Source organism: Aethalodelphis obliquidens, unplaced genomic scaffold (genome assembly GCF_003676395.1).
Source record: "Aethalodelphis obliquidens isolate GAN/ISIS:26980383/991018 unplaced genomic scaffold, ASM367639v1 scaffold85, whole genome shotgun sequence".
NCBI lineage: Eukaryota > Metazoa > Chordata > Mammalia > Artiodactyla > Delphinidae > Aethalodelphis > Aethalodelphis obliquidens.
In genome coordinates this window covers 4,654,143-4,725,152 of record NW_020838029.1, presented here as the reverse complement: position 1 = coordinate 4,725,152, position 71,010 = coordinate 4,654,143, and the positions used below count along the sequence as shown (strand labels likewise).

At 50.0% G+C, this 71,010-nt stretch overlaps 1 protein-coding gene and 1 pseudogene across 3 annotated transcripts; both read right to left on the bottom strand.

The window, feature by feature from the left end:
- Positions 1 to 25,307: 25,307 nt before the first annotated feature.
- EFNB1 (ephrin B1) lies at positions 25,308 to 46,696 on the bottom strand. Of its 3 annotated transcripts, XM_027093563.1 has the most exons (7): positions 45,780 to 46,681; positions 36,987 to 37,264; positions 36,128 to 36,220; positions 35,782 to 35,910; positions 35,291 to 35,619; positions 25,951 to 26,024; positions 25,308 to 25,362 (listed from the first exon to the last, which is right to left on the bottom strand). In XM_027093563.1, the coding sequence occupies exons 1-7, from the start codon at positions 45,905 to 45,907 to the stop codon at positions 25,323 to 25,325; spliced, it is 1,071 nt and encodes a 356-aa protein (XP_026949364.1). In that variant the 5' UTR covers positions 45,908 to 46,681; the 3' UTR covers positions 25,308 to 25,322. The 3 variants fall into 3 exon arrangements, with proteins under 3 accessions (XP_026949364.1, XP_026949366.1, XP_026949365.1); XM_027093565.1 differs by lacking the exons at positions 25,308 to 25,362; positions 25,951 to 26,024 and adding an exon at positions 33,767 to 34,774 and having other exon boundaries at positions 45,780 to 46,679; XM_027093564.1 differs by lacking the exons at positions 25,308 to 25,362; positions 25,951 to 26,024 and having other exon boundaries at positions 33,767 to 35,619; positions 45,780 to 46,696.
- Positions 46,697 to 64,642: 17,946 nt separating this feature from the next.
- On the bottom strand, positions 64,643 to 65,253 carry LOC113613149 (SAYSvFN domain-containing protein 1 pseudogene; annotated as a pseudogene).
- Positions 65,254 to 71,010: the final 5,757 nt, after the last annotated feature.

Genomic DNA, 71,010 nt, shown 5'->3' with positions numbered 1-71,010 from the left:
GGATACCTCTCTCTTTTCCCTGAGACTGGAGCAAACTGGAAGGGGCAGGGGTGTGAGGGCAGGGGACAACTTAGGCCGTCTCTCTTCCCTTCAGATGTGCCACCCTATGGAGGTAAGGCTTCAAGGTGGAGAGAGGCCTGGGCATCTCCTGTTTCTCAGATGACCTCCACCTGTCTAGCTTGTCCCTCAACTCCTGACACTTTTGGACACCCCCCCCCCAAAAAAAAAGCAAGCAGGAGGCAGAGGCATTGAAGTGGCTGCTGACAAGTTGGAACAGCTTAACAAATTACTCCTAATAAACTACTGGGGGAAAGAGGAGGGGAGGCCGGAAGCCAGCCTGCTCCCAAACGGCACCTCCATCTGTGCCCTAGTGGGCCTCGCGACTCCCAGGACAACCAGAGGCTTTCTTGCAGGGAGGCCTACACAGGCAACCTCTCCAGCCACTCCCACCCTGACCAGCCCCAACCCTGGGATCTGTGGTTCCCCAGGCCTGAGAACCATGGGGCTCCCCCAAGTCAGAGAGGCTTCTCACCTTAACTGAAGCCCCGGGCCTCAGGCCCACTCTGCTGGGCACAGAAGGAGAGGTAGCAAGGCCAAGGGCTCCCACCCCCAGACTGTCAGGTCCAGGGCCTCAGGTTGGAGGCCCCCAGCTTATCGGTACCTGACCGTTCTACCAGCATGTGTGTGGACAGGATTCCCTTTGTGGATCCAGCTCTGGCCACTGGCTGAGGCAAATCATCTCTTCTCTTGGACTTGCTGTCTTTCTTGTCTTTCACATGAAGGCTGTAAATCCCCCAAGGCCCCAGATAGCCCTCCGAGGGCTATCCTAGGCATTAAATAAGATCATGGACAAGAAAGCACTGCCTCAGTTTTAAAGTGCCACACACGGGTTGGTTGTTGGAATGGCTGTTGATTATGACTGTTATTAGTTCTTGCCCCTTCTGTATTCTTCACTTCTTCCCTTAGTTGGACTGGACCACTGGGAGGAAACGGATGATGGACCCTCCCATCAATAAGGAACACTTGCAAAGCGCTTTCACTTACATTTTGTCTAATCCTCACATCAGTGCCTCAAGGGAGGAGTTACTATCCCCTTTCACGAAACCATCAGGTGGGCAGTTGGCCTCTGACCAGTATTGGCTACTGCCCCAGACACTTTAGGTCCTCTCCCAGGATTCTTTTCAGCATCACGGCAATACTTCTAAGCTCAATAGGCAGGCTGGGGAAGAGACTTGGGCTAGGATGGAGGGGAAAAGGCAGGGCATAGAGAGGAGCCTGAACACTCGGGCTCAGAGAGGTTATAGATAACTTACCTGAGGTTACACAGCTAAGAAGTGCTGTCTCAACTGCAAATCCATGCCCTTCCAATCAGCTCACTTTGTGGGCCTGGACCTGACTAAGCTGGACAGGCAGGGGGTCTCCACAGTGGAGGCTCAAGATGCCAGGTTTCAGAGTGGGTCCTGACCAGAGGGTGTGGGCTCCATCCTGGAGAGCCCTGGAATGGGGATGTTCTCGAGGGGGAGCTGGGCACTGCTGGGACTGACCATGTGCCAAGGCCTGTAATCTGATTAAGCCATTAGAGTCTCTGCCCCAAGCACGTGCTGCCAGGCCGCCAAGTCCTTCAATTAATCCCCAGATTAATCTGCTCCTTGACCCTGTGCCCGCATCTCCACCACACCCCTGCACCCCCAGCCCCAAGAAGTTCATGACAGCCTGGAGGGGGAGGGAGGCCAGCCCCTGGGGCTCGTGGAGCTGCATCAGGGGCACTAGACACCTCCCTCGGTTGCCATCGCTGCTGCCCCTCAGAGAAGGGGGCCCGAACTTCTCTGGCCACCTTACCTTTGGTCCGTCTTCCCCTGCAACCCACCTCAGACCCTCTACTCCTTAAAGCTCTGCATTCATTCAACAATTGGTTGAGCACTTAGTATGTGCTAGGCACTGATCTTGGGGTCTAGTGGTAAAGAAGACAGACAAGGCCCCAGGGGCCCCCAGTGCAGGAAAGGAGAGAGAGAAATGCACGGGTGCTGACAGTCTCATGTGCTCCATGCTGCAGCAGGGGGCCCAGCAACTGTTGTTGAAGGAAGTCAGAGGAAAGAAGAGGGTCACTCTAGGCAGGGGAAATGTGTGCAAAAGCACAATGACTGGTGTGCAACACACAGCCTTTTTGAGGAAGGTGGCTCAGTTGGGATGGGGATGGAGAGGCAAAGGCTGGTGGAAGATGAGTCTGGGAGTGGGCTGTGGCCCATGGTGAAGGCTCTGCATGTGTAGGTATAAGATGGTGTGAGCCATGCATCGGTGTCCATGTGTGCACATTGCTGTAGACATGAGTGTGCATCTCAGCTTGTGGGCGTGTACAATGATGACCACTTTGGCGATGGACTTTCGTATCTGAATGTGTATCTGAAGGCTCTTCCTTTGCTGATGTGTGAGTGTGTGTGTTTGGTTTCCTCAACCACACTCCCAGCACCCCGGGGACAGGACTGCGGATGCCACTTCTATAAATTACTTGCCCACCAAACGCCAAGGACTCGTAACTTCCAACAGAGCATCACTAGATCTAAATCTTCATCAAATATGCCAGATTCCTGATGGGTAGGAACTTCCAGACCTGGATTCATACTCCCTTCTTAGACAGGGCCCTTCACTCTGCCCTGAATAACAATAGCCGGGGCCAGGCAAGCCTGGGAGGCTGGCAGTGATGGGGTCTTAAACCCTCCTCTCCGCTGCCACCCTGGCTAAGCTCCCTTCATGTCTCACCAAGATTGCTAGAGTCTCCTCACTGCTCTCCAGCTTGACCCTGCCAAAGCCTAGTATCCGTATAACAGTTTGGGGTGGGGGGAGGGTCCATTAAAACTAAGATCCTGTCATTCCTCTGTTGCAAGCCCTGCAGTGGCTCCCACCTCACTCAGAATAGAAGCCACCATTCCTTCCAAGGCCCTTACCACAACACTACAAGATGTGCCCTCCCCGCCCGCCATCACTTCTCTGACCTCTTCTCCTAACCCTCTTGCTCACTGCCCTCCAGCCACACAGGCCTCCCTGCTTGTCCTCCAGCAACCAGGCCTTCTCCTGCCTCAGGGCCTTTGCACCTGCTGCTCCTTCTGCCCGGAGGACTCTTCCCTCAGATATAAACAAGGCTCACTGCCTCTCCTTCGTTTTTTGCTCATATGCCTCCTGTCACCCTCTCAATGAGGCCCGCCAGGACCACTCTATCTAAAATTGCAGATCACCACCTACCCCATCCTGGCGCTCCCTATTCTCTGTAATCTGGTCCTTTTCCTCTCCACAGCACTTATCACATTCAAACACCCTGCATGATTTACTCATTTATTATGTTTAGTATTTGTCTGTCTCCCCTCACTAGAATGTAAGCTCCATGAGATCTTTGTCAGAGCTAATCACTGATGTCTCCCAGCTCCTAAAACATTTTCTGGCATCTAGTAAGCACACAATGAACACTTCTTGAAAGAATGCCTCCTGTGGGAGAAGCCCCAAGGGTCAAGTTCTTCCCAAAGCTTGCTCTGAGCTCCAGGAGTTCCAGTCTTCATTCCCAATACTACCCAACCCCTTCTCCTCCCACCGAGATGCCATTAGATTCCTTGAAGCCCCAAATGGGATTAGAGTGATGATACACACAAATGCACGTATGTGTGGGCGCGAGCACACACACATTGCCCAGGTATGGCCACTGAAGTCAGGTTCTTTGCTTCCATTGCTGGCTGACAGAACTCCAGAGAGCCCCCAGGTCCTGCCCTTCCCCTCCCAAGTTTCTCTCAGCTGCTGCTCTTTTTTCCCCAACGACTCCCTTTTCCTCTCCAGGCCCCCTAGCCTCTGTCTGTCTGCCCTCTATGTCTTCCTTGTTCCTCCTCTGACCCTCCCTCTGTGTCCCCAGGCCTTACCCCCTCCCCTTACTTGTCCCCATAGCCCCAGTGCCTCACCCCTCGGTGTGCCTAGATCTTGGTCCTTCCCCTCATCCCCCGCCCCAGCCTCTGTGCCTCTGCTCTCAGGGTTGTCCTTTCAGCGACCCCCGTTATCCCTGCCCTTCTCTGCTTGGTGCCCCCAAATCCAGCCCTCTCCCTGCAATGCTCTCCCTCCCCGCTTACTGGCAAACACCCAGGCTTTGGCTCTCATAGCCTCTATGTGTTTCTGCCTGGCCTTTGTGCCACCTGCAGGCCCAGCGTCCCCAAGGGCTCTCCACACAGCCACTCACTAATTAGGTCAATTATGAGGTCAATTATCTAATCCTCTCCAATCCAGCTCTGCATTGCTCCACACACTCACATCCTCAGGCATTTTCAGAGGCCCCAGGCAACAGATGCTCCAGCCCTTGCTACCTCTCATGTAGATGCCCTCCTCCTGGCCTCCTGGCTGAGCAGGTTCTGCTCATCACAGAAAATTTTGGAAGGGGCACTGAATGGTGGCTAGAAAGACAGTGATTCCCAAGAGCAATGTGTAGGCAGCACCTCCCTAGGCAACACTGAGTTCACCGTCCCAGGGATGTGACTTCATTTGGAGTCAATCCACAGTGCCTGGATTTGTGTGTGTGTATGTGTGGTTGGGGACTGGAGAATGGATCCTGCCTGGAGACAAGGGGAGGGACAAAAAGACCTCTAGGACAAGGCTCCTTAATCTTTTCCTGAAGTCACATGACTATTGAGCATCTTGATAGAAGAACTGGACTGGAGAAAGACACATCCACACCCGTTTGCAATTCATTTCAAAGAATTGGTCCCCAGACCCCTGGAAACTGTCCAGAGATCCTGGCCGTAAACTTGGATCCAGAAACTCTGATCCAGTGGCTCTTCCCAGAATAGTGCCACTCTCTCTCAGGAAAGATCACCCCTTCAGGATGAGGTCAAGAAATCCTCAACCTTCCCGGCCTCTTCCCAGAGCCTCAGTTTTTACTTCAGGAGTGCCTTGCCTGCCCACCCAGTTACCTGACAGCCAGTGCCACGAAAGCCCAGTATCACTGTAGCCTCTGGGGCAGCAAGAACTGCCCCAAGCCCTGGTGTCCATGGCAGATCTCTGCTGGAGCACTCCACCTTGCAGTCAAGGCCACAGCTCACTGGCAGTCTGACTGACCCAGTAAGAGAACCAAGGAGAAGCAGACCAGAGGAGGGGCAGGCAGAAGTGAGGAAATGAAAAAGGGAAATAGGGAGTCTAGGGAGGGAAGGAGATGGAGGCCAGAGAAAGACACTAAAGAGAATGAAAGCAAAGAAAACACTCAGAGAGAACAGTGTTTACATTGCCAGGGAAAACCCAAGAACTTCACCAAGTCTGATTTCCTCCACTGTACAGATGGGTAGATTCAGGCCCCAGAGAGAGAAAGGGACTTGCCCAAGACCCCACAGCCTGTCCCTGGCAGGGTTCCAAACACCCAAGGGGTGGACAGGCATAGGGCTGACAGCCTCCAAATCTCTGTCTCACTGGCCACATAGATATTCATTACAATAATCAGTATAATAGGGATATTTTTAAAATAACTTGAATATCCAACAATAGGGGATTGAGTATACAAATTCTAGTTTACCTATAGTGTTGAATGCTTTGTAACAAAAAGCACTTATAGATTAAATTTAGTATCAGAAAATGTTTACAGGACACTTTAAAGACCAGTTTATAAAACCAAACCATTAAATACATGCAGGGGGAAAAAAAAGGACCAGAAACAGGAAATACACCAAAATGTTAACACTTGTTATCTCTGACAAGGATATTGGAAATTATTGCTGTCTTCTTTTGGCTTGTCTACATTTGCCATATTTTCTTTAATAAGCATGTATTACTTTTGCAATGAGAAAAAGCAGTAAAATGTTACATGTAAAGTACTTTTTAGAACCTTCATCTCCAGCTCAGACTTCTCTCCTGACCTCCAGGCTCCAAAACCCACTGTTGGTTGTCCCACCAGCTAGAGTCAGAACATGGGGCCGCAGGCTCCTCTCCCTCCTATGGCTTATCAACATTAGCTGTCCCTTTAGCTGTCCCCACCCTAAGCCCTTCCCAGCTTCCCCACAGCCACACCCAGGCGGGGCTACTGCAGCCTCTGCAATCACGTCTCTCCCACCTGCCAAGTGCCCATAGGAAAGGACCTATGGGCCTGCAGCTTCTTTGCAAACCTCATTTCCAAGGTTCCTGTCCCCAAAAGAGGAGGAACACACACACACACACACACACACACACACACACACACACACACACTTCCCACCTTTGCTCCTACTTGGCAAAAGCCCTACCAAGACTCTCCCTGTGCCACCCTCCCTACACACATGCCCTTTATTCAACTCCCAATCCATTTCTTCTGTCTGCCCTCACTTGGGCACTGGGTTCATCTTCCCTGGCCAGCCAGAGGCTGATTCTTGTGGTTCAGCAGTAGACTCTAATAGAGCCCAGCCTCCTGGTGGAGGCAATTCCAAAGGGCAGCAAGGTGAGTCACAAAGTAGGGGCTGGGTGTGGGGCAAAGAGGACCGTGGGACTGTCTCATGGGAATGTAGAGCTCAGAATACATATGCACACGCAGCCCTGCACAGTCTGCACTCTCCCTCGTAGTAGCCGGCCCGTGCCTCCCCCAGTGCAGGGAGCTCTCATACTCGGCAGTAAGTCCACCAACGTGCACCTCCCACAGCCTCTACCCACACGCACACCCCCAACACAGAATGTGCACATTTTCTCCATTCAAAGAAGCCTCTCCCCAGCCCTATCTTTCAGGGGTTAAAGACTTGGGGTGCACACCTGTAAACAAGCACACAACCTCACACCCTAGGATCTGCCCACCCTACAGTGGATGGACCCCGCTGCATACCAGGTGAGAACCGTTCAGTGTGGTAGTAAGAGCTGGGATGCCGGGCCACACCAGCTACCTGTACTCTCACTAGTGTGTGGCCTGGCGGCAGGTTACATCACCTCGCTGAGCCTACTCAACTGTAGAATCGGAATAATAGTAATGCCTACCTCAGAAAGCTGTTGTGCAGAGGAAATAAGTATGTATAAATACGTAAAGTGCTCAGAACAGTACCTGTCATGGAGCGTTATATAAGTGTTTGTTGTTATTATTATTACCTGTCATAAAAATATATACCTATATCCACACAATTCAGAACCTTTTTGTGAGAATGAGAGAGATGTGTGCATGTGTGCATGTGTGTGTGTGTGTGTGTGTGTGTGTGTGTGTGTGTGCTCTCACACATGTGCACATGTGACCTTATGAATAAGTGATTACCGAAGTGGTATGATTTAGAAGGGACTACCCACACCTCCACCCTTAATCAACACCATTGCCCGAAATTCCACCAATATAGTATATATCGTCTGAGTCTTGAAGGCCAGTTCTTTTCAACAATCTCCTATTAAAATGCACATACCCCTTGGGGGGTGTTAAGCCTTATCAACTAACACCTTAGTTGTCATCTAACACCTTAGTTATCAGCTAACACCTTAGATATCAGTTAACACCTTAGTTGGCAGCTAACACCTTAGTTGACAGCTAACACCTTAGTTGACAGCCAGCTGAGAGCAAGACCCTGCAGGACTGGATTTTGGAAGAAGGAGGACAGGGATAGTAGAAATAGAGGGGCTTGGAGAGGGTGGAGAGGAGGGCACCAGGGCCAAACCCCACCAAACTACCAATCTTGTCCTGCCCTGCAGCGTATGGAAGGGATGGAGTCCTTCCTTCCAGCCGATGTCACCAGGTGTGTGTGGGGGGGTGTGAGGCAGAAGGATAGGGAGATCATATGCCAGACATTCCCCACAGCAGCTGGTGAGTGTTGGCACAGCCAGCCCGAGACTTCCTGGGAAGGTGGGTGGAGGTGGGGAGCTGGAAACTTTGCATCCTACTGCCTCTCCTGCAATTCCCGCCCCTTCTCTACACACCAATCTCCCTCCAGGGGCTAATTGAAGGGAGTTGAAAGGAGGGAATACAGGTAGATGGTCTCGGTGACCTCCCCACCCCGAATTCCCACCACCCAGGACTGCCACTCTGGAAGCCTAGGGCTGGTCGCTGATTGGGCCCTAAGGGGCCACTTCCCTCCCATTGACCTTAGAGGTCAGCACTGCCAGCTTCTGCTCAGAGCCTCTGGCATTTATCATTCCATCCAAAGCCATTCCTGTTTCCTGCCTGGACCACTCCCGTGTGTAATGAAAGCCATAAGCTCATTAAGTTGGGGTGAGGAAGGACTTCCTTTGATTTGTCCTCAATTTACCTCCCTCAGACTTCAAAGAGGCCTCCCACGTGCACAGGGCTGAAGCTTCAATGGGCCAAGTAGAGGACCCTGTGTTCGCAGTGCTCACAGTTGGAATGTTTAAACTCCATTCATTTCTACAAACTTTGGAGACTCAGGATTCTTGGAATGTCAATGCTAGAAAGATGATCAGAGATCATCTAATCCCCTCTCCCCTCCCCCCAGCTCCCACACATTATTCAGATAAGGAGACTGAAGCCCAAAGAGGTTATTAGTCCCTTATTTAGGTCCACACTGATAGGGTGGACAAAGCTCTTTCACGTGCATTCCCACATGGCATCCTTGGAACAATCCTGTAAGTAAGGGATGATTCACATGCCCAACTCAGAGAAGAGGAGATTGAGAGTCAGAACTGCCTAAGAACTTACCCAGGATCTCAGAGCAAAGATGTGGCAGATGTGGCCTCCAGCCCAAGCCTTGTCTCAAAGGCACTTTCTCACACAAGGGAGGGTTAACAGCATGGGCTTTGGAGCCATACAAATGTGGGATTGAGTTCCAGTTACACCACCTCCAAGGGTGAGGACTTGGACTTTCCCAAAGCCTCAGTTTCCTCCTCTGAAAACCGGGGGTTACAGCTACCACTCTCATGGGGTTGTCGTCAGGATGAAGGGAGCTGATACATTGTAAAGTGCTTATTTATTCAGTCCACAAAGATTTAGTGAGCATCTACTATATGCCAGGCACTGCTCTAGGCCCCAGAGATATAGCAGTAAACAAAAAACAGACAAGCCCTGCTTTCATGGAACTTACTTACAGTCTCGCGCAGTAGAGAAGCGTGTGAAGAAGCAAGTGAACAAGATAACTTCTGGTAGTGATGAGTGTTGGAAAGGAAATAAAACAGGGCTATGGGATAGAGCACACCTGGAACGGAAGCAGGAGGTGACTTTAGACTGAGGCGATGTTTGAGCTGAATGAGGACTGAGTGCTGGGCAGTGTCGGAAGAGCAGGTTCAAAGGCCCAAGGTAAAACCTCAGATCTCCTCCACATTTATATCTCGTGCCCTGACGGTTGTACTGAGCTCCAGACAAGTGCCTACCAGTCACCTCTGCTTAGATGTCTAATAGGATCTTAAAGTTGACACGGCCAGAACAGAGATCCTGAGTTCCCCCAAACCTTCCTTCCCACAGTGCACCCCAGCTCAGTAAATGGTATCACTCTTTGTCCAGATGCTTTAGCCCCAAACCTGGGAGTTACCCTTGAATCTTTTTTTCTCACCTCCTACATCCAATCCATCAGCAAGTCCAGCCACTCTACTCCCGAAATATATCCTAATCCATCCACTCCTCAGCACCTCCCCCTCCACCAACCCGTCTCAAACCACCATGCTCACTCACCCCAAGAGATCTCCCCTCACCCCCACAGTCTATTCTCAACGCAGAGACCAGAGTGTCTTTTAAAAATGCAGATCAGATCAGGTTACTCTCTTGCTTACCGCTGGCCTCTCAATCTGACTTAGAAGAAAACCCCAAGTCCCCCACCCCTAGCCTACAGGGCCCTGTCTGTTCTGGCCCTGCCTGTGTCTCCCACTCAACCCTTACTACTGCCTCCCTTGTCTGTTCACCTCCAACCCCACTGACCTCCTTCTTGCTGAGCCCTCCAACATGACAAAGCTCTTAGAATAGAGTAATCACTCAGAAGATGTGAGGTGGTGGGTAAAAAGAGGGAGAAGCCTGAGAAGGTCTAGCAGAGAGAAAGGAGGACACAGAGGGCAGTTCTGAAGAAGCCCAGTAAGGAGGGGCCTGACAACCGTGTCCAAACCGGCAAGGGGGTGTTGTCCAACCCCAAGTGGGGAGGAGATGACCTTTAGTCATCCAGACATCCTCGGCTTTTGCAGTGAGAAGGGAATGTAAGGCAAGCCAGACCAGAAGACAGTGAACGTGGATACTCAGCTGTGCAAGAGGAGGCAAGCAGGAGGGCGGGAGCTGGAGGAGCATGGAGGACAGGATTTTTTCAGGGGAAAACTGGAACATATTTGCAGGCTGAGGGCAGGGAGCCAGCAACAGAGAGAAAATTACTGGAGTGTGGTCCCCTGGGGAATGGGCTGGTTAGACTCAGGAGAAGGAGGGGAAGAGGGCAGTTGGGAAGGGGGAAGTGGGGAAAGGGGGCTCAAGCTCGTGGCCAACAGCCTCCTGTGTATCCCTTCGTTTCCTTGCCCTGCCAGGCTTTAACCACCAAGGGCGATGCCAGCCAGCAGTTCTCCAGCTCTGGCATTTACATTTAAGGGATGACAGGGGGCGGGGTGCCGGGCAATGAAGTGGGGTGCTAAAACCACCCCTTTGTTCTGCCCCGGGGCCTATGGGCAGAGTTGGCTCAGGTGACCAAGACAAGTGGAACCCATACCTGGTGTGGCCTTTCTCCCTGGCTCCTTTGTCAGATTTCCAAGTCCCAGACCAGTACCTTCACCAATCCCCACGCCTACCACCTTAACTCACACCCCTGCCTGAACGTGCAGGGGGAGCTAAGACTGGTCCTGAGACTAGGGACCCTTTCGGGGATGACGCTACCAGCCCCAGCCCAATGGTCTCATGCTATTCTAGGCCCACAGGCTCTGTGCCAGGACTTTTGCATACATGAGCACCCACAGTTAATGCCCCCAAAGATCTTACGAGCAAGGTAGTTTCATTATGCTTGTTTTACAGTTGAGGGAACCGAGCCTAAAGAGATGCCATCAATTGCCTAAGGTTACCCACAGCCATTAACCAAGGGGAAAAGTCCCCCGGAATTGGGGACAACAGTCACTGAAGCAGGAAAGGCCCTCTGAGCTCACCTTAGGACAAAAAGTCCCAGGACAAATGGGAAAACTGAGAACCTGGCAGGGAGAGCGATTTGCGAAGGTCACATGGTGAATGGAAGTCAGGCTCTGTGTCTCCCAGCTACCTGGCCTGTTGAGCTACCAGAGTGAACTGGCAGCACCAGGGCCGGCCACCAGCCCAACAGGGCCATGGAGGAGGCAGGATCTGTGAAACCATGGAGAAGAACACCCAAGAATGCACTAGGTTCGGTAGTCTTGGAGGCCAGGGACATATCTGCCTGTTTGGTGTCCTGATAAAATGCTTGGCGTGAGAGTCACGGCTCAGTGAACGTATGTGGGATAGATGGATGGAAGAATGGCTAGGTGGATACATGTCTGGAACAAACCCAGAGGAAGGCCCAGCCAGGATACTCCACACCGGTCCTGAATCCTCTCCCGGAGCCAAGACCTCACTCCCCACCCCGCTATCTGGAGGCCGGAACCCAGGGATCCGACTCCTCCAGAGCTGGAGAGGCGTGGGGAGGAAGCTCTTTCAAAAACTGGCCTGGGGGGCTTCCCTGGTGGCGCAGTGGTTGAGAGTCCGCCTGCTGATGCAGAGGACACGGGTTCATGCCCCGGTCCGGGAGGATCCCACATGCCGCGGAGTGGCTGGGCCCGTGAGCCATGGCTGCTGAGCCTGCGCGTCCAGAGCCTGTGCTCCGCAGCAGGAGGGGCCACAGCGGTGAGAGGCCCGCGTGCCGCAAAAAAAAAAAAAAAAAAAAAAAAAAAAAAACTGGCCTGGGGTTTTGATTGAAAAGCCTGAAGAGTCACCATCAGTGCATCCCTCGGCCTCCTTTCCCACCATCATTCAAGGAACTCCTTCTGAAGCCCTCCTTGACCCTGCTGGTGAAGCAGAAGCCCTTGCCCCTATACAAACACACACAGCCCACTGCCCTCCCGATTTGGGCGCTAATAAAGCAACCCCCTTCTCAGTTCCCAGGGCACACAGGGAACAGCTTTGTGGCTGGGGCTGACACATCTGGTCTTCCTGTCTATCAGACCCCCAGGCCCGCTCAATTCTCTAGGGCCCACTCTCTTTCCCACTCTTCCCATCACCCTCTCACTCACCTTACCTGTTTCACCTGCCCTCCAGCATGTGCTCCAGGAGAGCACATTTCTGCTCAGAAGCAGAGAGCAGTAGGAACAAGTCCTCACACATGGGCACCAGCCCACAACCTTGCGCACACACACTCACAGGCACACACACTGCCCTGGTTATTCACACTCACGCCTATGTCACTACACACACATACTGGCATGTGTAGATAACCATGAACACATACAGGCTTGTACCAAAGATAGACACACATTCAAGTAGACCTAGGTATACACCTCTCCTGCCAGGGCCAGTCTGTGAGGTTTCTTTCCTGGGCGGACCCATCTGTGTTGAGGTGGGAGAGATAAGAAAACGTAGAGACCAGGCAGGTATAATTGTGTATACCTGCGGGTATAATTGTGTCTCTTGTGGTTGGAAAAGGTTCTAGGGTCCAAAGAAAATGAGCCAGTGTTTGGACCTAACTCCCCCCAGCCCCCCATGCCCCAACCTCTGTGTTGGACTTATTCCCGAAACTCAGCTGCCTGCCCAGTGCCCAGCCTGGTGTTCTGGCCTGGCCCTGCCCCGCACGGTCCTCTGGGGTCCAACCATGTGCCCAGGGCTCAAGAGACTGGCCTTCTCATGCCCAGCCTGGGAGGCTGCTCAGTTGTGGAGGAAGACCCCTCCAGGCCAGAGGTCATCTTGCGCTCCCCTTCCTGAGAGAATGCAGCCCAGAGGCCTTCCCCAAAGAGAAAGCAGGAGGTTCCCTCAAGGAGGAAGCCATACTTCCCAGTATCAACAGGCCCAGCGTGGATCCTGCTAAGAGGAAGTGGAAAAGAGGCCATTGCAGCTAGCAGAGCTTCAGGTAAAGGGTCGGCTGCACTTCCTGACCCCTGCTCTACTGAGCCCCAACCAGGGATTCCCTAAGCCCCTCACTGCCCTCCCTGCCCGCCATACCATGTCTCTCCCATCCTGACTCTCCTCTCTCCACCATCCTTCTCCTGATCTTCTCATGAAAAATGGATGGAGCTTTTATTAAACTGTTTTCTCTTCAAAGGAGCTTTCAATTTTTAATGCTTTGCTGGGGTCGGGGAGACATACTGGCCCAGACAGACCATGGGGAGGGGGCAGAAGAGGTCTGACCTGGAGTCGGGGTGGGAGGAGGGAGAAAGGGGGCTCTAGGCTTGCCTGAGGGTCAGGGAAGCGGGAAGCAGAAGAGATTAGTTTCTGGGGTGGAAATACTTTCCCAGGTGGGACACAACTCTGTCCTTTTCCCTCTCCTCCCCACCTTGGGCCGGGAGATCTTCAAGGGAAGTGGACCAGCTCATGTTGAACACCTACTGTATGACAGGGCAATGAAGTGGGCTGCTATAACCACCCCTTTGTTCTGCCCCGGGGCCTAGGGGCACATTTGATGTACAGATGCCCCATTGGCTCATGACACCAGCTCAGTCATGGGAGACAGTAAAACAGAGTGACAAAGAGCAAAGACTCCAGAGTCAGCCCGCCTGGCTTCAAATTCTGACATTGTTTGCTTGCTGTGTGATGCTTGGCCAATCACTTAATCTCTCTGGGCCTCAGTTTTCCCACATGTCAAATGGGGGAAGGAGTACCTGCCTTGCAGGGTTGCTACGGAGACGCAATGAGATCACATATGTCAAGTGCACATACCTATCTAACAGTAAGCCCTAGATACGTACTTATGGTAATGGTATGATTACTTATGGTAATGGTATGATTATTAATGGTAATGGTACACATTACACATCTCACAGATGATGAGGCTGAGTCTCTAGGAGCTTAAGGGCTGACATTCAAAGTTTCATGGCCGCTAAACGGTTGAGCCGCACATCATACTGCCTCTCAAAGGGTAGAATTCTGCCTTCTTGAGCACTCCCCACAGCTGGCACATAGCTGGCAGTCAGAAAACCTGTGCTGAATAATCTCTCCCACCATCTTCGATTTTGCTGTCTTATCCCAACCTAGCCTTAATTTACTATGTGTCCTACCTCCTTCCCTGGCTCTCTTGGCAGATATAGCCAGTGTGGAAAGGGGAGGGATGGGAGAAGCCCAGTTACTAGCTGGGAGAGTAAGCCCCCAGTAGGACCAGACAGCCCAGGACAGGGACCCACAATCCCAACCACAAAGTGCCTATCACAGTGTCAGATATGTAAGTTTGGTTCTGCATTTAGAGTATGTACTTTCATACTTTTTATTGTGGGATTTCAAAAGTAATGCATGGTCATTGTAGGAAATTTGGAAACTTTGGAAAATTTTGGCAGACCTCTGAAAGAAGAAATCTACTTTGAATCCATAACAGCTATAGGGTTGATTTGACCTCAGTTGGTCCACGCACAACTGTGAGAATTCAGAATTCTCTGAATTCTGATTCAGTATGGATATTGTGGTGAATGTGTGTAGACAAAGGCGACATAAGGCCCAGCTGAATTCAATTCAACCATGGACCCAGCGGCGCTCTGGGCAACTCCAGGGAGAAGGAGATGAGGACCTTTGTTCCAACCCATCTGGTCTGGCTCCAAGTGAAATGACAAAAAGGCTGGTTTTAAATGATAAACTAGAGAGAAATTCATACTCCCAGTCACTGGTTTTCCACATATTGATCATTTTGACTTACTGGGAGATACTTTAACAGATTCTTTGACAACGTAAAGCGCTTTCAGTGTATTGTCCATGCTGAGGGGAGGAGTTTGGTTTTTAGTCGTGGGGTGTTATCTCTGGCTCATTTAAACTCCTATTCTTCCTGGCCAGCTGCATTGGGGACGTTATCTCATTTTGTTGCAAAGATCAGTGTGTGCAGGGCCACTGGTGCAACTACTCTGAGCCTGGAATCTATACTGCTGCCACCCAGGAGAGGGGCCCAAACCAGTTTTTGAGGGAGGGCCCGTGTTGGAAGCACCAAGTGGCTAGGACAACATAGACCAACACTGAGGTGGCAGTATGTGGGCTGCAATGAACCATATGCCCTGATTCCTTCCAAGGGCTTCAGATGCCTCCTTCACCTCACACCCCACCTGGTGTGCCGTGTGTGTGGACATTAGGTCCACTGGCATTTTCCTTGCCAATATTTTCAAGCACCATTACACAAACAAAGCTCAGCCTAAGCCTGTCCCTGTCCCAGAAACCACATAGCACTTCAATTCTGACAGCGAGCAGCATTCCCAATGGGAGCAAACGATTACCACAGAACAGTCGAGAAGATAGTAAGCGAAAGCCGCTTACACTGAAAAGGGGTGGACATTGAAATTGGTGAGAATATGGGCTGCAGAGAAAGTTGGCATTACTGGCAAAAACACTTATTTGAAAAACTTAAAGGCAGATCACTTGGAAAGCAGATTATATTGCATTTAAAGGTTATATATCCATCCTCAGTTGCACAAACTTAGGGAAGCCGGAAGCAGCAGATGGAAACTTCAGTTTCAACTTGTTGGCTTTTGGGGGCAATTTACTTAGAATCAGAGGTAAGATTTCAAAGTTCAGGGAAATACTTCTGAACCAACAGAGCAGGAAGACGAGTTGAAAATGAATTCCCAAATTATTCTCCCCAAAGATAAAAATGGAAGATTCCAGAAAACAGGCAAACATGCTCAAAGACTACAAAAAACTTCCCCACGGTGCCTGGAAATTCCTATTACATGGAAAACCAGTGACTGGAAATATTTCTTTTCAACCAATTTATAATTTCAACTAATTTGCCATTGTCACCGCAAAGTTGTTTGACAAGATTGTCTCTGACATGCTAGCAAATCCTCGAAGGTCTCCTGGTCTCAGGCCTGCAATGAGGAAGCAGACAGTACACTTCCAGGCTTCATACCCTGTGAGCCAACCACTCCCCCTCTCTGAGCCACAGCTTCCTTTTCTGTGAAATGGGGAGAAATGACCCATCCAGGCTCATTTCCAGGGCTATTACAGGGACCACACGAGATAGGGGAGTGTTAAGAAATTGTGCTCAGGAATCAGTCTGCCTGGCTCTGCCACCTAGAAGCAATTTACTTAAACTTCCTGGGCCTGATTTTCCCCATCTACAGAATGGGGCCACACCTTCCTCAATAACATCTTGACATCTTACATGTAAAGTGCCTGGCATATAGTAAATGTTCAATAAATGTCTGTTATCACTATGGATGGAAAAGTCTGCTTTGGAGATTTGTGAGGCATTGTCACTTTTATAAATGTCTCCCGACACAGTGCAGGAGTTGGGGGAAGGCAGGGACTTCTGCTGACCCAGATCCACCTCTAGGTATCTCCTAGAGAACAGCCGTTGGGACCCTGGAGCGTCTTCTCCTTCCGTGGACACCTCTCTCCTTCCTTGCCAGGTGAACTCACCTGGGAAAGAAGGAACTTGTTCTACAGGTGCTGCAGACTGGAGCGAGAGGGGGTGGGGCGAGATGGGCAGGAAGCCAAGAACGGCCATCTCTCTATTCCCTCTTTCCTCTGAGAGGCTTCTGTGGGCAGGGGGAGCCCTAGACCAGCACAGGGGGTAGGGGTGGGAGGATCTAAGGTAGGCGTTGGGCATGGGGATAAGACCGCCAGGCTTGGCATCTGTCAGGGACTGGCTGCTGTATGAACTAACCTCCCTGGATGTCAGTTTACTCATCTGGGAGGTGGGCGGGATCTCCATCGTTGAGAGGATCAGAGGAGGTTATGGGTGAGAAAGTCCTCTGCAGACTGTAAATTGCTGTGCCCTGAGCACATGCATACATGTACACGGAAGCAGGCATCCCAGCATGCTTTGGGCCCCTCCCGTCTGTCCTAATGCTCACACTTGAATGTGCATCAGAATCACCTGGAGGGCTTGTTAAAACACAGATTGCTGGGCCCCACCCTGAGTGATTCAGTAGAGCTGGGGTGGGGCCCAGGAATTTGCATTTCTGACAAGTTCCCAGGTGATGCTGAGGCTGCTGGTCCTGAGACCACAGTTGGAGATCCACGTGCAGAGGGTGTCACGTGCAAATGCTATCTGTGCATGTCCTTGCTGTGTGTGTTGCTCTAGGTCACAGTTCCTGTGAACCACAGGCACCCCCCTCCAGCTCTCACAGGGGCCTGCCAGGGAGAAATCACTTAGCTAGCTTGCCCTGTTCCCCAGGCAGCCCCTGTGCAGAGCACGAATGAGCAGTCAAGAGTTAGCCAGGAACCCCTCCCAACACACATTCAAACATATTCACACGTATAACCACAATGTACACACACTCATCTCACACCTGTATAACCTAATGGCTACATAACAAAGACTGAACAAAACTGCCCAAATCAGCCAGCTCCCCCGCTTCCTAATGTGTGACCTTGGACAAATCATTTAACCTGGCTGTGCTTCAGTCTCATCAGTAAAGAGAGGGGTAATAAGAATGCCTCATAGGGTTGTTGAGAGACTCAATGAGATAACAAATGGAAATCTCTTGGAAGAATGTTAAATGTTAGCTATTTTTAGCAGTGGGCTCCAAGCCCCCAAAGGAAGCCTCAGTAGCAAAACAAAAAATCCAGGGCAGTCCATAACCATGAACAAACCCACTCGGGTCAAAGCAGCCTCCTGGCTCCACCACAACCCCCTTGGAAGCCAGGAGACCTAGACCCCAGGTGTTTCTAAGTCACTCCCTGTGTGCCCGTGAGTCAATCCCTTTGCCCTCTCTGGCCTCAGCATCCCCATCTGTCCCATAGGGGCTAAGCTGGATCATTTGTCAGGGCTTTCTTCCAGCTCTGCCACATGGTGGGTTCATGCCCAGTGGTGCATGGCAGAGGCAACAGCCGCAATGCCACAGGCCCAGCCCATGGCCCAGTTTCAGCCTTTCTGGAGCTGAGAGAAGCTGCTCGCCCTCCCCGGAGCAGGAGACTGTCAGCCACTCTCCCACAGCCATCTCTTCCACTGGCTTCTCAGGCGCAAAGAGCCTTAGGGCTGCCAGAGGCCTGGGAAGGGATGCCAGAGAGAAGATTCGTGATAACCCCTTTAACTCTGGGCCCTGCCTGTCAGACTACAAACACTGTTGTGCCCATCATCTCACCATGGCCGCAGGAGGCAAGGAGCACAGGAGAAAATGGAGGCTCCGAGAGGTGGTTTCCTGCCCAAGGTACCAGGATTTGAACCCAGGACTACTAAAGCCCAAGTCCACTGGCCTGGGCTATGAAAGGCTGTGGGAATCAGACACGGGAAGAATCCCCATATAACCTCTGCTTTCTGCCTTCACGTTTTTAGTGAAATGTCAACATTCTCAATAAGGTCTCAAGCCAGCCCCACCCTGACAATCCTGACCCTCCTAATTGTGCTCTATTTTCTCTTCTTCTGTAGCTCAAATCACCTTCTAACATAATATATAAATTCTTTATTTATTATGTCTAGTGTTTATTGTGTGGCTCCGAGGGCAGGGAGCTTTGTCTATGTTGTTTATTGAGATATCTCCAGTGCTTACAACAGTGTTCGGAACTTAATAGGTGCTCAATAAATATTGGCTGAGGGCTTCCCTGGTGGCGCAGTGGTTGAGAGTCCGCCTGCCGATGCAGGGGACACGGGTTCGTGCCCCGGTCCGGGAAGATCCCACATGCCGCGGAGCGGCTGGGCCCGTGAGCCATGGCCGCTGAGCCTGCGCGTCCAGAGCCTGTGCTCCGCAACGGGAGAGGCCACAACAGTGAGAGGCCCGGAGGCCCCCGAAATAAAAAAAAAAAAAAAAAAAAAAAAAAATATTGGCTGAGAGAGCAGCACATTCTGAGTAGTGGCTCAGAATGGGGCAGTGGAAACTGAGTCTTAGCTGGTCTCCTGGCCTTGGCCCCCCACACTGCTCTGAAGATGTGGATGGCTTTCCAAAACACCAAAGCTGATCAGGTCCCTCCCCTGCTTCCAACCTTTCCAGGACTCCTCATCAGTCCTGAGGTGAACTCCAAACACCTTGACCCTTCATGATTTGGCCTTCTGACCCCTCCAGCTTCATCTCTTAGGCCACCTGACATACCTCTGCCTTCCAACCCGAATAGATTATTTGTAGCTTCTCCAGAGTGCCCTGGTCTCACCTGCCTTTGTGCCTTTGCCCATGTGATTCTGTCTGCCCTCTGGCACCTCTACAGCCTAGCAAACTCTTAATCATCCTCTACCCCTAGCTCAACTCCTCATCTTGGAAGCATTTCTCAATGAGATGATGACTTAAATCATTTCCTGACTCTCACTGACCTACTGCTTCCCACCCCTGGCTGCCTCTGTACTTCCCAAACACCCTGGAGAGGCCTGGGCTCCAGGATCTGTACCCGTGATTTCTAGTCTTCATGTATGTCTCGCTCAGTGAGTCAGGAGCCCCTTGATGGTTGGGGACCCATTGTGCCTTAGTTATCTCTGTGTCCCCAGTGCCCAGCCACAGAGTAGCTGCACGAAGGATGCGCGCATGAATGAAGAGGGGTCTGCAAAGGCATTAATGAACAGCCATGAGTATCTCAATTTTCAAAAGCCCTAAGGGAAAATGAACATTTCCTTATGGTAGGATTGCTCAGGCTAAGATATCAAGTTCTTTTTGCCTTGGGCTAGAATTATATCACCTCCCTGAGGCAACCTTGGTTATCTTACGGAAAAACCAATCATATCTTTCATCTCACTCTCCGTCTGCCACCTATGTCTATCTTACCTTCCTATATCTATTTATCTAATCTGTCATATATATATATATATATATATATATATATATATATATATCCCCTAGATACCTGCCTATCTATCAGAGAGAGGCACACAGTGGAGTGAGGGTATAGATCCGGACTCGGATGGTAGAGGTTCCTTCCCAGGTCTACCAAGGTGTATGACCTAGGGTGAGTAACTTAGCCTTTCTGAACCTCAGTTCTCTCATCTGTAAAAGAGAGATGATAATAATGGTCCCTTTCTTATAGGGTGATTGTGAGATTAAGTAAGCTAATTCTTGGTAAGCACTGGTAACAGAAAACATTCACTAAAGGATGATGCCTCTTACAACCGTAATTTATATCACAAGTTATTCATCAAAGAATTTGGGACAGCTGAACAAATGCCATAAAATAGAAAATGATAAAATGTGTACTTGAGAGAAATCAAGATAAAGAAAAATGAGGCAGGAAAATAGTAAAGCCAGAAGTAAGATTAACACACACACAAAATGCCTTCTCTAAAGTTCTATAGTTACTAGAGTCTGCATTTGGCTCTCAGCTCCCCTGGTAGCCACATAAAAGAGGGAAACATCATCAGCTATAAGCTTCACAGCATCTGTAACATAAAAATGAACCAAGTGTTCCAGGGAAGCATGGCTTTTCCTGGTCAGAAAAGAAATCACATCTTTCCCTTGGCCCTTCACAAAGAGGACCCTGGGAGAAGCGACCACCCTGTGTCCTCAACAACATCCCTGAAGCCAACGAGGACCAGGCTGACTTTCTCACAATGCTCCCTCCAGCTACCTGTTATGAGGACGCAGGGCAACTCTCCAAGAATAAAAATAAACAATAATAGCCACAATTTACTATGTGCCAGGCATAGAATCCCCCCTAAATCAACTCAGGAGGTGAGCATTGTTATTATCCCCACTTTACAGATGAGGAAACTGAGCGTCAGGTGAAATCACTGGCCCAAGGACGCACAGGCGGGAAGTGGTAGGGCTAGACGCAAACCCAGGTCTGTCCGTTACCAGAACCAAATTCATGATCACTATACTCTCCTCCTTCCGGAAAGACCCCAGTGTTGCTCTCCCAATACCCAGCCCTCTGATGAGCTGCCTTAAGCTAAGGATAATAAAAGACTCCAGGAGATAGGTGGACAGTCTGCTCTGTAGACAGCCGACCATAAATATTAGTTCTCTGGAATGAGCTCTTGATAAGGCTGGGGCATCAGGGGCTTCAAGGCTGAGTTATCTGGAGGGATCCCAGAGTGCCACAGTGGTGAGTCGCTGATGCTGGGCAGAGCCCCATGCTTGTTCAGAGAGCCCAGCAGATGGGAGGGCTTAGACGGATCAAGAGGGCCTAAGAGCGATTCTCACAGAAAGGCCCAGAAGGTTCCTATGGGTGAGGGCAGCGTTCCCCTGAAAAGAGTTCTGAATCTCCTCCAATGTGCAAAGTTCTCCGCCATGGAGCCAGGCCTGCAGCCGTCTCTGTCTGGAACGTTTTCAAAGCAGGCGTTACCAATTGCCTCTGTGGCCATTTAAAAACTCTCAATAAAACACCCTGAGAACATCTAATTTAGGCAATATAGCTTCCTGGTGAACCCTCCAAGATGAATTAGTTGCAAATTGCACCCCCAGGTAACTGAATGATTTGACCTGTTGTATTACATTGTTGGAGAGAAACCAATTGGATGCCAGGGGCTGTCTGCCAATGCTGATGATCTGGGTTTTCAGGTAGTTGATCTTTAGGCCTGCTTTCTGAAAATAATTGAACAGTAGGATCAATTGTCTGTTGCAGTCAGTCCTAGGCCATGACAATAAAACCATACCAACAGCAGAGAGAAAAAGACTGATCTTTCTGTTCTCATTTGCAGGGTGCCGAGCCCTGGCATCTGGTTTGCCCAGAAGTCGCATCGAGTCATTCAAACTCAGGTTCAGAAAAAGCGGGGTCAGGAGAGAAGGTAAAATCCATACACCTCTCAAATGTGGTATCTGATTTCCCAGGAGACCAGCCTTCCCTGCTGGTTCTGTTGTATATTTTTTAAATGCAGAGTGCATGGTAGACAAGGTCTTTCCAAGCCTTCAGATTGAGCACGGGGGGAAGAGAGGAGTGGGGAGGAATAATTCAAAAGGACAGTCCTAGATGGTGAAATGGTTAAGGACCAGTGGCTCAGGGCACCTCTAAGGCCCCATTTAGCCTCATGAGGGTGGTCAGACCTGAAATGTCCCTCTAAACCTTCTCCCCCACAACTCCACCCCGCACATACACACACAAACCCCGCCCCTCCAGGTGCTTACTTTGAACCCATTGGCTTTGGAGATGAGTTAAACACCTGGAGAGGTGGGATTTGTGTGTATGGACATGCAGGGATTTTTTTTTGTTTTTGTGTTTTTTTGGTTGCTGTGGGGAGAGGTCATTCCAAGTGGGGGAAACTGCCTAAGCCAGGGCTTGGAAGCAGGTGAATTCTCATGGTGTTCCATTCTCAAGGTGATTTGTAGTGTGAGGAGGAGGAGGGGTGGGAGAGCCTCGAGTGGCGGCTTAAGGAATTTAGACTTTATCCTGTAGGTACTGGGGAGTCACAGACTGTTTCTAGGGAGGCAAAATGGCCAAGTGGGTGAGGTCAAACTCTGGAGTCAGACTATATGGGTTCAAATGCTTGCTCAACAGGGTACTGGCAAATGGGAGCTTTGGCAAGTTGCATAACATCGGTGTGCCTCAGCATATCCATCTGTGAAATGGAAATGATAGTAGCAATACTTACCGTGGAAAACTGCACTGGAGATTAAATAAACTCTCACACATGAAATGCTTAGAACAGTGCCTGGCACACAGCAACCCCTCACTTGGTGTTAGCTTTTTTCATTATTAGCAGATTGGATGATGACAGAGGGCTTCCTCTGCTCCAGGCATGGTCCTATGTGCTCTATGTGCATGCTCTCAGCTCTTCCTCACAACCTCACGAGACAGGTCTGATTTTTATCCCCATCTTACAGAGGAGGAAGCTGAGGCGTAGAGAAGCTCTGTAACTGGATCTGGAACTGAAGGTCAGGCTGGCTTCAGTGTAGAAGATGAAAGCAATGTGGGACTAGGGAGGAGGCAGAGGCAGGGGACTGAGTGAGAGGCTGGGGGACTAGGGCACTAAGAACAGCGACAGGGAGATAGCAGAGACGGAGGGATGACATGGGCCCCTGCTGTACAGGGAGGGCTCAAGATCTCACAAGTCCTGTCTAGGCATCCATTAGTCTTGAGGTAGTTGTGTCCCAGAAGCCTCATGACTCCCTATAAAATACAGTGGGTCTCAGACCCCACCATGGGGCTGGATGCGAAGACGGAGTAGCCCCACACGTTAGCCCTCTGGCCAGGACTGTCCAGCCAGGAGATGGAGGGGATGGGAAGAGCTGTTGGAGCCAGGGGCCACTGACTGAATCAAAGCCTTAGTCTCCTTATCCAGGGCCCTCGGTTTACCCAGTGATGAATTGGAAAGTTGGCTCCAGGGTGTTTCTGAACAGCGTCAAGCCAAGGTGCATGCCAGAGGATCTAGGAGAGAGGGGAGACGGGGAGGAAAGGGCCAGGTGGGAGAGTGAGGGGAGAGGGACACACTTCACCGGCCTGCCCCTCCTCAGCAAAGCCAAACTGCTGTCAGGCACTGATCAAGCCTGCGTCCCGCCGCTGGGAGGAGGGACAGAGAACGGGGGAGGATTGTGTCCCTGACACCCAAGGGCCTTCCCCTCCTCCTGGCTACTGAGAATCACAGTGGCAAAGGAGGAAGCAGCTGCCAGAGGTCCACACACCTTTCCCTAGGGTAGGGCTGGCTGAAGGCAAATCCTTTCTGGCCCCCAACATTGACCCCAACCCCTATCCCTGCCGTCCCCACCCCAGCTCCTGGCAGAGAGCTCTTTCTGCCCAGGATCCCGGGTAAAGACTGAACAAACGCAAGCAGCTGTGCTATGTGTGGGTGTCTGCGGGTCAGGTCAGAGGTGGGTGGCATCCAGCAGTCCCTTGCATGTAGCTGTGGTGGGAAACCGCTCTTACTCGGAGCTGTCCGCAAGATGGCAAATGGAAGGGGTTTTCATCTGAGGGTCAGAAGACCTGCGGCCAAGTCCCATATTCACCGCCACTTTCCCATATGGATGTGGGTAAGCCTTTTCTCCTCTCTGGACTGTGAGATTCAACTAAAAGGTCTCAGCTCATTTCTGCCTAAAAATCCATCACACTGTGCCCTATCAGTGGGTCACATCCCCATCCAAGCATCCAGGGACTGACACTGTCCTTGGCAGATCAAGGTGAGGAGTGGAGAGAAGAGGACCCTTGGAAGCAGAAAGCCGAGTTTGCAACCCTAGAGCTGTCACTTAAAGCCTGTGACGCTGGGCGAGTCCTGTGGCTTCTCAGACATACCACGCCCATCAAAAAACAGGGATAATACCACCTCCTCATAGGATGATGGTAATGAGGATTTGATGAGGTGATACATTCAGAGAGCCCACAATGCCTCAGAAATCGCCCTCCCTGCTCAGCCTGCCGCATCTCAGCGTAAAATGTTCCTGGGCCAAAGAGCCAGCCTAGCAAAGCAGGGGCTGGTAATGGCCAGGAGGCTGACCAAGACTGGGGAGGTGGGCAGAGGGCAAAGCAGGGAGCTTGGATGGGGATGGAGAGGGGCAGACAGGGTCTGGGGAAGTGGAGATGGAAGAAAAGGGGAGCCTCTGAGTGGGAAGGAAGGGAAAGGGGGGCAGGAGAAAGGAAGTTTATTATTCTTCCTGCAGACCAATCATGGGGCTCCTGGAGTGTCGAATTCCAGCTCCTGCAGCCAGATGTGACCTGTTCCTGTTATCGTGGAATATTAATCAGAGGGGCCCTTGGGTAATTGGGGAGTTTTGATTAGAGAAATAGCCCTTACAATAATAAGCAGGCAGGAGCTTGGGGAAACCCACCCCCACTCCTGGTCGCCCACCTCTTAGGCTCCATACTTCTGAGGGCTCAGGGACCCAGAGTGAAGAGTTGGGGAGTGCAGGAAGGGGGATGGTACCAAAACTGGTTGTGGGGACCAGGATTGGACCTGGCGGGTGGGGAGAGGGGGGTGCAGGGATAGGTGGCTATGAAGGGGACTAGAGACTGAGGGATCTGGGGCCTGGCGCTGGCGTGGCTTCACTCACCTCCCCATCAATCATCACATTAGCTGTTCCTGGGGCTTCTCCCTCGCCAGGACCCCTCCCAGTCAGCCCGCAGCAGCCAGCACCGCTGCCTCAGCCTCTGGCCCTGCTGGGACCCCAGCTCTGTTGCAGGCTGCACATGGCCCCTGGGCTCTGTATATTTAGACGGTTAATGAATCTTCCTGTTTGGCTGGGCCAGGCTAGAGTTTGAGATGGAGGAAATGAGGGCAAGAATGGGGAGGAGGGGCAGCACAACTGCCCGAGCCCTGGAGATCCTCTGACCACAGGGACCCCAGACCCAAAGTACAGAAACAGCCCAGGCACTTCAGCTCAAGGAATCCGGGTAGTTGCCCCAATCCTCAACTGTACCCCCAAGTCCCCAAGGGACCACAATTTGAAGACAGAAGACCTGAGTTCTAGGTCCAAATCTTGCCTTGCCCTCTCCTGGGCCTCGGCTGCCTCTTCCCCATGTTGAGGACTTTGGACTAAATTTCTTTTCACCAAACTCACTCAGCAGCTACTATGTGCCAAGCTCTGTACCGGGCCCTGGAGGTTCAGAAAGAAAAAAAAAAAGAGAACATAGTCCTTACCCTTCAAGACATCGTGGTAATGACAGAGGCAGTCATGTAACTATCGCACATGGAGATAGTAATTGTAATTACAATACTACAATAGTGTTGACTGAACAGTCATGACACGCTGGGCCCTGTGCTAAGCGTTTCCATGTCTTATCTCGTGGCATCTTCTCAATGACCCAACGCCATCGGTAGTATCAGCAGCCCCATTTTACAGATGAGGAAACTGAGTTACTGAGTGGTGAAGAACCCAGTAAAAAGGTACCATATGAGACTCTAGAGATATATATATATATATATATATATATATATATATATATATATATACACACACACACATAAATATAATTTTATATATATGCTATATATTGTATATTATATATAACAAATCATATATATATATATCATATATAATATATGTGATACATAATTTATATATATATACATATATATTGTTACCTAAGTGGCCTTCCAGAAAGGCTGTACCAGCTTAAACATCACCAGGCTAATGAGTGTAGAAAGAAGCCAGTTAGTGTAGCATCTTTCTTTCCAACAGTACCTGGAAGCTCCAGTGTCTCTGCTTCGGATCTGGGCCTCTGGCTGCTGGAGCCTGGCTGGGGTTGAGCATGGATTCTGGGTGGGAGAGACACTCACTTATTCATGTGTTTATCAGCTCTTTACTGAGTGCCAGGTTCACTGCCCCAAAGGAACACACATTCTGATGGGAAGTGCTAGCTCTTTGCATCAAGGTATACTTGCTGCTTTTTACAAAGCAGTTTTGCTTACATCATTCCGTTCCCAATAAATGAAGAAGAAACCCAGGCCTCAAGTATGAGTGGCAGAGTCAGGCCTCAAATGCAGGGCTTCTGACTCTGACTCCAAGCTCCTGTGGGGGCACAGCTGACTGGGTGTTCCTCCCCTTTGGTTTACAGGAGTCAAGGCCAGGCCAGCCAAGCCTTGGGGCCTTGAGCTTGAGATGCAGGGAATGAGGGAAAGAATGGAGAGGAGGGGCAGCACAACTGCCCTGGCTCTGAAGATCACCTGACCACAGGGACTCCAGACAGAAAGCATGGAAAGAGCCCAGGCAGTTCAGCTCCAGGAATCAAGGAGGCTGCCCCGCCTCACCGCTGGACTTTCACTGGGGCCATAGCGACCCAGGCTGAGGCTGAGGCCGAGGCTGAGGCCCAGAGAATCTCTGGTCGCTGAGCCTCTGATTAAAGTGGCCACTCAGAGACCAGCCTGGAATGGTCTTGGCTGCCTATGGCTGGGTGACAGGAAGAAAGGCTGCCTCCGGACTCAGAAGCTAGCCGATGCCATGTACTGAGCAATCACCAGGGCCCTGTTCTCAGGGCTTTCTGTGTGTGCATTCACTTCATTCTCACTTCAGTCTCATGAGATGGCTGCTACCCTCAGCCCCATCTTACGGAAGAAGAAACCAGGAACACAGAGGGGTTTAAACGACTTGCTCAAGAATTCATAGCTAGAAAGTGGTAAAGCTGGGATGTAAACCCTGGCAGCCTGATCCCAGAGTCTGGGCTCTGCACCACCGTATTAGACAGCCCCTGAAGCCATGTGTCTGACATCGAGGGTGCAGGCCACAGGACCCCACCTCACTCTCTCCCCATGCTGGTACCACCACCTCACGCCCCTCAAGCACCTAAGCGTTTGGACTCTGGATTCAGGCTTCTTGATTTCAAATCCTTGCTCTACAACTTCCTAGCCGTGTGCCCATGGGCAAGGTACTTTCCCTCTCCGAGCCTCCATTTCCTCATCTGTAAAACAGGGCTAATAGTGGTTCTACCTCAGATAAGGACCTCCCTTATGAGGCTCATGAGACTTGCGGTGTCCATGGAACAATGCATGTGACTAAGTTTTGAGCACGGTGCCTGGCCCGTAGTAAGTACTCAATAAATGTTTGCTTTCATTGTAGGGTAATATAATAAGGCGTTGACTCTGCCGATTGGCTGGACAGTAATGTGAGTAGGTAGAGGGCAGAGACAGAGCCCTGGGATGAGGTTCCAGCCCAGCTAAGCCCATTCAAGTGGACAGATGTTTCAAAGGTTCATTGATATTGCTCTGTGCTCAGGTCTGTTCTGGGCCCCACTCTAGGTAAGACACAGAGGTGGGGGCACAGTTCCTGCTCTCCAGAAACTCCCAACCTATTGGGGGAAACAGACACAGGCACACAGTATAAGCAGAAGCACTGCGAGAGCTGAGAAGAGTAGCAACTTTGCCTGGATTTGAGGGTCAGAAGTGTCCATGAAGGATGCACAGGAGTTTGCAGGCCAGGGGCAAGGGGATGGGCATTTCTGGCTGATGGAAGTGCAAATCGAAAGACTCAGAGGCTTAAGGGTGCCTGTGCTGGTCAGGGACCCGTGAATAGGCTTGTGTGATTGGGGTGTAAGTTGAATGTGGTGTTGGAGGGGTTGAGGTGAGAAACTTAAGAGGTGGGCAGGGGCCAGATCAACCAGGGCCCTGACTGCCATGATGAGGAATTGAGGGATGACTGACAATGTGAAATGGAAACTGAGATGACAAGATCAGGATGGAGTTTGGGAAAAATCACTTTGGCTGCTGTTTTGCAAGAGAGACGGACAGATGGAGGCGGGGAGAGAAGTTGGGAGGCGATTGCCATAGTCCCGGCAGGAGGACCGGAGTGTTGGCACTGGGGGTGGTCAGAAGTGGGCAGAGTCAAGAGATGCTGCAGAGGCAGAACTGAAGGATAACCCAGAAGTTTCTAGCTCAGGCCCATCTGTGGCAAGACCTCAGCTGAGCTGGGAGCAGACACCTGTGCTCTGTAAACTGGTCTCTTTTCCCCCTTTGGTGTTTATTTTCATTTCCTTGTAAAGTTCAATTCAGAAAATTCCGATCTTGTTTCAGTTGAACTGAAGAGAAGGAAGGTTTTTCCATACCCCAGATGGGATCTGGGTTCCTGGGGCCTCCCAGGGCCTCCCAGGGCCCAGGCTTTGCTGGTGGCAACTCCAGCAGGGTGATGTTACACAAAGCTGGGAAGATCTGTGGGGCTAGAGCCCAGGAGAAGGCTTGGCATGGCTTGGCAGGACTGCTGTGGGGGATGAGAGCAGTTTAGCCAGGATCGGGGGACTGGAGGGGGCTGTGCACAGAGAGAGAAGCGAGCAAATCCTGCCTGTTGCCTCTTTGAAAGAAGAAAGGCTCCCTTCCCTGGGCAGTGCCCCTAAGTCATGGACACCTCTGGCCTTTTCTTTTCTGGATTCCACACTCCCAGGCTCCACTGAGGGGTGTCTTGGATGAGTGTCTGTGCTAGAGGGAGGGATCCCAGAGCCCACAATCAACAGCCCTGGATGGGTGTGGGGGTGGGGTGGGAGAAGGGGGATTGGGAGGCTGTGAGGTAATGTGAAGAGGCAATGGGCTGAAAGTCACAAGACCTGGGTGAGGGCCAGTCCCGGTAAACTCTCTGTGTGACTCTGGGCAGTTCCTTCTTCCCTTCTCTGGGCCTCAGTTTTCCCATCCATCCAACTAGGGGGCTGGACTAGAAGGTCTCTAAACGCCCTAACAGCTTGAAAGATTCCATTCTCTTCTCTGAATCTGCCCAGGGGGAGGCGTTGGGGGCTGGGGCACCGGCAGGGGCTGAGAATTCCATAGCAATTTGCATGTGAAAGCATGTTACTGCCATGGCTATTAGTGTGTGCAGGGGGGCTGAAGACAGGGCAAGGACAGCTAACTGTCAGGCTGTCCAGAAAGGCCCGCTGCCTGGGTGGGGGAGGGAGGGAGGGAGGCCCTGGAGGTGTGCAAGGGAGGCTGGACCACCACCTTGGGTTCCCAGGGAAGGGTGAATCCCGAGACCTTTAGGGACCCAAGCTCGAGATGCCCAATCCTGGGTCTGGCCCCTACAGGGACCTCCAAGCTGTCGTGTCGAGGAGTGACTTCAGAGCTGCGTGAGGTGCCACAGGAGAGGGGCCCCCAGGGAGGGGGCCAAACTATTAGTGCATTTGCTTTTCCGGGTCTGCTCTTACCAGGCCTAAACCTCCCAGGACCATATTTTCCTCAGGTTTATAATGTGACCTTTTGGTAATTGCTTTGTATAAACTTACATAGTTTGTCAATATAAATACTGTGTGTGTGTGTGTGTGTGTGTGTGTGTGTGTGTGTGTGTGTGTGTGTGTGTGTGTGTGTGTGTGTGTATATATGTTTGTTAGGTTCACTCACACAAACTCCTGGGGATTCTGGGAGAACAAAGCAGCTGTGTGCAAAAAGGGCTCACAGCTGTGGCCTGTGAGGAAAGAGAGGTGGCTCTGTCAGCACTCCCTGTGCGCCTTTAAGTCCCTTCCGGTATCTGGGTCTCAGTTTCCCCATAAGGGGTTTGATCCGGAAAGGAGCTCTCAGGAAAGTCCTAGCTCTGCCATCTCCTGGCCTCTGACCTCTCAGATTCTACTGAACAGGCATGAGGGCAGCAAGGGAGGCCACCAGCCAGTCCCCCCTGAGAACAAGGGCTCTTCCCCGCAGAATCCAGCTGGTGGAAAGGCCCTGGTGCAGGGTGGCTTCCACAGTCTCGGCTGCTCCTGGTACCCTGGAAGCAAAGGAGCCACCTGGAGCTCCTCCCTAGGGCCCTGGTCAGAAGCCAGGTCTTTACCCACTGCTCCTGCGGAGGCTGAGAGAGACCAGCCCATGGGGCCACAGGGGTAGGTAAGGGCTGAGGACACACACCTCTTCTACTTCGGCTTTGGGAGGTGTTTATCATGGGTATATTTTGCCCAGCCCCCAGTCCAGGTGGGACTGGGGCTGGGGGAGGCAGACTGGGATTGAGGCCTCAAGATAACTTCTGATGAGGATGTTTAGGAACTCTGTAAGAGGCCGGCTTTGGTCAGGGATGATGGGAACAGCCAGGGCTTGGGGACCACTCTCAAAGCAAGAAGGATCCCTGGGAAGCCCAGCCCCAGAGTCCAACTGCCCACTCCACACCTCGTGAGAGAAGCAACAGCTATCACTTATTGGTGCCAGGCATTCAACACTTGTTTAAAAACTATGGATGAATGAACAAATGGAAGGCTAAGTTTAGTACCCAAGCTTTTAATCTGTGTATCCTCCATTCTGCCTCTCACATCACCACACAAGAACTTTAAGAGCTAATCAGGCACTTAAAGGCCAGTCTAGAATGTGAGGTCCCTGGGAGCAGGGACCTTGACTATCCTGTTCATCACTGTACCCTAGTGCCCAGATTGCTGACTGGCGTATAGTAGGTGCTCAGTAAATATTCTCTGGATAATTGAAGAAATCTAATCCCACTCCTCATTACCCAGACAGGGAAGTCGAGGCCCAAAGAGGCAGGGACCTGCTTGCAGCTGGCCAAAAAGTCACGGTAGACCTGGGACAGGCCCTGGGCTCCAGCCTCTCAGCACAGGGCTCTTTCCCCTGTACCAAAAGGCCCCCGTGGCAAACTCCTCCTGCCCTTCCCTATCCCTTCACGAATTCCTTATTCCCCGCACCCCCAGCTTTCCCTCTTTCCTTTCTCTTTGCCAGCTGGATAATTAACCACTGGAAACAAAACCTGTAATTACTGTCCTCCCCATGCCCTTAAATTGCTTTCAGTTTGGGCTCCATGACCCCCGTCCTGGGTGGGGGTTGGTCTCCCCCTTAGCAGCCTCCCAAAGGGGGAGTCAACCTAACAAGCACCAGCTGAGGCCCCAGCCCCCCAGATCCAATGGCCAGCTGTACAGGAGGCCGGCAGCAGATGGGCGAGGAGGGTCCCCTGGCAGGCTGGGGCTGACTCAGCTGGGGTGTCAGTGGGACTGTGACGTGCCCGGGCAGGACAGGAGGCCAGGCAGGCGGGCCGGATTTCCGAGAGTGATTGATGCCAGGTGGCCAAAGGGCCGCTGGCTCAGCAGGGACCAACTTAGGATGGTCCCAGTAGAGCCAGGTCTTTTCTTGGGTTCTTCAGCTCACCCTCATGCCCCTGCCTAGAGGGTGCCAGGCCATCCACATCCCTGGTGCCTCCGGGAGGCCTCCTGGGAGCTTAAAATGGATCAGCGCAATAAGTCCCAAGAGCCCTGGCCTTCCAGCTCCACAAGGCCTATCCCTTCGGGGAAACTGAGGCCTGGTTAGCACCTGCTCAACTTGGCTTCGTTGGTGATCTGGGCTCAGCCTGTGGAGGAAGCGAGGCAGCTCCACCCTCACCTGGGAAGCATCCTCTATCCCTGACTCACCAGGAGTTTGGGCCCAGCTGGGACAGGAAGGAGAGCTGAGGGTGGGGCCAGTCTGGGGCCCTACCACAGGAGGCTCACAACCCCTGCCTCCAGCTAGCTAAGCTTGTTCCGTTCCTGACCCACACAGAGGCTAAGGGAACGGCAGGGGGATGGTTCCCGTTCTTCAAGAGCCCCAAGGAAGCACGCTTGCTCAGTCCCACCCAAGACGGGGCAAGGAGCAGGGCGGTGGGCCGGAGGAGAATCACCTTCTAGCAACTTCTGTTTGCTCATGGTAGAGTAAAAACACCTGGACTTAAAGCCTCGTGCTTGCGTTCGCTTGATGTGTGTTCTTGGGCAAGTCACTGCCCCTTGCAGAGGGTCTGTTTCCTCACCTCAAATATGGGGCAAAGAATTCCCCACCGTCCACCCTCACAGGGAAGCTTATGAAAGTCAATGAGATAACATGTGTAAGTGTTTTTATTTTTAAGTGGCAGGCACTGGCCGGGTGAAGGACACTGCCACAAGGGGCTACTGAGCAGTGCTGTGTGGCCGGCACAGCAGACACGGAGCTCAGACGAGCAGCGGCCACGGTGCCCAGGCCAGGGCACGTGACAACAGCAGTCACAAACCTTCTGGGCTGTTGGAGAGGCTGCCTTATACTCTGCTTTGCTGTCTCCCAGAGATTTTACTTCACACTCCTCACAGCTACTCCCAAGGGGCCCCCAGAAACTCGATCCTCCACTGAGAGGGTGGGGGCAGCCGTGTCCTGGGCTGGGCGGGGGACCACCCAAGGACACTCATTGGTGATGTGTGGGAAGGGCTCTACCCAACCCAGATCAGGCTCCCCCTCAGTTAGAGACATCTATCTGGCCTGAACCAGCCCTGAGTAGAGACCCCTGGCCCAGGCAGGGGCCCCCGCTCTGGGCAGGCAGTCAAGCAGCAGAGGCCCCATCTGATCCAGGCACTTCCTTTGGTTAATGAGAAACCAAATAAACAGCCTCTGCCCCAGCTGGCTTCGGGAGCACCCCAGCCGGGCCCAGCCCTGCCTGCTCCAGCCAGCCTCCCTCCCTTTCACCCTGCAGGTCCCGTGACTTTCCTCCCTTGCCTCCTCCGTGCGCTTCCCACTTCCCTCACAGCCCTGCCTGCTCCTTGGCTGGTGCGCTGGGGCTTCCTGCTCTGGATCGCTAACCAACCCTCCCCTTCCTTCCTCCTCCTCCTTTCCTCTAGTGCCTTCTTACCCATTTTTAGCTGCTGGGATCCCACTTGTCCTCCTCTCCTGACATCTGTCTCAGCCATCTCCATAAGGAGGGAGTCCCCCGCCCAGAAGACCTGCGGGCTGCTCCGGGCCTTGCCAGCCTGTGTCTCTGCTGTGGCAATGAGGCCAAACCCTCTTCAGGGCCCTCACTCCACTCTCAGACCATCAGCCTGCAGGAGGGAGATGCTCAGATGCTTGGGTGCTCGGGGCTGCTCTAGCTCGAGGGCTTTGTCAGCCGGAAGTCCCCGAGTGTGCCATGGTGAGAGCTCTGGTGTGCAGGAGAAGGAAGGCTCTTCTGGCTAAGAAGCGAACTGGACAGCCTGAAGCAGCCTCGTTACCCAGCGGGCCACAGCTGAGGCCCAGCTCTTGGGAAGTTATTTCTAGCCACCTCCAGGTGTCTTGAGGCAGGGCAGGGCTGGGCCTGCCAGCAGGTCCCAGATCTAGCCCCAGTGAGGTGGTGGCAGTACTTGCGGACACACCCAGGTCCCCATGGAAACACCTCCTCCCCCATCTACTCTCTCTAGCTGAGTCTAGTGCCAGACGGGGCAGATGCCCATGGCCTATGCCACAGTGGTGATAGGATAGACAGGGGGCTATGGTCACAGGGTCCAGCAGAACAAGAGGGTAGAAGAACTTGTGACGAAGAAGGGCACAGAGCATTTTCAACATCTTGCTCCACTAGGACAGCCACCATCTTCCCATACCAGACCAGATCACCAGTGTTTTGGGCACATGAAAATCACACACACGCTCTCTCTCTCTCTCTCTCTCTCTGTCTCTCTCTCTCTCTCTCTGTCTCTCTCTCTCTCTCTCCCTCTCTCTCTCTCTCTCACTCATATAGTCACTCATACACTCACACGTCATTCCCCAACATCACGACACCATTTTACACCCATTTCTCCATGTGGTTAATTTTTTTTTTTTTTAGTTCTCATTTTTTTCTAAGAAAAAAGCAACAAGAAAATAATTCAGAGTTTATACAAAACATCTTTACATTATTTTTTTTCCAAAAAAGACTAGTATTTACACAAATGGCAACAGAAACAAAAACAAAAAAAACCTTTCGACTGCCACCTGGAAGGGACTGGCTGTTCCGCTCCCTCTCCCACCTGGCAGTGGGGTGGGCACCTGGCCAGGAGGCAGTGTGGAAGTGGATGGTGGGAGGCCCAGCTCCTTCCATGGCCACTCTGGGAGTGCCTGCAAGGCGCTTGCTAGTGGCAGTCTGTTAGCAGCCGTGCTGGCAAGGAGCCGGGGTCAAAGTGCACGGCGTGCTGGCCCAGCCCTAGGCAAGCCTCTTCCTCTTTCCAAGCCCCAGCCCAAGACTGGGGGGCTAGCGGGAGCTGGGTTAGGGGGGCACCCACCTGAGCTAGAGCCCAGAAAAGAAGCAGGCTACCTGGCCTTATACCCGCTTAGTTCTCCGCCCTGGGCCTCTGTTTCCCCACCAGGCCGAAGGGTGCCAAAGGTGAGGGGAGAACAGGGCAGAGCAGAGAAGGGGGAACTCCCAGCTCTGCAGGGCAAATAGCCACCTGGGTACCTCACCTCCCTCCACCCCCCATGAGGTCATCTGCCTGCAGCAGCTCTCCTGTTCCCCAGGCAACAGCCAATTAAGACATTAATAACCGTGAGAGTGAGGGAGGCAGGATATGCCCAAGTATCCCACAGGAAGTTTTTTTTTTTTTTTTTTTGGTGGAAGGGTGGCAGCCACTACCCCATTGCCAAGATCAGCACTGTAGAAGGAGAGTCAGTGGGGGAGGGTGAGACACCTTGCCCAATGGCACTCTTGTCTTCCCTCGTGGGCAAGAACAGCCCTGGCCTGTCCCCTCCCCACAAAAAATACGCCAACAAGTTTATAAAAGAAATGCCATCCTATGCTTCCCGGCTGGCCACATCCTGCCCCAGGCCCCTGATACTGCGGAAGGCTGGGCTCAGAAAACCTGGGGAGGGGCTGTCTTTTCCATTTTTCCATTTTTCTTAAAAAAAAAAAAAGAGAACAGATGAAAATGAGTTGACAGCTAAAAAAATGAACACAAAAACATTAAAAACAGTGATGATAGCGGACAAGAAGTCCTGGGAAGGGAGAAAGGGGGCGAGGGGGCACAGGGCCAGGGGGGGCGTCTCCCTGCCTGCTGTCCATCAGCGTCCGACCCTGCCCTCCAAGAAGGGGTGCCCCCGCAGAGCCCAAAGGCCTGGCCAGAGGGGGAAGGCACAAGAGCATGGGGGCTGGGGGCACAAGCACCCCCCTCTGAAGCCCAGGGGGCGGGGCAAAAGGGGGATTATAAAAGCCAAGAAACTACAAAACTAAATACAAAGATGGGCACAGCTGGCAAGGGGAGGGACGTGGGTGAGGATGGAGAGGTGCAGTCCCGGCTGACTGTCCCTCAGGGCCGAGGCTGCCAGGGCCCTCAGACCTTGTAGTAGATGTTCGCGGGGCTCTGGGGCGGCATCTCCTGGACGATGTAGACAGGGTGCCCGTAGTCCCCACTCACCTTCTCATAGTGGGGGCAGTAGTTGTTCTCTGTAGTCCGTAAGGGGATGATGATGTCGCTGGGCTCGGTGCCCGCCGTGCCACTGCCCCCCTTAGGACTGGCCAGGGTGCTGAGCGAGAGGGCGGGCGCCCGCTGCTGCGTGTGCTTGCGGTGCCGCTTGCGCAGCTTCAGCAGCAGGATGGTCAGGAAGATGATGATGAGCAGGAAGATGACGCAGCCAGCGCCCACGGCCGCAAACAATGCCACCTTGGAGTTGAAGAAGCTGTCGGGGTCCCCGCTGCTGCCTCCACTCCCACCGGAGCCGCTTTTCTCATCCTGGTTCACAGTCTCTGTGGACGGGGGAGGGAGGCAAGGGAGGGGAAGAAGGTCAGCCAGGGGTCCCAGGGACACATAGCAGATCTCGGGCCACGCCCTGCCTTCCTTCAGAGCTAGGGCCTGAAAGGGCAGCCGAGCAATGGCTTCTGCCCTCTGGGAGACTCCCATACACTCACCATGCTTGCCGTCAGAGTCACCCAGGGAGCCCCGACCACTGGGGGCCTGTGTAGCCATCTTGATAGTGTTGTCTGCCTCCTTGCTGGGCCGGCTGGTAGTCAGCTGCTCGGGCGTCACAGCATTGGGGTCTGGGGGTGGGGAGAGAACAAGTGAAGGGGGAACTCCGGCAGCGTAGGTGCCTCAGTTACATAGCACCCACCGGCCAAGAATGGCCCGGATACTGGACCTCAGATCCCCTATCCCTACTGCCCCCTCTGCCACTACTCCCCACGCCACCCCCCGCCACCCAGTGAGGAGCATCTGTCGCAAAAGCCTAGCTGAGGAGCCCTCGGCCTGGGTGCTCACCTTGCCCAACCTTCATGACAATCTTCATGGTGCGTGTGCGGCACACACCTCCCTCCCGGTTCTCCAGTCCCTCCAGGCTCCCATTGGATGTAGCTGCAGCAAGAGGCCAGAGCAGTCAGGAGGAGGAAGAGGTCTGCCAGCATTACCCAGAAGCCCTAGTGACGTCTAAGCCCTTAAGAATAGAACTGGGAACCAGGGAGTTGCAGGCAGCTCCCACCCACCCGTGAACCTTTCTACTTCTCTCCTCCCACTAGGAACAGAGTCCAGGAACTAGCCCCTCCCATGAGGATGCTGCTCCCCTACCATGACCAAGGCCACAGGCCCTTCTTTCTCAGTGGAAGCTACATGTGTCTCCTCATTGGGTGACGTTGCTCAGAGGCCAAGCAATCAGAACTGGCATGGTGAGGAAGACTTCTCCACAGACTAGAAGGAATCCTAGATTAGGTGTCAGGAGAACTGGGTTGGAAACCCAACCCGCTCCCTAACTCTCTGTGTGATCTAGGGCAAGAAGCCCCTTCACCTCTTGGGGCCTCCGTTTCCCATGAAGAGAAAGGCTGAAGCTTTGCCAATTCTGCCATTCCCAAGGTTAGATCTTAGGTGGGCAAAGAAAATAAGAGAGAGAGCACCACGAATCAGAGTCGTCTCCCACCCAGCTCCTAGAGCCAGGGCGAGCTGGCAGCGGAGGCCCCTTGGTAAACGCTGGGGCCGGAATTCCAAGGCCACACTACGAGGAGAGCACGCCACTCTTCAAAGGGGACTGGATCAGGCTGGGCCTGAACTGTGTGCGGTCTCAGTGCGCTACTCAGAAGTTCCCACTGCTACAGGACAGGAAAGAACCATGCGGTGGGCAGGGACTCACAGGTAATATAGTAATCGTGGTGCTTCTTGAACTCCAGGCCCATGTAGTTGGGGCTGAACTCCTGGAACTTGATGGTGAAACGGATTTCCTGCTCTGGCCTATTGCAGGTGACCAGCACGTTGGGGTCGAGCACGGTGCTGCAGGCAGCTGCCTGCTCAGGCCGCACCAGGTACAGCTTGTAGTACTCATAGGGCCGCCCAGCTTCTGCTCGGGGGCAGATGATGTCCAGCTTGTCTCCAATCTTTGGGTAGATCACCAGGCCCTTCCCACTCAGGAACCTGCCCAAGAAGGAAGAGATGGTTAGCCTCAGGGTTGGGGGTCTCAGGCCATCCCCAGAACCAGGGGAGCAGACAATGAGGGCCAGGCTGGGCACACTGGGTGGAGATGGAGAGGACAGGCATTCTGTCCTTTTTCCATCCTTATGCTGGGGGTGGGGAAAGAGAACCATGCTGCCAGCAGGGTGTGGAAGGGGTGGCCCATGGGCAAGGCTGCCAGGCTTTGACTGCTCGGCAGGGTGGGGCACTGCCTGGCTGGGGGAGCCCTTTGTCCTAATGTGGCATTTCCGCAGGGGGGCTGACGTGGCAGATGGGCTGGGCACCTAGATGTCAGGCTTGGGTTGCCTGGATGTGGCAGCCCTGTCCTCCTCGCACTCCCAACATACTCACATTCCTTCATAGCCTCTGCTACCGGCCCTCCAGCACACACGCGTGTACATGCGCTCATGCGCACAGACACACACAAAGAAGCACACACACAATGAGCCCTAGAAACCACCCCCACAGCTCCCAGCCAACGGCTGGGGATGCACAACCTATCTTGGCCCCATGCCTTCTTCCCCATCCTTGCTAATCTTGGGCATGATGGGGAGATAGGAACAGGCCTTGCCTAGAGCCAAGGGATAATGGGCACAGTCTCCAGCCAGGTACAGCTCCACACAGCTCTCTCCACTCCCCACTCCCACTGCCTGGCATCCTACCAGGACTCATCCCACCCCCATAATGCAAAAGCCTGAATCCCCAAATCTGGCCAGTCTCACTGCAAAGGATAACAGAGAAAGGGGAGAAGAGGCCTGAGCAGGAACAACAGATCATACAAGACAGAGCCCCAGGAACCTCGCTCATCTGCCTTCTAATCCACTCCCACCACACACACACACACACACACACACACACACACACACACACACACACACATACACACACACACACACACACACACACACAGCCTCTGCTCCCCATCCTGAGAGGAGATGGACAAATGCCTCCCGAGCCAGGTTCATCTTCTAATCCAGAAGGCCAGGCACTGGGAAATAGCAGGGGGAGGGCAGCTGCCTGGGGCCACCGATTCACATCATCCTGTCCTTGCCTAAGCACAGTAAGCGCTCTCGGCCATTTCTGAGCCTGGGAGCAAGTCGGTACAATGTAGGAGAAAGAAGACAGACTTTGGAATCAGATGGATGGTGGCCCTTACTAGCTCTGTGACCTTGGATGAGCTGCCTGATCTCCCTATCTTTCAGTGTCCTCACTTATAAACTGGGGATGGGAAGAGGCCCTCCTCCAAGGATGGTGGAGGGGAGGCATGATGGCATGTATAGAGCACATAGTTGGCACTCAACCGTGATTCCTGCTTAGAAATAGCGTGGTCTGCCAAGAGGCAGGAGGCCAGACACTAACACCAAGGACCTATGAGCCCAGTCTCGTTTCTTGGGTGGGAAAGAGGAAAAGATGATACAGCTCCATCCTCAAGGACTCTACTGTCCGGTGTGGTTCAGAAAAGTAAATGGCCCATGCCGCAGCAATGGATAGCACCAGGCTATCTGGAGGCTGTGTGAGAGGATGGTGGCTCAAAAGGCAAGGGCTGGACGCAGAGAGAGGAAGGAGACAGCTCATCGGACAGGACAGTCAGAAATGGTCCCACAGAAAGAGTGGGATGAAAGCAGATCCTGGGGGAGGAATAAGAAGTCAACATCCAGCAAGAGCAGACAGCAGTGGTTGGGACAAAAAACCCAGGCCAGTGACTGGCCCAGTGATGGGTAGAGAGGAGCAGAAGAAGAGGGGGTAAAGCTCAGCTGGGGCCAGACTGAAAGGCCAGGGTCACAAGAAGCAGTGTGGGTTTCATCCAGTGGGGGACAGACTCTCTAGCAGAAGGGACAATGAAGGGTCGAAGGCAGTGCTTCAAGGGAATGAAGCTAACGGTGGAAGAACATGGTTCTGCTCCCTGAGGGCCCATTCCACAGTGGGGGCTACAAGGCACAAGGGCCTCCTGGGAGCTCAGTATCCTCACCGGATGGAGGGAAATGATACCCAAGGAGGTGACTAAGGGAACTAGACCAAGTAGATGGAGTGGATGAAGAACAGCAGCCCTCTCTCCACGTCCAGGGAAGCTCCACTAAGCTGGGACCTGCCATCCTTCTGTGCAGGAGGGTAAAAGCAACAACAAGGAGGTCTCACCCACCTTAGTACCTAGCTTTACCACACTCCAGAAGGCCAGAAAGGAAGCAGGCATGGGATGGAGGCCCACACAAACATTTGAGAGAAAACACCCCCAACTCCATGCGCTACAGAAAGCCAAGAAGTTTCACCAAAGCCTCTATAATTCCTAAGGCATTTTTCACTTTCCAATCTTCATACTGGTTCCATCCAGGCAGTAGGATTAGACAACTTCTAACATCTTAGAGATAGAAGGAACCTTCGAGACCTACTGAGTCCAGGCTCCTCATGTGAGGGAATGAGTAACCAGATGAATGTTCCTGTTGAAGAGGGGTGCTCAAAGCCAACCCGAGGAGCCTAAACTCACCCAGGATGTTAACTCCTAGGGGTCTAAGAGTACCTTAAACATTGGCTGAATCCTTATAGAGCTGCACCTCCGTAAGACCGTAACTGGAGATGACAGCAGGTAGAGGGCACGCAAAGGGGTACAGGCCAGCTCACTTTTCTAACCACTTGGCCCGCCTTACTCACCAGGGAGTCTTGTCTACCCTGAGCAGTCTCCCATCACCATTCAGGTTCTGGAGCCCTGGAACCCAGAGACAACCGAGGAAACAGATGTCTACATAGTGGGTGGGGGAGGGGGAGGAGAGAGGACTATTGCCCCCAACACCCCTCAGACTCTCGTCAACCTCAGAGAACAGAATTCATAAATATTCATGAGTTCATTTGCATAGCAGCTGGCAGAGGGAAACTCACCTTCCCCTAAAGTGCAGAAGGGAGAGGAGCCTGATGAGACCCACCTTCCCTGACCCTGGTCCCCCATGATGGTACCTTCTCAGCTTCTTCCCCACCACCGTGAAAAGTGCCTCTGGGCCTGTGAGAAGCCCCAGAAAGTGGTGAGAGGCCACGAGGTGTGGGTATGCAGCCCGTGAGAGTGAAGCCCAAGGTCAGGTATGACGCTAGTCATCCTGTACAGCGGGGACCCTGCTGGTCTCCCCTCGTACCCACCAGGTTAGGAGTAGGGGCCGACAGGAGGAGGAAGAGAGTACCTAGTTAAACTCTTTACCCCCCAGTTTTCAAAAACTACTACTCCCCCCATTATCAAACCAAGCTTTCCTGCCTGGGGCCACCCCCAGACAAAGCCCTTTTCTGGAAAATAAGGGGATTGACATGGCCCAGCAGGAAGCCTGCAGCAGGTCGCCATGGTAACCCCTGAGGCCTTCCCTCCTTAGCCTCTGATAGCTCCTGGGACCCCAGGGAGCCACCCCAGGGAGTAAAAGGACTTAGGGAGGCAGCCTGCCATTCAGTCTCTGTCTGTGGCCTGCCTCTTCCCCTCTACCCCAGCCCAAGTCTCTCCCCCAGCCTGCCTACTGAGCTTAGAAGTATCACCATGACTGCTGAAAAGAATCCTGGGAGAGAAGAAGCCTGAGGGTCTGGGGTAGTGGCCAGTGCTGGTCAGAGGCCAACTGCCCCCCCCCTGCTTCTTTGTCCAGTTAAGCCCCTATCCACCCATACACAATCTATAGCAGAGAGAGTTTGGAGCTATGGGGGTCATGCCTAGAAAGCTGCCCACGTTCCACCACACTTCCTTCCCTCTCATCCTTCCCTCAGGCTCTAGGGACTTGTGGTCAGAGAGTGGCCAAAGGGAGAGCCTGGTCCTAGGCCATGCCAGCCCAGGTTTGGTAGAAGACTCTAGCCACAGCTTTGATTCAGTGACTCCGGCACCACTGCGCCTGCACCCCAGGGTGGCAGGACCAGCGGAGGACAGAACCCAAGCTGGAGCTCAAGTGTGCTCTCATCCCAGCAAGGGTGGGGAGACCCCAAATTAAAGGCTCCTCTTTCACTCCCCCAGCTCCACCCAGCCCCCGAGGCAGCAGGAGCAGGCCTGGCATGTCCCAGCAGTGCCCGCCCAGGCGTGGGTGGGCAGGAACAGCAGCTGGGTCCTGGCACACACACAGCACTGTCGGAGGCAGGGAAGCCAGGAGAGCCCCAGAGGAAGTCCCCCCCACACCTACACTGAACTATGCCTCCCCTCTGCCCCACCTGGCCAATGCTAGGGCCCACTGAGGGCTTAACAGCCCCTTCCTTGTTGTCTGCTTTCTGTGGGGTCCCTGAGAGGCAGTGAGATTCCTGGCCCAGAGAGGAACCAAGGCTGCTATTCAGAGCCCGGGAGGGAGAGTGCCAGGCATCGAGCTGGCTGCCTCTAGATCAGGTCACCCCGAGCAAGCGGCCCTCAGACGTAGGCCTAGTAAAATCAAATGAGGAAGCTGGAGCACTGCTCATCCCACGTGGGCAGGGCCTGAGTCACAAGGACAGATGCACACACACCTGTGAGGTGAGAGCGAAAGCCGGGGGCAAAAGCCAGCGCCTCCTCCGAAACCCAGTCTCTCCCAGATTCCAAGGCAGTGGGATGGTGTGGAAAGAATGGCACAAGGCACAGCTCTCCCCACTACGAGCTGACTGACTTTAAACAAGTCATTTTCCTTTTCTGGGCAAATGCCTCCTCGTCTGGAAAATGGGCAATTCCAACTTCCCAGGGCTGTTGGGAACATCCAGTGAGTTCATATCTGAGAATGCTTTGGAGGTAGCAAGGTACTGCCCAACTGTTAGTTAGCACACCAAGCACAGTACCATTTAGAAGAAGCTGAACGAGCTGACTACACTCCTGGCTGCTAGCACCGCCACCCAAAACAGCTACAATGAGAACCCACCCAGGAGGGGCTGCTACAGAGCCCAGGGCAAGGAACCCAGAACATGGCTGGTGAGCATTCCCTTACCTCAGCTCCCCTAATAATCACAGGGTGGACCCTCCCCGCAAACCTACTGTTCCCATGGCAACCAGCGGCCTCCTGGCTGGCCCACCCACTCCATACTCCCAACACCAGGAAACAGTGATGCACAGTGGTATCCAGGGCCCACTCATCCCCATCCCTCATAGTTGGTGAGGCAGTGGAGAGCCTGAGGGGAGAAAGGGAACCCTGGATTCAGCCTCCAGTCCAGCCTCACCAGGCCCTTCTTGCCCCAGGTCTGGCTGCCTGGGGGTGGGGGAGGGAGGGAGGGGAACAGGGAACTTTAGAGGAGCTGCTGGCTTCCCATCACTTTCAGGCCCCCACCTGTGGCCAATCAGCCACAGAGTAGAAGAGGTCAGGTCCCTAGCCACCCCGGAAAGGGGCCCCCTGAGCTGGCCTCCCCAGGACTGTGAGCTGGAACAGCTGTGAGGGGGCTGGGACCTACACTTTGGCTTGTAGCAGGCAAGCCTGGGTTGGGGTCTGCAGCTGCCCCCACCCATGCTGGATGGAGTCAAGGGTCCTGGATGCCAAGCTGAAGCCCCCACCCCCGCCCCTTGCAGGGAAGGTGTAATATGATCTCAGGCACATTCCCACTCTCTGGAGGTGGAGGAACCTGAGTGGGGGGCAGGAAGGGGTCAGAATGGGACTGAGAGACTGAACTGCAGCAGCTGGACTTGGCTGAGGACTCAAGTATGAGGCCTGCCGGCTGCCCCAAGTTCTCAGGGGAGGAGGCTGGAGGAGGGGTCTGCCCTGGGACCTTCCATCACAGCCCCCCCACCCCACACAAGCATGCCCATGTACTCTGGTTCCTCCCAACCTCTAACGGGCCCAGACCCACCTTCCCACCCTACACTTATCGGGCAAATCTGACAAGGGGCCAAGCTCTTGCCACCCAGGGACTACCACCCTGGAAGGCCACAGCACCAATTTGGGAAAGAGGCTGGGAGTCTGGAGTCAGCCCTTCCGGCTCCCCTCTCCCGGTCAGGGCTGGGGCTGCCCGTATCCTGGAACCTGGAAACATACCCCCAGCCCCACCACTTCTTTATTTTGATTTTTTACCAAGGAGGAAGCAATTAAGCAGGGTTTATAGGCGCTGGGAGATTTCGGGGGGGGGGGGGTTGCCAGCTCCTGACAGGACTGAGGCGAGAGACCAAAAGCTGGGAGGAAGAGGGGAGGGAAGAGAGAAAATGAGCCTGTGAGGGAGAGCACGGGCATGTGCGAGAAACAAAAGGACTCGAGAAAAAGAGGCAGAGAGTGACTAAGAGTGAGAGGGAGTGTGAGAAAGAGGGAGAGCGGGCAAGCAGAGCTGGAGAGGGGAGGTGAACGCGGCTCACACAGGATGTGAGAGGGCGAACCGACAAGGGCCTGAGAGGGAGAAGTCGGGCAGGAGGAAAAGAGGGAGAGACGGACAGGAAAAGACCGTTGATTTGAAAGGCTGTGGCAGTCCCAGGCTTGGGCGCAGTGGCAGAGACAGCCTCCCCGAGCTCAGAGTGAAGCTGAGGGCAGTGCCTTCCTCCTGTCCTCCTGCCCCCCCAAACCCGTGCCAACACACACAGACAGGCTGCATTCCAGACCCCTGAGCATAGATGGAACTCTGGAGGGGGTGCTGCGCGCAGGGGCACCAGTATGAGTCCCCCACCATTCCCAGGATCTGCTCAATTACAGGATGGAATTCGTGCAAGTCCTATTGAGGCCTCAGCCACCACTCCCACCACCCCCAGGATGCCTACCCTCAGCCTGAAGTGGATCGGGGAATGGGGCAGATCTCAAAAACCTGCAAACCGTTCCAGAGCACTCAGGCCTCAAGACACAAAAAGGGTGAAGCTCAGGGAGATCTTGTTTCCAAGTGAGCCACCCCCGACCTCACTCTGCAGGAGGGCTCCTTTCCAGCTGTGGAGCTGCCTGCTATCTCTGGTTAGAGACCCGAGAGAGCAATTAGGTCACTCCCATGAGCCCCTAGGATGGGCTACCCCAGGCTGATTTCAGCTCTCCTGGCTCAAGAGAGAGCATTTCCAGCCTCCACCTTTACAGGAGGGAACTGGGCACTTCACAGCCTTTCTCCTTGGTCTGAGCAGCCCGAGGCCCCCAGACCATTTTGAGTCCCTGCTGTTAGGAGAGCACTGGGCCCAGTTTGGCTTCTGGGTTAAGGAAAAATCGTTGTCAATCCCTTTCCTTGTACCCTGACCCTGGTTTAGACATCCCACTAACCAATAAATAGGACCGTACCTTAACCTAAGGAGAAGAGAAGTAAAGAAGCTGCCTTCTCCCACTCCAGGGCTGAGAGGTGCATGACCCCTGGAACCTAAGAGGTCAAGACAGGCAGGAGCTCGGGAAGTTAGCGGGGAGCCCATAAGAGTGGACAGGAAGAGATTCCAGGTACAGGAATCATAGAGCACAGAGGACAGGCCAAGGGCCCCCAGTTTCCCACTAAGTGGGGTGTCCGCACACTGCTGGGACCTCCAGAAAACAAGAAGGAAGAGCAATTTTGACCCTGGGTTCCAACCTGAGTCCTGGATGCCGAAAGAGAAAAAGGTCCAGAGGTCACTACACAATCCAGCGACTCCCCACTAACAGCCCAGAAACCACTAAGCCACCGCCCTGAAAGGTGTGTGTGTTGTTGGGAGGTGGGGGAGGATTGTGAAGGGTAAGGAGGAGGGAGAAAAGAAAGGATCTCCTCTACATAGCTGCCTCCCCAACCCCTTTGGGAAAGCTAAGCACAACTCCCCAATCTGAGGACAGAAGGTGGGGGGGCCACTGGGACCCGCCTGGGCAGGAATCCTTTGCTTGCCACCCACTTCCCTAGCCACCTCGGCCGCCACTCTCCACCCCGGCCAGCCCTGGAAGCTCTGCCGCCGGCTCCATTGGACCCCCGACGAGCGCTGGATCGACACCCCCCCCCAACAAAACCTCTCTCCCACTCCGCCCCTCTCCACCCGCCGCCTTTGTGAGCCTGGGAGCGGCGCCCGCCCTTCCACGGACCCAGCAGGGAGAAAGTCGGGGGTGGGGGGAGGCTAGGAGAGACGGCAAAGCGAAAAGCTAGGGAAGCAAAATGGGAAGAAAGAGAAATGAAAATGAGAGAAGCCCGAATGGAGATACAGGCACTGCCACCCGCCCCAAGCGCGAAGTCCCACGCCACGGTCCCTTCACAGCTAAACAAACGGGGAACCTGTGTTCCGGCCCCTTCCCCCGCCCAGGTCAAGCTCGCCCACCCCCCGCCCCCAGCGGCTCTTGGCGAAAACCGCCACGTTCCCAGGGGCCCCAGAGGGGGCTGCTTTCTCTCCCCGACCCAGCTCTCCGGTGCGCTCAAAGGCGCTCAGACTCCCAGCTCCGCCCGGCGCGACCACCTCGACTTGATCCGGGACGTGCGGAGGAGAGGGCCGGGAAGCTGAGGGATCACAACCCAGCCAAGTGCCCCCACCCAACCCCACCGCACCCTTCCCCGCCCGGCCGCAGGGAAACACACTCGAAAAAGCCATAGACAAAATGGGGCGCCGCTCCTCCTCCGAACACCTTCCCACAGGCGCTCGGGGGCGCGCGGCCTCACCCCCAGGGACCAGAGCAGATAAGTTACTCACTTGGGGTTGAGGGAGCTCCAGGACACGGGCTCTAGATTCTTGGCCAGCGGGGTGGCGAGCCGGCACAGCGCCAACACGACCATCGCCACAAGCCACTTGCCGAGCCAACGCTGGCCAGGCCGGGCCATCTTCCCTGGGGCAGGCTGCACTTCGGGATGCCCTGGCGCCTCCTCAGCAAAGCTGGCCTCGCCTTCCCGTGCCGCGCTGCGCTCCGAGAAGCTCAGGCGCCCATCCTCCGCAGCCGCCGGCCTTGAAGTGCTCCCCTCCCGCCGGCTTCGGTGTCGCTCTTCTCCGCCCCGCCGGCCAGGAGGACTCACTGGGCAGCCGCCCCCAACCCGAGCATGAGCTGTGGCCTCCGAGGGCTCGCTCCACTGGCCTCTCCGCCGCACGAAGCACGACGGGGGCTCTGCGCCCCCGGGTGATCCCGTCCGATTCCGCTCGGCTCCCCGAGGCTGTTTGGGACTGTGCGACCTCTCCCCGACGGGGTCTCACCGCTGGGGACTCGGTGGCCGCCCGGACGCCTCGACCGCCCCGGGATCGGCACCCCTGGGAAGAAGTGGGAGTCTCCCCACCACACGAGCTCGGTCTGGGGGCTCCCGACCGGGCCGCCCTAGCACGGGCTCCGTTCCTCCAGGCCACACTGGGACTCCGGGCTGCGCGCCCCCCGACAGCTTCGACTTCAGCGCGGGGCCCGCTCAGTGTACTTAGAAGAGCGCGGAGACACTGCCGAGCGAGCTAGTCCCATCAGTTTGCGCCTCTGAAGCCTAGGCCGGGTGGCCCGGCAGCCCAGTCGCCGAGTCCTAGCTCCCTGGCGATTGCGCCCGAGGCTCTACGGTCAGTGCGAGGCTCACACACCTCCCACTGCTGACCAGCGCGCATACACTCCCTCCGCCGCCGCTGAGCTGTCTACTCCCCTGCTCAGGCGTACGCAAGGCCAACCCTACGCATCTTAGCCAATAGCAAGCTCCGTCACGGGGTCCTTGCCCTGCACCACGCCCCCAGAACAGGAAGGAGGCGGGGTTTTAGGGAGCTCTTAAGGACGCCGCGCTCTCGATGGCACCAATCTGAGTGTGCGGCTCCTGCGGTTATGGATGGTTCCTGCCTAGTCCTGTTCCCAGAGCGCTCAGCCCGTGGGAAGTTGGCGCTCCTCTAGAGCTATCGGCCTGCTCTCCTCCCCGAGCGCCTGGTCGACACTCCGGCCCACTGACCTGGGCCAAACAGGCTCAGTACTTTTCCCGGGAAAGTACTACCATTCTTTTTGTTACACACGCGAGCCCTTAAGTCCTTGCTCGGTGCCCACCTCCGTGACAAGGATAGCTTGTTTACTCCTGGTCCCATCTCACATAGGGCTCTGGTGGGCTTTCCTCCTTCCGCCCTCGCCGTGCAGTGTCCGCTTGCACATGGACCCGGACCCGGAGTCCTGAACAAACGGATAGCGGTGGGCGGTGGCGTCTCAGAGGGGTCAAGTACGGGAAAGTTGGGAAGATGAGTTCTTCGCCCCTGGGGAGCAGGCCTTGGGAATCTCAACTTTGGGGAAGAGACTTGTGGGACACCAGGGGCCCAGATTTCGAGTCTTGTCCTGTCTGAAGGCGCGGGCAAGGCCCTGGGATAGGCCAGTGGGGATGAGAGGGCACCTCGATAAAGAAAGACACCTCGAGGGCAAAGAGGAAAGGGCGTAGGGCAGAGGAGCCTTTCGAAAAAGTAAAAGTTGGCGCCCTGGTCCCAAGACGCCGGACTCCAGCACCTCCCGGCCTCGCCATCTGGGTCTTTGTCTCCCAGCCCCTTCTCCCCGCCCCTCCTTGCTTCCTTGCTTATAACTTTGGCTCCAGCCCATAGCGCAGACCCTCCCGGTCCGACCCGCTCTCCCCAGTTGGACCTCGGCAGATGTACCCACGTGCTAATGTCTCCCCCTACTGGTCTTCTATAGCACCGCGGGTGCCTGGGACAGACTGAGAGCGCCCACTCCAACGGGAGCGTGGCACACACGAGCCTGGCACACGCGCTCGAGCACAAGACCCGGGACAGGGGTGGTGACCTTGGCTAGAACCGCGGCCCGGTATGGGGAGGAGGAGGGAGCACTAGGAGTAAGATCTGGGTTTGGGGTTGGCTCGGCGACTGCCGAGGACATAAAGTCTCCTCGCTGCTTCTTTATGGAGATAATTCGGTGAGCGACATTCCCAAAGTGCTCGCCATTTACACAGTTTCCTGTCCGTCTCTCACTTAAGTAGGAGGCTGATCTACTGAGTTCCTCACTGGATCCTCTGATGATCTCTTTGGTTCATAGAGTGGACCTCTATTTGGGGGGAAATAAAGAGGGAGAAGTGTGTTCCTCCCACTTTCAGGGACAGAGCCCGGAGGATGAGAAGGATCTGTGTAGAAAGAGAAGAAGAGGAGCTGTTTAGGGTCTCTCAGCTCCCAGCTGGACTCCTTATTGGGGTGTGAGCAAGGAGAGACAAGAACAAGGTGCAGGGACACACCAATAGTCCAGCTTGGAGACTAGGATTGCCCGAAGTGCATGGCAGGACAGCAAAACCTGAGAATGGAAAACAGCCTGCCACTTACTGAGTGCCTACTATGTGCCAGGAACCATGGTAGAGGCATTTCCCTTCACAATCCTTTGAGATGAGTTCCACAATCCCTATTTTATGTAAGAGGGAAAACTAAGGCTCAGGGGGAAGTGACTCATCTGAGGTCATGGAGCTGATCGGTGGTAGAAGCAGGATTTGGCCCCAGACTTCTCTGTCTCCTAAGCCTGTGCCCAGTTCCCTATACCCTACTGACTCGCCACATTTCCAGCACCTTCTTGCTTACTTGCTTACTTAATTCATTCCTGGTTAAAAGCTCGTTCATGCCTGGAAAGCAGCAACCTTCAGGACGGCCAGGACTCCACTCTTCACTCACAGTCCTCTGAGAGGTTTCTAGGCCTAGGAAAGTTCATCTGTGTCCCTGGCCATGCCCCCAAGTTCCCAGCTAGAGTCACCACCACCAAGCCCAGAATCAGCCTCAGATTCCACTGCCAACATGTCCAGTGCCCCTCGGGAGGTGAGCCCAAGACCAGGTGGGAAATGGGGCCGATGAAGCTATGCTGCCAGACTTGGGAAGCCTGGGAAGACAGCAGCAGCTCCTGAGTGTGCCAACGCCTCATCCTGGGTGGGGAGGGCACAGAGGAAAGAAGAGAGGACTCTGTGTCTAGGCCTGCCCCACAAGCTGGTCACCCCTGGTCACGACATAGCCTTTCTGCCTCAACCTGCCTACCGGAGCCTCATTAGCAGGGCTGGGCCTACTCCCTGCTGCAGCCAGGGCCAATGACTCCAGGCTCCCACCTCCTGCCCCACCCTAGCAGGGCTTCTGATGTAGTGATTCATGCCCCTGAGGTAGGGAAAAATTACTCCTCAGGGAAGCCAGAGAGGAAGTCAGGATCTGTGGGGGATGTTGACCCTCTCTTATCCAAGCTCTCCCTATTCCAGTGGCAGTCACACCCCTCCCCAAGCCTCCCAGATCAGTGTCACCGAACACACACATCCCTCAGGGTTCAAGTCCACCAGCGTTTCCTGAGCACTGATCCTGTGCTTGCCTCTGAGCTGGGATCCAAAGAGGAGCCCACCAAGCCCTGCCTTCAAGGAGCTCCAAGCAGATGGAAATCAGTATGTGGGGGCCTCCTGGACCCAGGGATGCAGAACAACATCTAGCAGCTGCGGGAGGCCTCGGGTACCATAACAGCCCCCGGAGAGCTCAGCTTCCCACACCAATGGGAGGCAGGGGGAGTATGAACTTCAGAGCCATAGAGTTCACTGCTTATCAGTTGTGTCTCTTTGGGCAAGTCGCTTCCCCTGTGTGCTTCAGTTAACTCTTCTGTAACCTGAAGATCATCTCTTCTTCACGGAGCTGTGCTGAGTGGGGAGTGAGATACGCACAGAAAGGGCTTAGCTTCATGGCTGGCCCACCACGGTGCTTACTAAATGGAAACTATTATACCTCCGCAGAGCCTCCCACAGAGACATCCTCATTCCCAGTCACACATGTTCTCACCCGTTCACACATGCTTTGTGTGCCATGCACACATTTTTTAGCTCCTCTCGTTTTCTCACACGTGTACATATTCATACATGAACTTGCCGTCTTCCTCCCCTATCAGTTCACGCAGCACCAGCTGACAGGCTTGGTTCCTGCCTTCACGGGACGTGGAGCATAGTCCCCACATTTCCTCAAGTCACTGTCCTGCTCACGTGCATGGACATTCACACCCCCTCTCTATTACTGTGGCCCTTGTCCTTGACCTCTCCTTGCCTGCCTTGTACTCTCAGATAAGAGAAGTGAACTCCCTCACCTCAGGTCACACAGCCAGGAAGCAGAAGAGTCAGGATCCAAACCTGGGCCATTGAGCTGCACGACTTGAACTTCTACACATGACTCTACTCGGACACCCCAGGGCTCTGGAAAGGAATGTGTGCCAAAGGGTGGACCTTGCACACTGAGGGCAGGAAGCCTGCCCCAAGGCCCGGGGCGATGCCAGCTGGGACCACTCCATGAGGCTAGCAGCCCTCTCTCCTACCTACAATCATCTCTGGCCTGTCCTAAGCCTCCTGTCTGTCCCTTCGAAGACCCACAACCTCTGCCTGCATCCTCCTCACAGATACACACGACCACTCCCTACAGGGCAAGGGAGAGCCATGTTTCTTGAACAACTTCTGTATGCCAGGCACTGTAGCCAGGTACTCTCACCCTTGGTCCTATGCTATCTTTGCTTAATTCACAGAACATCCCTGAGGTTGATATTGATAGGCCTATTTTAGAGAAGAGGAAACTGAGGCTCCAGGCTCAATCTGCCTGCATCCCCTGCCCCCGCCAACCTCAGCCTGCAAAGTCCTCTCTTGCCCAGCCAGATTTGTCCCGCCGCCCGCTTCTCTCCTTCTCTCCCTCTGCCTTCACTGCCCTCTAGCTGAGACCAGTTGGGGTCTGTGTTGAGCCCAGGCTGTCCTCCCTCCCCCACGAATACCTTGCTCTTCCCAAGTCACTCTATCTCTGGGTCAGGCTCAGGACAAGCCCAGGGTGGGACCTGAGCCCTCCTACTCTTCCTCCCGCCTGCTGGCTGCACCACATCCCAGATCAAGCCCCATGTGGGTAAGCCCTGCTAGTCTAGTTTCACTGCAGCCATGGAGATTCTCAGTGGCTGGGGAAAGAGGGGCTGGTCCCAAAGGCCAAGGGTTCAACCAAACGTTCAACCCCCCCACCCCTCCCTTGTCCTTGCCCCAGCTTCATGCCTGGTTTATGGGTGTTTGCACTGAGATCACCTTGATCTTCCAGGTGTCAGTCACCAGAGATAGGAGGAGCCCTTCTCTTCCTGAGATGGGCCTGCCCCGTCCCTCCCTCTCTCTTTATCCCCTCCTTATACCTCGTTACCCTTCCCTGGACTCCTAGAAATCTGTCCCAAGCCCATGGGCCCCACACAGGCAAATGGCCTCTGCCCCTGCTCCTCAAAAGAGCCTAGAACAGAGCATCTGAGGGCCAGCGCATGGCTCAGTGTGGCATAGCAGGTGGCATAGGCTCTGGACTGCAGCCGGGACCCTCGGCCCCTTAGAGACCTCATCTTTGGATATCCGTGCCCTCCTGTGTATCACTGATCTGGGCTCAACTTCCTCTAGCAGTCCCTCCTGTTCTCACTCTCCAGCCCTGTGGGGGACAGCTATGGGGGAAATCCTGCAGCACTCCAGCCCGGCCCACCTGTCACTCCCTCAACTCTGGTTACCTGGGGAGTGTGCAAAGAGGGACTGGGCCATTCATCACTGTCAGGGGCTCAGGAATTCAGGGGTGGGGGGCAGCCGTTGTCGCCACCTGTCACTGACCCCGGCCTAGCTCCCCATCTCGGAGAGCCAGTAAGCCCAGGGAAGGATGACGCTGGCTGTAGAAATGACATCTTTGCCCAATTCTGCTCTTGGCTCCTTAGAGAACACATTGGACTTGTCAGGCCCCATAAACACAGGGAATAAAGTTCCCCTGGAGGAACACCCGAAGCAGAGCAAATATTTGAACAACACGAGGAGCTGAGGGAAGGGGCAGTGCTTCTTCCTCTCTCCAGCCCTCCTAGCTCTGACCCCTCACTAGCCTATGAGATAACTTCCTGCCTTCCAACCTACCATAAATGCTAAAGGGTCAGGTTCTGGGCTTTCTCGACTGATAAACCCAAGCCTACTGTTACAAAGGTCATAAACCCCTGGGGGCATCCTGAGGATAGATAAGGGGCTGGACCCAGCTGGCCAGATAACCAATGGCAGATATATGGTACCCAGGCCCGCCACCCTCCAGCTGCCCCTGAGCCAACGGAGCCAGGATCTCTGACATTGAAACCTCTGCTCCCCACACGCACAACTTAGTCCAGCTTGGTTTAGAGAGCTTCCTTCCCACCTTTTATCATCAAGGTCCCAGTGCCTGGGCTCAATGTACCTCCCAGTGCCCAGTTTCTTTCTAAGCCTTTAGTCTCCCCACCAACCTCTCCCACCGCGCCCCTGCCATACCCCCGCCTCCCCAGCACTGCCCAAGTTGGAACTGGGGTGAGACCTCAATTGACAAACCACCCATCATCCTCCTCATGAGGAAGCCAACCCCCTCAGAAGAACATAAATTTCCCTGGCCTGGCTTGTTTTTCTTTCACAGCCGCTCTCCTGGACACAAACCAGAGACTATGGCAGCCTCTGGCTTTAGCCGTGAGAGGTGGGGCTGGGGGTGGGGATGTGGAGAGGGAGGGGATTTTCCTCCTTAGACTGGTGTTCTGGGCAGGGGAGGGGAAGTCAGGAAGCTCTGGAGAGCTAAGAGTGTCTCTCTCTCTCGGCGGGGGCGGGGGGGGGGGGGGGATTAGGGCTCTACAGACGGTGGAGGAAGGAGGAGGGAATTTCAGAGGTAGGGAAATGAGACATTAGGCAGGTTGTTCAATCAAAGGGGTAGAATCTCCAAGGAAATCTCGCCCCAGTAGCCTCCATATTTCTCAATCTCTGTCGACCCCCAGTGGCCAGTCCAGTATTTGCATTCCAAAAGCTGACCCAGCACTGAGCCTGACCCCCAACAGCCCAAAGGGAGATGAGGGACACTTCCAGCTTCGGGTGCTGGCCTGCGCTGAGCTAAGCCAGGAACACCCTTTATCCTCTTCCCCCTCCTCCTCCCAGTACTAGAAATTCAATCTATCCAGGTCTACCGTAGCACCCACCTCTTCTGGGCAGCCTTCCTAGAAGGCCCTAGCCCACAGATCTGTTCCCTCCTTTGATCTCCATATCCTGACCGTATACCTCTTACTGGCACTTGGATTTTCAATATTTGTGTGTATCTGAGCTCTCCCGCTACATACTAACCTGGAGCAGAAACCACTGACTGCTTCTCCTTTATCTTCTGCATCAAAGCCAAGCATCAGGATGGGCATACAAGAGGTGAACAATAAATGCTAATGGTGTTGGAGTTGATGATGGTGGTGATGGTGGTGACAGGTACCATCTGCTGAGCACCTACTATGTTCCAGGTACTTTGTATCCATTCTCTCATTCAAAGTCATTTTATGCACAGATGAGAAAACTGGCATTCTCAGAAGTCAAGTGACCCAAATAACATCTCATGTCTAGTAAGTGGCAGACCTACGTGCTAGACACTGCCTTTACCCCTGGAAGGGACACAGGGATGACAATGACACAGGTCCTGACAACATGGCACGGTGTGGGCCACAGCAAAGACCGTAGCTCCATGGAGCACAGAGGGACTAGCTTTGCATCCGTCCTCCTTGTCCTCTTTCTCATCTCAGGGTACTGCTTCTCTAGTTTGCTCATTTGGCAGAAGGACAGATAGCTCACCCCAGATGGGCAGTCTCTCAGGTCCTGTCACCTAAGGAGGCTGTGGCCAACTAGGAGACTCCTATAGACAATGGGCACCTGAGAAAGTCAAGAATCCAGGACCACAGAAGGAGGGTCCATCAGAGGTTGCTACTCATGAAATACCCAGACCCTCCCAGGAACCAACATAGGTCAGTTCAGTTTACAAACACTGCTGGGCCTCCCCTGGGAGCCTGCCAGGTGCTGGAATCTGAGAGCAAACTGCCCCAGGTCAATACGCACCGTTGAGTAGAGGGCCCATCGACCTGAGCCTTACTCTTGTCCGTAGCCTCCCTGAGTCATTTTGCCTTTCTCCAGCCTGGTGACCTTGGTGGGAATCGAGGCACTCTTTCCTCTCCCCTTCCCCAGGTAAGCCACTCACCTGAGACTCTCTTTCAGTCACTTGGTTCTTGGTGTGAAGAATGCCTGCCCGGACTGAAAAGGAAAATAACCTGTTGAGGGGATCTGAGGTAATTCAACCCACACTCCCTTACCTGCGCCCACCACTAGGGTTCTCACAAGGCCCTGGCTTGGAGTTGACAGCTCTGGAAAGCAGGCAGCCTATTCCATTTCCCAGGCACATTCTCCAAGGAGAAGAGCTTGCAGGTTTCAGGTTGGACTTTCCCAGGGGCACTTCATGAAGGGATTTTATGGCTAAAGTGGATCGGTAACACCTGTTTTTAAAAAGGTCCAGACCGAAATGACCAGAGCCAGGTAATAAGGCACAGGCTTCTGTGACTCTGATTACACATTTTTCCCCATGTTGGTGCAGAATAGAACTGCTTCCTGCAAGAAATCTCAGCCCTGCCAGAAGGGCCTCCCGGGGCCCACTTCTGGGCAGAAGCACAGTGGTCTTCCTCTAGAAGCAGACGTGCCCTAGCCAAGCAACCCACCTTTCATCAGTAGCTGACAACCTCCCTCCCAGGCTAGCTGATTGCTAAGGCTGATTGGTGTGCATGGACCCCACCATACAGAATATCTGTACTACAGGAGCTCATTAGGGAAGATGAGCTCACATGCTGCCACCTAGCACATAGCTGAACCATCATCACCATCACAAACATTTTTTGAGTGATTACCATATGCCAAGCTCCATGCTAAGCCCTTCATGGATATTATCTCATTAAAGTGGCCCAACCCTCTGAGCTGTTACTATTATTATCGCCATTTGCCAATAAGGAAGCTGTGGTACAGAGAAGTTAAGCAACTTGCCCACACTCACAGAACCAGGAAGTGGTGATGCCTGCTTACTAGCTATATGACTTCAAATCCAGTATCCCTAACCACATCCATCAGCTTCTCCCTCACACAGTCCCGGGGATTGGGATTCAAGGTGCTGCAGTGGTTTTAGAAGCATCCTGATATGACTGTTCAGAGCCCAGGCTTTGAGATCAAATAGGCTTGGGTTTCAATTCTGTTTCTGACCCTTATTACTTTTGCAACCTCCCTGAGCTTCTGTTTGCTCTATGATGAATTGGGGAGAAACCGTTCCTTCATTCATAAGTGCCTACCATGTGCCAAGAAAATAACACTTACTTATGGGGGTGCTGTGCAGCTTGAACTAGCTGATATATATAAATCCCCTGGCCCATACTACATGCTTGCCAAATAGTGGCTATTATTATTGTTGCGTAGTTGCAGTTGTTAGAGAGAGAGAGACAAAGGGGGAAATGACCAGGAGGTGTCCCATTTGGAGTGAGACCAGATGCAGTCCCCAAGACCTAGGCTGATTCAAACGCCAGGGAGGCAACGGCACAGGCAGGTGGAGAAAGGCTAGGATCCTTGGCCAGGTTAGTAGAAGAAGGCTCTGCCAGCAGGGCCTTAGGCTGTAATCTCAGGCTGAATTTACACAAGGCGAACACACAAGGGCATGCGCCCCTCAAAATGGGCTGGTTCAGAGACTCCTAGAAGCCAGGGCTCCTGCTCCCTGTTTTCACCTCTAGGGCAGCTGGCCGTGGCTCTGAGACTGAGAAGGAGGCTGAGGGAGGGAGGAGACATAGGAAATTAACAAGGTCCTCTCTGGGGCACAAAAGAGCAGATACAGGGTGTCGACCCCCTGAAGAGAATAAAAGGGGAAGTAGAACAGACTCAGCAGATTTGAAGGTTGAGGGGGGAAATAAGTCACAATACAGGAGATCAGAATGACCTCTTAGCCTGGGGACCAGGCAAGTAAACGGCATCAGTCTGTTATTCTCTGTTTCTCTCTGTCTCTCTCTTTCACACACACACACACACATAAACACACACACATACACACACACACACACACACACACACACACACAGAGGTGTTATGAGGCAGTCCCAGATTTGGAGAAAGGAGCCTGAGTGAGGCATGAGATTGTCCAGCCAGGGGCATTTGGGGTCAGACACGATCTCAGTCTTCATGCAGTGATTATGAAAAATAAAGCCAGCAAAACTTTGTGTCTCTAAAGGGTCAGTTCGTGGGAAAGGCTAACTTGATATCTCTACTGAGAAAGGTCCAATGAAATCAAGCCAGTCCCAAGGTTAGGAATCTCAAAGAACTTCTAAAGCCTGAGCAGGATGGTTTAAACTTCAGAATGAAGAGAGAGCAAGAGACGGTAGCAAGATGCACCAGCCTTGGTGTCAGGCACACTCACTACACACTTGCTGGCAGTGTGGCCTTGGGCAAGTTACATAAACTCTCTGAGCTTCCTTCATCTTTCAAATAGGAATAATAATAATAGTACTACTAGGTAAGAGTTAAGTAAGATACTGGGTATAAAAGTGTCTGGCACACAGCTGGTGCCTAGAAAATGCTGGTTCTGCAGCTATCCATAAGGGAGTCTTGAGAACCAACTGAAATGGGAAACTTTGGGGACCTTGAGGCGGGTTGTCCTACCTGGGGGCAGCAGCTTACTGTCAGGAGGTGAAACCTATGTAAGATTGGACTTGGACTAGATAACCTTTAGGAACATTCTACTCCTGACACTCCATGGTCTGTCAGTCAGCAAATGCGATATGTAGGGCATTGTGGGAGATACAGAAAGATCCAGATTTGATCAGTCAGATCTCAGCTCAATTGCCACTTCCTCAGGGAAATTTCTCCAACCATCCAGATGAAATTAGTGCCGTTCCCCCAACGCTTGTCTTCATCTAGGCCGTTAATTTATTTTATTTTCTTCATAAGTTATCAGTCTAAAATGACTATTTTTCTTATGTGTTGATTTTCTGGCATGCACACACACACAAATAATCTCAGTAAAATGTGTTGCTGTGATGTATAAGAAATGGACCCTAGCATCAAAGAGCTTATGAGATCGGTATGGGAGTAGTTGAGGGCTCATGTGTCAAGGACAGGTGCTCACTTCTAGCCAAGAGATATGAGTTCCAGGAGTTGTTGGGTCTTGAGCGAGGCTTTGAAGGATGAATAGCATTGGAAAAAGTGGAGATAAGTGAGGGGAGAGGAGTCGATGAATGACAACAGAAAACGCAATTCTCATTTTCCGAACACCACAAGTTACCAGACCTGGTTCCCAGTCCTGCAACAGAGCAGTGAACAAGCCAGAGGAGGCTCTGCTTCTGGAATGGTACTCGCATCCCAGCAAGAGAAGACAGGACACGTTCAGATCGTAATCAATACTATGGAGAGGATAATGCAGAGTAATGGGATGGAAAGAGGTCGAGATAGAAGTGGCAGGGGTTCCTTCAGAAGTGGGTATCACATCATCACGGGACCTTTGAAGTGGCCATGTCTGAGCTGAAATCAGCATGATTAAAAGGGTCAGGCATCCAGAATCCAATCCATCCTTTTACACACGGGGCTAATTCCCCCCACAATCAGCCCCTGCTACGTCTTCTCTTTCTCTGCCTTCTTCTGATCTTTCCCCAGAGCTTTCTTTGCTTTCTCTGGTCACTCTCTACTCTTTTTACTGTAAATCAGTCCTGACTTTCAAGGTCTCTTTCAATTTTCCTTTAGTCATTACTACCAGTTCAACAAACCAAAAGGCCCCAAATCAAGCCAGAAAACCCAAGAAGCTTTTTAGAAGTGGGAGGAGAATGGGGAAAGACAGTGAATCCTTAAGTCTCATTTTTTCCCCTGTCACCCTGGTGAAATTGAAAATAAGGAATAGCAACCTGACAGGAATGCTGTGGGGATTACCTTACGAGTACATAGCATGTACTCAGAATATGTTAATTCTCTCTCTCCTCTTTCTTGATATTTTAAAGCATGAAGTGTCTGACGTTAATTACATGTTCATCATAGAGTGTATGGAAAGAGCTGTAAAGCAGAAGAAAAGAAAAATAGTAACGATCTCCCTCACAAAACCCCACAACTCAAAGTTAACAACCACTTGTTAAATTTTTGGTGTGTTTCCTTCCAGGATTTTTTATACGTTCCTTTTTTTTTTAAACAACTCTATTGAGATATCATTCAAATCATAAAGTTCACTGTTTTAAAGTGTACAATATAATGTATTTTAGCATATTCCCAAAGTTGTGTGACCGTCATCACTAACTAATTTTAGAACATTTAGTCACCCCAAAAAGAAACTTTATACCCATTAGCAGTCACTCCCATTCACCTCCACCTCACCTCCTGCCCTAAGTAACCATTCACATACTTTCTGTCTCTATAGATTTGCCTATTCTGAGAATTTCATAAAAATGAAGTCATACAATATGTGGCCTTTTGTGTCTGGCTTCACGTAGCATGATTTCAATGTTCATCCAAGTTGTAGTACGTATCAGTACTTCATTCCTTTTCATGGCCAAATAATATTTCATTTTCTGTATATAGCACATTTTTTATCCATTCTTCAGTTGATGGGCATTTAGGTTATTTTCATTTTTGGCTGTTATGAATGATACTGCTATGAACATTCATATACCAGTTTTTGTGTGGATATATATTTGGATATATACCTAAGAGTGGATATATACCTAGGAGTGGGCCTGCTGGGTCATATGTAACTCTATGTTTAATAGTTTGAGGAACTATCACACTATCAACATTTCTTCCTTCACAGTTACGGTGATGCTGTAATACAATCACCTATACTAGCTTTCTGAGACTATTTGATTTTCCCTAGTTTCTTAGTGAAATATTTTTTCAAATGTCCTTTAAAAACACATTCAATTCAATAAGGCATGGGATAAGCCCTGGGAATATAAACACGAATAAAAGCTGGCCACTGCCATCAAGCAGCCCACAATCTAGTGGGGAAAGCAGACTCAACAAGTTAAATCCCATGTGATCTGTGCTATAGTAGAGCAATGTACTAAATGCTTGGACAGCACAGGGGAAAGGGCAAAAATCTTCCTGTGGGGTGGTAGGGAAGGCCTCCTAGGGAAGGTGACATTTGCAGACTCTGGGAAGATGAGTGTGGCTTCATCAGGGAGATGAGGAGGAAGAAGAGGAGGAGAAGGAGAGGGGGAGGGAGAGGGGAAAGTCAAGCAGAGGCAACAAAACGTGCAAAAGCATGGAAGCATGAAAGAAAATGGTACCCAAGATGCTGCAAATAGATTGATGTGACTAGCGGCCCAGGTACTTTAAGGAAAAGAGCAGTAATGATGCTGGTAATGTAGGTCGGGGCCAGATGTTGAAGGGCTTTTAGTGACAAGGAAATAATTTATAGTTTAACATGTATCATTTGAAGGGGGGAGCCTTAGAAGGATTTGAGGCCAGGAGGGGACAGAGCTAGAATTACAGAGTTTAAAAAGTACTTTTGAAATCAAAATATTACGCATGTATACGGTTAAAAATCAAAGAGCAGAAGTGTTCAATATAACAACCAACCATCCCTTGCCCCATCCTTTCCCATGCCAGACCTTCTCCTCTTTTAGTGGTTTCTCCTGGTAATTAGTTTCCTCATTTATTCCTAATTTATATACATAAGCTGCTATTTATTTTTCTTCCAGTTTTATTGAGATATAACTGACATACAGCACTGTATAAGTTTAAGATGTAGAGTATAATGATTTGACTTACATGCATCATGAAACGATTACCACAATAAGTTTAGTGAATACCCATCATCTAATACAGACACAAAATTAAAGAAATAGGAATGTTTTTTTCCTTGTGAAGAGAACTTTTAGAATTTACCCTCTTAACAAGTTTCATATATAACATACAGCAGTGTTAATTATATTAATCATGTCATACATTACATTCCCTAGTACTTAATTTATCTTATAACTGGAAGTTTGTACCATTTGACCACCTTCATCCAATTCTCCCCCACCCCCAACCTGCCCCATTAACCACCTCTGGTCACTACAAATCTGATCTCTTTTTCTATGACTTTGTTTGTGTTTGAAGTATAATTGACCTACAACACTATGTTAGCTCCCGGTGCATGATACAGTGATTCTATATTTCTATACATTTCAAAATGCACATCACGATAAGTCTAGTTACCACTGTCACCATACAAGTATATTACATAATTACTGACTGTATTACCTACACTGTACATTTCATACCCATGACTCATTTATTTTGTAACTGGAAGTTTGTACCTCTTAATCTCCCTCACCTATTTTTCATTCCCTAACCCCTTCCCTCTGGCAACCACTTGTTTATTTTCTGTTTCTATGACTCTGTTTCTGTTTTGTTGTATTTGTTCATTTGCTTAGTTTTTTAGATTATACATATAAGTGAAATTGCAGAGTATTTGTCTTTCCCTGACTGACTTATCATCCTCTAGGTCCATCCATTTTGTCATAAGTAGCAAGGTTTCCATTTTTTATGGCTGAATAATGTTCCATTGTGTATGTACACTACATCTTCTTTATCCATTCATCTATCAGTGTGCATTTAGTTTGCTTCCACATCTTGACTATTGTAAGTAATACTGCAGTGAACATAGGGGTGCATATATCTTTTCAAATTAGTGATTCCATTTTGTTTCGATAAATACCCAATAGTGGAATTGCTGGATCATATGGTAGTTCTATTTTTAGTTTTTTGAGGAACTGCTATACTGTTTTTCATACTGGTTGAACCCATTTACATTCCTACCAACAGTGTACAAGGGTTCTCTTCTCTCCACATCCTCTTCAACAATTTGTTATTTGTTGTCTTTTTGATGATAGCCATTCTGACAGGTGTAAGGAGATATCCCATCGTGGTTTTGATTTGCATTTCCCTGATGGTTAGTGATATTGAGCATCTTTTCATGTTGGTCACCTGTATGTCTTCTTTGCAAAAATGTTTATTCAGATCCTCTGTCCATTTTTTAATTGGGTTGTTTGTTTTTGATACAAAGTTATATGAGTTCTTTGTGTATTGGGGATATTAACCCCTTATTGGATATATCATTTGCAAATATCTTCTCCCATTCAGTAGATGGTCTTCACAGTTTTTGGATAGTTTCCTTCATCATGCAAAAGCTTTTTAGTTTGATGTAGTCCCATTAGTTTATTTTTGCTTTCATTTTCCTTGCTTGGGAAAACATATCCAAAATATATTGCTAAGACGAATGTCAAAGAGAATACTGCCTATGCTTTCTTCTAGGAATTTTATGGTTTCAGGTGTTACATTTATCCCTCGAATCCATTATGAGTTTATTTTTGTATATGGTGTGAAAAAGTAGTCCAGTTTGATTCCTTTGCATGTAGCTATCCAGTTTTCCCAACACCATTGATTGAAGAGACTGTCTTTCCCCCATTGTATATTCTTGCTTCCTTTATCATAGATTAATTGACCATATAAAGGTGGGCTCATTTCTGGACTCTCTATTCTGTTCCATTGATCTATGTGACTATTTTTGTGCCAATATCATACTGGTTTTGATTACTGTAGCTTTGTAGCATAGTCTGAAGTGAGGGTGCATGATGTTGCCAGCTCTGTTCTTTTTTCTTAAGATTGTTTTAGCTATTCAAGGTCTTTTGTGTTTCCATACAAATTTTAGAATTATTTGTTCTAGTTCTGTGAAAAATGCCATTGGTATTTTGATAGGGATTGCACTGAATCTGTAGATTTCCTTGGGGGGAATGGTCATTTTATCAATATTAATTCTCCCAATCCATGAGCACAGTATATCTCTCCATCTGTCTATGTTGTCTTCAATTTCTTTCATCAGTGTCTAATATTTTTCCAAGTAAAGGTCTTTCATCTCCTTAGTTAGATTTATTTTTTTTGATGTGATTATAAATGGTATTGTTTTCCTAATTTCTATTTCTGATAATTAATTGTTAGTGTATAGAAACACTACAGGTTTCTGTATATTCGTTTTGTATTCTGCAGCTTTATGAATTCATTGATGAGCTCTAGTAGTTTTTTGGTGACATCTTTAGGATTTTCTATGTAGAGTATCATGTCATCTGCAAATAGTGACTGTTTAACTTCTTCCTTTCCAATTTGGATCCCTTTTATTTCTTTTTCTTGTCTGAATGCTGGGGCTAGGACTTCTAATACTATGTTCAATAAAAGTGATGAGAGTGGAATTAAGATAATTTAAAAAAACAAACCAAAAACATGTGGTGAGAGTGGGCATCCTTGTCTTCTTCCTGATCTTACAGGAAATGCTTTGAGCTTTTCACCATTGAGTATGATGTTGCCTATAGACTTGTCATAAATGGCCTTTATTATGTTGAGGTATGTTCCCTCTATACCCACCTTGTTGAGAGACTTTATCATAAATGGATGTTGAATTTTGTCAAATGCTTTTTCTGCATCTATTGAGATGATCGCATGATTTTTTATTCTTCAATTTTTTTTTTTTTTTTTTTTTGCGGTACATGGGCCTCTCACTGTTGTGGCCCCTCCCGTCGCGGAGCACAGGCTCTGGACGCGCAGGCCCAGTGGCCACAGCTCACGGGTCCAGCCGCTCCGCGGCATGCGGGATCTTCCGGACCGGGGCATGAACCCGTGTCCCCTGCATCGGCAGGCAGACTCTCAACCACTGCGCCACGAGGGAAGCCCTCTTCAATTTTTTAATGTGGTATATCATATTGATTGATTTGTGGATGTCAAACCTGGGATAAATACCACTTGATCATGGTGTGTGATCATTTTGTATTTGGTTTGTAATATTTTGTTTAGGATTTTTGCATCTATGTTCATCAGAGATACTGGTCTGTAATTTTCTTTTTTTGTGATATCTTCGTCAGGTTTTGGTATCAGGGTGATGCTGGCCTCATAGTATGAGTTTGGAAGGGTTCCTTCCTCTGCAATTTTTTGAAATAGTTTGAGAAGGACAGGTGTTAACTCTTCTCTGAATGTTTGGTAGAATTCACCTGTAAAACCATCTGGTCATAGACTTTTGTTTGTTGGTGATTTTTTTGTTTGTTTTGTTTGTTTTTAATGATTCAATTTCATTCCTGGTAATCAGTCTGTTCATATTTTATATTTCTTCCTGGTTCAGCCTTGAGAGATTATATGTTTCTAGAAATTTGTCCATTTCTTCTAGGTTGTCCATTTTATTGGTGCATAATTATTTATAGCCATCTCTTATGATCTTTTGTATTTCTGTGGTATCAGTTGTAACTTTTCCTCTTTCATTTCTGTTTCTGTTTATTTGGATCCTCTCTTTTTTTTTTTCTTGATGTTTCTGGATAAAATTTTATCAATTTTTAAAATCTTTTAAAAGAACTATTAGTTTCATTGACCTTTTATATTTTTTTGACCTTTTATATTTTTTATTCTCTATTTTATTTACTTCTGCCCTGATATTTATTATTTCTTTCCTTCTACTAACTTTGGGTTTTGTTTGCTTCTTTTTCTATTTTCTTTAGGTGTATGGTTAGGCTGTTGATTTGAGATTTCTCTTGTTTCCTGAGGTAGGCTTGTATCACTAAAAACTTTCCTCTTAGAACTGCTTTTGCTATGTCCCATAGATTTTTAATTGTTGCATTTTTGTTTTCCTTTGTCTCCAGGTATTTTTCTTATTTCCTCTGATTTCTTCAGTGATCCATTGATTGTTTAGCAGCATATATTTTAGCCTCCACATTTTTATGTTTTATACAGTTCTTGTAGTTGATTTCTAGTCTTATAGCCTTCTGGTCAGAATAGATGCTTAATATGATTTTAATCTTCTTAAATTTACTAAGACTTGTTTCATGGCTTAGCATGTGATTTAAAATCTTGGAGAATGTTCCATGTGAACTTGAAAAGATGTGTAATCTGCTGCTTTTGGATGGAATGTTCTCTCTCTCTCTCTCTCTCCCTCTCTCTCTCTCTCTCTCTCTCTCTCTCTCTCTCTATATATATATATATATATATATATATATATATATATATATATATATATATTCCTAGTACATATGTTAAGGTTTTCTTTATCATGAAATGGTGCTGGATTTTGTCAAATTCTTTCTCAGCATCAATTGAGATGATCATGTGGATTTTTCCTTCATTCCATTAACATGGTATATTATAATTTTTTTGACATAGAAAACAAATTTATGGCTACCAAAGCGGAAAGGTGAGGGGGAGGGATAAACTAGGAACCTGGGATTAGCAGATACACACCACCATATATAAAACAAACAACAAGGACCTATTGTATAACACAGGAACTACAAAATACTTAATATTTTGTAGTAACCTGTATAAGAAAAGAATATATATATGTATAAATGAATCACTTTGTTATATACCTGAAACTAACACAACATTGTAAATCAAATATATGTCAATTTTAAAAATTAATTAATTAAAAAAATACTTAAAGAGAATACTTACTTTTAACATATAGTCCTGATGTACCAAACCATTACTTCAAACAGCTGGATATTTTAAACAGTTATCTCCCCAGTGCCCTCCTACTGTTCTAAAAATCACCTCTCTTAAATAAAGAGACAAATAGGTCTCCTTTCTTGAGTGTGTAATTTTTATAAATTGCATCAGACCCGCAGTGAGTGTCTTTCTGGGAGTTTCACCAAAACCAAAAAGAAGTTCTGATATAAAACTGCAGCAGGAAATCAGGGAAAGTGTGTGGAACTGCAGGGTCATAGAACTGACCTGCAAGCTACCCTCAGCCAAACCCACAAATCGATACCCCAGGGGTGTGAGGGCCCTGGGGGCCAGCCAACAGCAAGGCTGGCCCTATCTCCCCTGCAGAGGCCTCAGGTGCAGCTCGCATTCCAGCTGCTGGGCAATCAGGGTGCCCTGGATGGCCCCACAGCCTGGGTTGAACACGGAGTACCCGCTTTTCCCCCCTCTGTCTTCTCCTCAGGGCCTCATTTCCCCACATGCATCCAGTAGAAGAGGGACAGGACAAAATAGGCCAGACCAAATTCCAGTTCCACAAACAGTCCCAGCAGGACCAACCAGAGGAGCACCTTCAAGAAGGTGATGTCGGTCAGGGGAGACTGGTCCCCCTAGGGCAAGGGTGGCAGAGGTGGTGGCTTGGCTGGATTCCGCGGTGGCTGTGACATGCAGTCTACAGGCTAAGCTGCTCCCTGAGCAAGGCTGGGCTGGGCCTGGGCACTCAAGGGCCTCGGTTTCCACACCAAGAACTGTTTTACCCAGCCTAGGGCTGCCTTTGGAGTTGCAGCTGCTTCTGCCTTCTCTCCCGAGGTTTGTGCACGGTAGCTCTGAAGTGCTGGGTTCTGCCGCCAACCTGGCTGGTTTCTGGGCCCTACCTCCAACTCAGCTAACCGCTGCTCCGTGGCACATGCCCTGTTCTCTGTGTGCCCAGGAGTGCATGTGCCCATGCTGGTGTATTATATTGATTGATTTTTATATGTTGAAAGACCCTTGCATTCCTGGCATAAATCACTCTTGGTCTTGGTGTATAATACTTTTAATATACTGCTGAATTCAGTTTGCTGGTGCCTTGTTGAGAATTTTTGGATATATATCCACAAGTGATATTGATCTGTGGCTCTCTTTTAATGTGATATATTTGTCTATCCTTAGTATCAGGGTAATGGTGGCCTCATAGAATGACTTAGGAAGTGTTCTCTCATCTTCTTTAGAAAGATTTTGAGAATTGGTGTTAACTTATTTTTAGGTGTTTGGCAGAAATAACTAGTGGAGCCATTTGGTCCTGAGCTTTTCTTGCTTGGGAAGTTTTTGATTACTGATTCAATCTCTTTATTCGTTATTGCTCTAATCAGATTTTCAATAAGAAATAACAATTATGAACATATATGCACCCAACAACAGATCCCCAAATATATGAAGCAAAAATTGACAGAATCAGAGGGAAGAATAAACAATTCTATAATAATAGTTGGAGATTTCAATACCCTGCTTTTATTTTTTTATAAATTTATCTATTTATTTATTTTTGGCTGCACTTGGTCTTTGTTGCTGTGCACAGGCTTTCTTTAGTTGCAGCAAGCAGGGGTTACTCTTTGTTGTGGTGCGCAGGTTTCTCATTGCGGTGGCTTCTCTTGTTGCGGATCATGGGCTCTAGGTGTGTGGGCTTCAGTAGTTGTGGCACGCAGGCTCAGTAGTTGTGGCTCACGGGCTCTAGAGCACAGGCTCAGTAGTTGTGTCACGTGGGCTCTGCGGCATGTGCTATCTTCCCAGACCAGAGATCAAATCTGTGTCCCCTGCATTGGCAGGCAGATCCTTAACCACTGTGCCACCAGGGAAGTCCCTCAATACCCTACTTTTAATAATGATAGGACAATCAGATAGAAGATCATTATGGAGATAGAGAATTTAATCAACACTATAAACCAACTAGGCCTAACAGACATACACAAATCCTCCAACCAACAACAGCAGAATGCATATTTTTCTTCCAATTGCAGGTAGGACATTCTTCACAACAGAACATATGTTAGGCCACAAATCAGGTGTTAATAAATTCAAAAAGACTGAAACCATACAAAGGATATGCTCTGAACACAAAGAAATGAAACTAGAAATCAATAACATTAGGAGAACTGGAAAATTCCAAATATGTGGAAATAAAACCATACATTAAATAGCCAATGAATGAAAGAAAAAATTCAGAAGGGAAATCAGAAAATACTCTGATACAAGTTAAAATTAAAAACACAATATACCAAAACTTACAAGATGAAATGAAAGCCATGCTCAGATGGAATTTTATAGCTGTAAATGTCTACATTAAAAATGAAAAGAAATCTCAAATAAGCAACTTATCTTCATACCTTAAGGAAGTAAAAAAAAGAAGAGCAAATTAAACAAAAAATTATCAGAAAGAAAGAAATAATAAAGAATGGAGCTGAGAATAACAAAATAGAGAATAAAAACATAATAGAGACAGTCAATGAAACTAAAAGTTGTTTTTTTAGAGATTATTAAAACTGACTAACATTTATCTATACTTACCAAAGAGAGAGAGGGAGAGACAAAGAAGAGAGAAAGAACTAAATTTCTAAAATCATAGGTGAAAGTGGGGACATTGCTACTATACCTTACAGAAAAAAAAACTTATAGGAAAATATTATGAAAAATTGTTTGCCTACAAATTAGATAACCTAGATGAAATAGACAAATTTCTAGATACAAACTACCAAAACTGATTAAAGAATAAATAAACATCTTAAATTTGTACCAATTAGTTTGAAGTAGTACCAGCTTAGCTTCATTACTGTACAAAAATATTGCTCTTATGCAGCTCCATCCCATCTTCCTCATGCTGTTATTTTCACAAATCACATCTTTATACATTGTATATCTATTAACATAGATTTGTAATTATTGTTTTATGTGTTTTTCTTTTAAATCGTATAGAAAAAAAGAGGATTTATGAGGTAGAAATCAATAATACTGGCTTTTATGTTTACCTACATAGCTACCTTTACCTTTGTTTTTTATTTCTTTATATGGCTTTGACTTACTGTCTAATGTTCTTTTATTTCAGCCTGAATTAGTACCATTAGCATTTCTTGTAGTACAGGTCTACCAGTGACAAACTACCTCAGTGTCTGTTTATCTGGGATTGTCTTGATTTCTCCTTCATTTTTGAAGGATATTTTTGTTGAGTATAGAAGTTTTGGGTGACAATTTTTTTTCTGTCAGTATTTTAAATATGTCATTCCACTGTTTACTAGCTTCCATGATTTTTGATAAGAATATACATTCTGGGCTTCCCTGGTGGCGCAGTGGTTGAGAGTCTGCCTGCCGATGCAGGGGACACGGGTTTGTGCCCTGGTCCAGGAAGATCCCACGTGCCGCAGAGCGGCTGGGCCCGTGAGCCATGGCCGCTGAGCCTGCGCGTCCGGAGCCTGTGCTCCGCAACGGGAGAGGCCACAACAGTGACAGGGCCGCATACTGCAAAAAAAAAAAAAAAAAAAAAAAAAGAATATACATTCTTCCCAAGTGCTCCTGGAGCAATTACCAGGATAGACTATTTAGTAGGCCATAAGAAAAACCTCAGTAAATTTAAAAAGATAGAAATCATATAAATTATGTTCTCTGACCACAGTGAATTGAATTTAGAAATAGAAAGATATTTCAGGAACTCACAAATATGTGGAAACTAAACAACAAACTCCTAAATAACCACTTGGTCAAAGAAAAAACTCAAAAGAAAAATTAGAAAATACTTTGAGATCAATGAAAATGAAGATGAAACATTCCAAAACTTAAGATGTGGTTAAAGCAGTGTTCAGGGGGAAATTTATAGCTGTAAATACTTATGTTAAAAAAGAGGAAATATTTCAAATCAGCAACCTAATTTCCACCTTAAGACACTGGAAAAAAAGAATAAACAAATGTAAAACAAGCAGAAGGAAAGAAATAATGAAGTGCAAATTAATGAAATAGAGAGTAGAAAATAGAGAAAATCAATGAAACCAAAAGCTGGTTCTTTAAAATGATTAACAAAATTGACAAACTTATAGCTATATTCACAAAAGGAAAACCATAGATGACTCAAATTACTCAATCAGAAACTAAAGAGAAGACATTCCTACAGATATTACAGAAATACAAATGATTAAAAAGGAATACTCTGAACAATTGTGTGTCAATAAATAAGACAATTCAGATGAAATCGAAAAATTCCTAGAAAGACACAGACCACCAAAACCAATTAAACAAGAAACAGACAATAAGAATGGATCTATAACATGAGTTGAATTAGTAATTTTAAAAAACAGCTACAAAGAAAGTATTAGCACAGATGGATTCATTGGTGAATCGTACCAAACATTTAAAAAAGAACTAATACCAATTCTTCAGAAACTCTTCCAAAAAAATAGAAGAGGAAGCAATATTTCCCAATTTCCCAACTCATTCTCTGAAGCCAGTATTACCCTGATACCAAAACCAGACAAAGAGATCACAGGAAAAGAAACCTAAAGACTAGCATCTCATAATAATAAAGATGCAAACGTCCTCAACAAAACACTAGAAAAGAGACATCTATAGAACATTCCACCCAACAACAGAATATATATTCTTCCCAAGAACATATGGAACATTCTCCAGAACAGACCATATGCTAAGCCATAAAAGAAAACACTGACAAACCAAATTCAGCAACATAAATGATTTATACACCATGGTCAAGTGTGATTTATCACAGAAAAGCAAGGATGGTTTAATATCTGAAAAATAATTAATATATCATATCAATGGAATAGAAAATGAAAATCACAGCCATCTCAGTAGATACAGAAAAAAAACATTCAACAAAATATAACACCCTTTTATGATAAAAACACTCAACAAACTAGGAATACAAAAGAACTTTATTAAGTATATAGAAGACATGTAAGATATCCCCACATCTAACATCCATAAGATCAGTTATGAGACAAAGATATCTGGTCTTACCACTTCTATTTTACATGGTACTAAAGGTTCTAGCCTGGCTAATTGGGCATAAAAAAAGCAATGAAAGACATCCAAAATGCAAAGAAGAAGTAAACCCATCTTTATTCACAGATGACAAGATCTTATACATAGAACATCCTAAGGAATACACTAAATACCTGTTAGAACTAATAAACAAATTCAGTAAGGTTGCAGGATACAAGATCTATATACAAAAATAAACGGTATTTCTATATACTTGCAATGAACAATCTGAAAATGAAATTAAGAAAACAATTGCATTTACAATAGCATCAAAAAGAATAAAATATTTAAGAATAACTTTAATAAAAGGAGTGTAAAACTTATACATGCTCTAAAAACTACAAAATTTTGTTGGAAGAAATTAAAGATCTAAATACACATAAAAACATCCTGTGTTTGTGGATTAGAAGACTTAATATTTTTAAGATGGCAATACCCCCCAAATTGATTTACAAATTCAATGCAACCCCTATCAAAATCTTCGCTGCCTTATTTGCAGAAATTGGTAAGCTGATCCTAACATTCATATGGAAATGCAAGGGACCCAGAATAGTCAAAACATTCTTGAAAAAAGAACAAAGTTGGAGGTCTCACACTTTCTGATTTCAAAACTTACTACAAAGCTATAGTAATTAAGAACATATGGTACTGGCATAAGGATGGACATATAGATCAATGGAATAGAATTAAGAGTCCAGATATGAACTTATATGTCTATGGTTAACTGGTTTTCAACAAGGGTTCCAAGGTCATTCAATGGGAAAGAATAGTCTTTTCAAAAAATGGTACCATGACAACTGGATAGACATATGCAAAAGAATGAGATTGAACACTTACCTCACACCATATACAAAAATTAACTCAAAGACCTAAATATAAGGGCTAAAATTATAAAACTCTTAAAAGAAAACATGGAGATAAATCTGCATGACCCTAGGTTTAGAAACAGAATCTCATATATGACACCAAAGCATAAGAAACACAATCAAAATATATAAATTGAACTTCATCAAAATAAAAAACATCTGTGCTTTAAAGGACACTATCAAGAAAGTGGAAAAACAATCCCCATGATGGGAGAAATGTTTTCAATTTACAGGGAACTTGTATCTAGTATCCATAAGCGACTCTTAGAACTGATTAATAAAGAGACAACCCAATTTTAAAAATGGGCAAAGTATCTGAATAGACATTTCTCCAAAGAAGATATACAAATGACAGATAAGCACATGAAAATGTTCTCAGGGGAATGCATATCAAAACCACAATGGGATACCACTTCACTTCTACTGGAATTGCTATAATCAAAAAGCCAGATAATAACAAGTGCTGACAAGCATGTGGAGAAATCAGAACCCTCATACACTGCTGGAGGGAAAGTAAAATGGTGCAGCCACTTTGAAAACAGTTTGGCAGTTCCTTACATGGTTAAACATAGAGTTATCATATGACCCAGCAATTCCAATCCTAGGTATATACCCAAAAGAAATGAAAACATACATTCACACAAAAACTTGTTCATGAATGTTTACAGCAGCATTATTCAAAACAGCCAAAAGGTGAAAACAACCCAAGTATCTATCAACTGATGAATAGATAAATTAAATGTGTTATATCTGTACAGTGAAAATTTATTCCGCAATAAAAATAAATGAAGTACTAATACATGCTACAAGATGGAT

What these genes read in the sequence shown, in the direction of transcription:
- EFNB1 (XM_027093563.1), bottom strand. Translation starts at nt 45,907, where the DNA reads ATGGCCCGGCCTGGCCAGCGTTGGCTCGGCAAGTGGCTTGTGGCGATG. An exon ending in CCACGATTACTATATTACCT is followed by an intron (nt 36,221 to 36,986) that starts GTGAGTCCCTGC and finishes CTCTTGCTGCAG; the next exon opens with CTACATCCAATGGGAGCCTG. An exon ending in TGACTCTGACGGCAAGCATG is followed by an intron (nt 35,620 to 35,781) that starts GTGAGTGTATGG and finishes CCCCGTCCACAG; the next exon opens with AGACTGTGAACCAGGATGAG.